The sequence below is a fragment of the Periplaneta americana genome, chromosome 6, assembly GCF_040183065.1.
Source record: "Periplaneta americana isolate PAMFEO1 chromosome 6, P.americana_PAMFEO1_priV1, whole genome shotgun sequence".
Taxonomy (NCBI): domain Eukaryota; kingdom Metazoa; phylum Arthropoda; class Insecta; order Blattodea; family Blattidae; genus Periplaneta; species Periplaneta americana.
The window spans coordinates 58605783-58666730 of NC_091122.1; the positions used below are offsets into that span (position 1 = coordinate 58605783).

General features: G+C 34.9%; 2 protein-coding genes across 3 annotated transcripts; one reads left to right on the forward strand and one right to left on the reverse strand.

The window, feature by feature from the left end:
* Positions 1-19928: 19928 nt before the first annotated feature.
* On the reverse strand, positions 19929-42280 carry Baldspot (elongation of very long chain fatty acids protein baldspot). The gene is made up of 2 exons (XM_069828135.1): positions 41640-42280; positions 19929-27786 (listed from the first exon to the last, which is right to left on the reverse strand). The coding sequence occupies exons 1-2, from the start codon at positions 41954-41956 to the stop codon at positions 27237-27239; spliced, it is 867 nt and encodes a 288-aa protein (XP_069684236.1). The 5' UTR covers positions 41957-42280; the 3' UTR covers positions 19929-27236.
* An 85-nt stretch (positions 42281-42365) lies between these two features.
* On the forward strand, positions 42366-54724 carry Fadd (fas-associated death domain protein). Of its 2 annotated transcripts, XM_069828138.1 has the most exons (5): positions 42366-43370; positions 44291-44392; positions 50438-50568; positions 52485-52617; positions 52743-54724. In XM_069828138.1, the coding sequence occupies exons 1-4, from the start codon at positions 43049-43051 to the stop codon at positions 52614-52616; spliced, it is 687 nt and encodes a 228-aa protein (XP_069684239.1). In that variant the 5' UTR covers positions 42366-43048; the 3' UTR covers position 52617; positions 52743-54724. The 2 variants fall into 2 exon arrangements, with proteins under 2 accessions (XP_069684239.1, XP_069684238.1); XM_069828137.1 differs by having other exon boundaries at positions 52485-54724.
* The last annotated feature ends 6224 nt before the right edge of the window (positions 54725-60948 follow it).

Consider the following 60948-nt stretch of genomic DNA (forward strand, 5'->3'; position numbering starts at 1 on the left):
GTACTCATACATATTGTACAGTTACAAAAAATTGGATATCTACTAAAATAACGATTTGCTCATTGGATAAGAACTATAAATTAGTTTGAGCTGTTAACATAATAACTCTTTCAATATCAATATACAGACATTGTTAGCGTTTATTAATCAGAACTACTTTGTTTTCAGTTCTATAATAGAGCTTCCTCCAAATTTCTGGGAACAACAGGAAGTGATGTCCTTTTCCTGTAGCTACATATCCATTCGAACATGCAAAATGGCTGTCGAATTCAAAAAATTATTTTCTATCACACTTAGAAGAGAACGTTCAACACTGGAAGACTGCGTAGGACCTTCAGATTTTGCACATTGATACGTCTTATTAGTGTAAGATGTTGTACCAAATAAAAGTTGCGAAAATTATATACAAGGTATTAAAACTATGTTCGGAATATCGCTGTGAATCTAGTAGTTGCGGAGCCTTTTGAGTGTAGCGTGTGGCAGAGACGAGGGAGAAACAAGGCTGCAACTCAACGTCTGTAAACGCAGAGTTAAATAAGGTCCATCATTACGAACAAAATATGAACTGATTTCGTGGAATTAAACAAACTCATATTACATTAAATTGGTAAGGTAGGTTTAATGGTCCCACAAATTTAACCTATAACAGGATATTTTAAAATAAATACACAAATACGATATAAAGCCGACCGACATAGGTTCGTGTTTCTTAGAACCTGTCACTATCCCTTCTTTATTTCTCTTATTCTGTTCTTCCACCCCTTCTCGCTGTCTGTACACACTACAGTCTCACTGAACATAGACTAAACAGAAGAAAGCTGTGAATTGTTCACGCAGTGATGACAGCACAAATTCTTATTGCACCACGCACATCGAATAAAACTGTTGTTGCTGCATCCTACATACTGTAGTATATTTTTAATCCGTAATATGTTTAATGGACTCACTTTTTATGTTCAGAACCAGTGATTTAAACTATTGTCCAGAACAACATACGCTAGTATAATACGAAGTTCAAGAGAATTATGTTAGATGATAAATTTGTAGTAATCAATTATGCTATGATTCAACAATTACTATGTGTTATAATTTTCATATTGTCTCTTGTAATTTGATAATTATATAAATATAATAAACACTTTCCTTAAAGCAGCGGTGACCAAAACTCGAACGGCAGTGATTATACGCGAGAGACAGTCTAAGAAGTAAAGAGACGAGGGAGAGGTACACGACATGAAACCTACAAGCAGTGGTGGTTCGTGCACTAACATTGAGTTCTTCATCAACCCGCTAATAAAAATCGCAAGCTTTGCTGTATCAGTAATGTCACTACTGTCATCAAAACCAATTAAAAATATATACGAATTTTCTTGCTTTTTAAAAAATATTCCTCATGAACACAATGAGAAATTTCCTGAATTCTCTTCTGGACATTTAGTCGAGAAATGCGCAGTTTTTCAAAATTTATTAACAACTTTCATTGGACAAATTATTTCAGCCACCTTGATCATTACACTTTTATAAAACTCTCCTTCCTTGGAAGGCTTAATAGAACGAGCTATTTCGTTCGCCACTAGATAGCTGGCTTCCTTACATTTATTTATGTCAGCTTTCTCTTCATAACGATGATTTAAGGCCGATTTCTGTTCTTGGAGTTTAATAGCTCACTTCATTACTACACTAGCACGTAATATTCAATCAGTTTCTCTATATTACTATTATTATTATTATTATTATTATTACTGCTACTAATGATAAAGCTATCAGTATTGTTATTAGTATTACTATTATTATTATTATTATTATTATTATTATTATTATTATTAAATCAATAACCAGTAAATAACTGATATAATAGTCATCAAAAGATTAAAAAATAAATTAAAATGGAGATATGGCGTAGTAATTATTTTATCATTCAAGGGAAGATGGAGACATGAGGCATGTATATAAGAATTGTGGTAACACTTGCTGATAAATAATAATAATAATAAAAAATAACAACAACAATAATAATAATAATAATAATAATAATAATAATAATAATAATAATAATAATAATAATACCTGTTATGCCGGTGTATTCAGCGTAATGCTCTGTAATGTCGCTTCTATATACTACTACTAATTGAACCGTTGAGCAAAGCAACATATTACATTTTCTCCGACAGAACAGCGAATAAATTCTTCTTCCCATTCTGTACGAAACTTTCTGTTCCTGCTCGTATAAACAGAGGGTTTGTAGAGCGACATGGTACCGATACTGCTTACCCTCAGTACGTGAGCGAAACAGAGAGCAATGTACAGGAAACTCCCCTTACCAGTATGACTGTCTGATTACAAGATGTAATCACGATACCCAGTTTGGTCACCGCTGCTTTAAAGAATCTAATGTAATTTTCAATACATTTAGCTATGTGAAGATACTTTCATACCTCAAAATTATTTTAAGTAAGCCTACTGTACAACGTGAATTTTCTATTAATTTACTAACTAGTCAAACTGGTAACTTGCCTTTATTTTAGGAATTATGCATCGATGTAACCCTCTTTATTTGAAACACAAAAAGAAATAGCTAATATAAGTGAGCAGTATTTTCAATAGTAACTTCAGATTTTCTTTAATTTATTAACATAATTTAAATGAAGTTAGTAATTGCTCGTGTATATGGTGAAAGATTCCATCACGCGAACAATTAAATTAGTATGGTATTCAATTTTTCCTTTACTCTATAGCTACAGTACACTGTTATGTTCGATATCAGACTCCGTACTTACCCGCCATTGCCTCGCGACACATGTATTACTCGACCAAGGCCAGTGGAGTCCTGGAGTCCTGCAGCCCGGAGCCGTGGCGCTACTGCTCCTGCGTTCGTAATACCGCATCGCGATAGTTCACATTACGCCCGCGGCTCTACTCGTCTCGGTCGAGTAATACAACGGTCTAGTACAGGCCTGCACAAGGTTTGCGCTCTCCGAGCCGGCTCACAGCTCATGAGCGGAATGCAGCTATTAACTGCGCTCTGTATAAGGGTGGACTGGAAGAAGGGGTGATCTACAAAATATACACAAATGGAAGTACTATTACGAGTGTTTATGAAATGAATTCCCGTTCAGTCTTTGCGAAACTATCTTGGACTATTATTAATTAATAAAGAAACATTTATTTTACAGAAATTATAGAAATTCTATAGCTACTTACGAGTATATGTACAATATCATTTTGTTATATTTTCATTTACTCTATCAGTACATCAAAACGAGGTTTTATGCCGTTGGCAGCTGAAAGGAACAGTAGCCTACTGATCGTAATAAAACATCAGTTACAGATGTTCGATGTCTGCCTTTATTAAAGTTTATTATAGAAAACGGTTGCTCACAAATATAAATGTTGAGCCAAACATAGCAGTCATTTTCACAGGCAGCCTGTGTAGTCGTGGATATTATTGCTAATGTTTACTTAAAAAATATTGTTGTTGTTTAGTCAACTGTCCGAAGACAGGAATGAACCTCACAAGTGATACCAAGAAGGCACTACTGATGAGATATCTTATCTTATCTTACCCTTCTTCTTCCAGGAAAAAAACTATCAATGGTTTTGTCTACCTGGATATGCTACAAAATTTTCTCATCCAGCAGACAGACGAAGATGATCAAGAAGGGCAAATCCAATTTCAGCAGGATGGTGCACCTCCACACTACCTCCAAAAGTCCGTGATTTTCTCGACTTGAGGTTTCCTGGTCGGTGGATTGGTCGTGGAGGACCGACATCATGGTCACCTCGGTCCCCCGACTTGACACTGCTTGATTTCGTCTTATGGGGGTTCCTTAAAAATCAAGTATACGTTCCATCCTTACCTGCCAATCTCACTGAGCTCAGAAATCAAATCACTGCCGCAGTTGAGTTAGTGACGCCGGATATGCTGCAGTGAGTTTGGCAAGAAATTGAGTTCAGGTAAGATGTCTGGCGCATGACTAACGGAAGTCACATTGTACCACATTGAGTGAAAACTTGGTGAGTTCTGCTATTACATGGCATTAAAACCAATTCTGTTTGTTTTCTAAATAAATTACAAAGTTGTAGTCCACACCTGTAGAGTAACGGTTGGCGCGTCTGGCCGCGAAACCAGGTGGCCCGGGTTCGAATCCCGGTCGGGGCAAGTTACCTGGTTGAGGTTTTTCCGGGGGTTTCCCTCAACTCAATACCAGCAAATGTTGGGTAACTTTTGGTGCTGGATCCCGGATTCATTTCACCGGCATGATCACCTTCATTTCATTCAGACGCTAAATAACCTATGATATTGATACAGCATCGCAAAATAACCCAATTAAAAAAAAACAAAGTTGTATAGTCCTTTTGGAATCACCGTGTATAATCGTAGTGTAATTATAGGCTATGAATATGTAGTAAATACAGCAACTTTGAATTTGAATTTTTCGCACATTGTTATATATCGGTTAATGTTATCAGATTATCTGGATTACAGAGTTATAGTAATAAGCGTGTTCACTGTAATACTATACAACATTAGCATTATGCCAGCTTGCTTTTCGAGGTCATCGAGAGAATGCAATACAAAGAGAGGAACATTGTGGCAATATTTTGTATATATCTCGGTATGACCCTGTTGTTGAAACACATTTATCCAACAAGATTCAAAACCAAATTATATCACTACTGTATGACAGTGTGCTTCAGAAAATTATTTCTTTCTTTAGATACTACTCCTGACGTCTCGGAAAAAATATCAATTAGCATAGTGATAACTTAAGGGAAAGAGATGAAGAGAACTTTGAAACAATGCAGGGTGTCTTAGAATTCTTTGATGTGACTGAACACAGCACAGAAAATTTTGAGAAAGGGGTAATCTGGATTTTAGATTTATTTATTTTTATTTTATTGGGTTATTTTACGACGCTGTATCAACATCTAGGTTATTTAGCGTCTGAATGAAATGAAGGTGATAATGCGAGTGAAATGAGTCCTGGGTCCACCACCGAAAGTTACCCAGCATTTGCTCGTATTGGGTTGAGGGAAAATCCCGGAAAAACCCTCAACCAGATAACTTGCCCCGACCGGGATTCGAACCCGGGCCACCTGGTTTCGCGGCCAGACGCGCTGACCGTTACTCCACAGGTGTGGACCAGATTTTATAAAATAAGAACCTCAAGATAGAGAAGAGTATAGATCTGGGCTATGACGGAAAAGGAAATACTCAGGTTTACCCTGTTCCAGATGTTGATTATATCCACTGTGTAGCTCATAATTTAAATTTGGTACTCAGTGAGTCTGTAAATGATAAAGTGAAGCTCCATAACTTGTATGAAAAGTTAGACGAAGTGTATGTATATTTCAGCTCTAGTACATCTCGATGACAAGAAAACTATAATTGTTTAGCAACTTACAAATCCGTCACAAAGACATTGAAAAAATATGCCCAACTAACAAGGAGAGGACACGCTCTGTATATCACCGAATTAAATCAGATTTTGTGACATGAAAGTACAAGACACACTGCTTAAAGTCATACCTGGTATGGGTGGCCAATGACTCCTCGTTTTGGAAATATTAGCTATTGTTTATGACATACTTCCGTTAGGTGCCTAATAGCGAAGCATTAGACTGTGTAACAGCGTAGCTCATGTGGTTGGATGCTGAGTTGTCATCCGGGCAACCCGAGTTCAAATCCTAATGCCTTCTCATTTTTTTAAAGCTTGATATTATTATTATTATTATTATTATTATTATTATTATTATTATTATTATTTTAATTCACTTTCAGTTGTCAGTTCCTATATTCAAAGCCATGTTGAAATATGCGTGGTATGCATCAAAATTGATAAACGAGCGAGAAGTGTTTGTGAATGTGAAGGATATCTGTTTCGCAGCAGAAGTGCGGAAAAATGTGTGTGACTGTGGACAACCTTCCTTCCTTTGCTGTGCATGGTGCAGGAAATATGTCTTGTGTGTTTTATGACATCATAATGAATCGGGTACAAAATGAAATGGAATAGCTGCTACAGAAATAGAACAGACACCAGTGACACATCTTACCTTCCTACGTGAGCAGTATTTCATTGTTTATCCTTTACAATACAATGTTAGTTAATTAGTAATTTGTTTAAAACATGATGCAGCATTCAATACATTGAGAAATATGATATAAGTATGTAAATAGATAACTGTGATCACAATATTAATCATTATTAAAAGAAAAAAAAATATAGGACCAGTTAAGATTCGAACTCAGGTTGCATGGATAACAACCCAGCATCCAACCATATGGGCTACACTGTTACACAGTCTAACGCTTCCCTATTGAGCACATAACGGAAGTATGTCACAAACAATAGCCAATATTTTCAAAACAAGGGGTCATTGGCCACCCATACCAGGTATGACTTTAAACAGTACGTCTTGTACAGGGACATCATTTTATTTTTACTAACATTTTTAATATTAACCTGGCTATACCTTTAGAGAAACGGAAACACAGATTTCTACCCCCTTCCACGACTGTAGTTCGATGATACTGGCGTAAAACACAACCAAATCACTCTACTAGATATAGGAGGGAAGAAAAGTACTTCATCCATTTACGTAAACTAGGAAATATCGCGATTTTGAGTTCGATAATTTTCATTAGGTTTTTGTTTAATCTTAATACAGTAATGTATTAAGAATAAGTGTTTTTACTCACGAACTGAGTTAGCCATGCGAAGTATTCATTATGCAGTGTATATTATACTGTCTACAGCACAGTAGCGTACAATATAGAGAATGAAGTTAAATTGAAAAATAACCATAATATAGATATTTAAACACATTTTTGAAAATGGTGGCCGCTCATTTCGATACAGGCTTCAGTTCTTTTGTGCATATTATCGCACTATAGACTATTGCATCTAATTCCAATTGCCAGTTTCGTCCTTCGTACTAGTAACTCATGTTGAAATAATTTTGTACCTAGTCTATAAAAGAGTGCCTTACATACTGTAAATTCAATCTTCACTTCTGCCCAACCCGCACAGATAAAATTACTCAGACATGCTATCTACTGTCCATCCAAGTGGTTATGCCGCAGGATCGTAGAAAGAAGGGAAATCACGTGACAGTTAATTACTTAACGAGGCCCTTTTATTTAAGTTATTTTAAACAGTTGTATAATATTACGTAAACGTCCAATTCCTAACAGAAATTAATGTTTTCAGAAAAGAGCTAAGACAGCCCTGCTTTTACAGAGGGGCAAACAGAAGCAGGTGGAGGAAATAGGGATGCGACGTAGGCAAATGGACAGTACCTGTGCGAAAATATGGTTCAATATTGAAAACTCTTTCGTCACTGGAAAACGCGAACATATTTCTGGAATGTACTATACTCATTAACTCAGTGCTGTTTACTATATGCGGCCTTGGTTCTGTGTAGAGGTCAGTCGGAACTTCATTAGTAGAAGGGATGGGAGTGAAGTACATTCAAAAACTCAGGTATAATAAAAATTGAAGTAAAAATAAAATGATGTCCATGTACTTTCATGTTACACAATCTTATGCCATTCGGTGATATATAGAGCGTGTCCTCTCCTTGTAAGTGGCCCTTTAGGTTTGATTCTGTGCTAGAAAATAAAGTACAATTTCAAGTAGGCATTGTTATACTATGTTTGTCCTATGTGATGCTTGAAAGTAAATAGCTTAGCAGAAAATATCTATAAAAATTTTAAGTTTGTTATCTGTGTTGTGTTTCAAAGTAACGTACTGGAAAATCTAAATATTGTGTGAACATTTTTACAAAATCTAAAAAGTTCAGGATGCTACTCGCTTGTTGAGAAATGCAAAAATAAATTAGTCTGGGCTGAGAAACAAATTCGAAGATGTAAATGAGGAACTTACTGAACTAGCTAAGAGTTGAAATAATGATGTAAAATTATTTCCAAATGCCAAACACAGGTACTGTGTAGGGCATAAATTCCACTTCTCTACTCCTGTATCAATAAAGAAATTTTCTTTATTCTGGAGCATAAGAGCTCAGCTTTTTCCTTGGGTAATCCTAAATCTCTTATTAAATCACTGAGTTCAAACTAGTAAACTCTCCAGAACTTCACCCTCTATATCACACAGCCTTCTATATCAGTGATGTCAAAGCAAGGGCATTTTTCTGACCTTGACGTCATGCGCGGGCATCAAGCGCTAGGTATGGAAGGAGAAATAAGCAGCCTTTTGCATTAAGAAAACAGTGGTGCACAAACTTCAAACGGAACGTGAAATTTTATGTCTTTATTTTTATATGGCTTCTTTATATTTGATATTATCTATATTGTCTGTTAAACCAAAGTAGGTTACCAACACCAATTTCTTAATATTGCAGTTGTGTTTTAAACGTTAATAAAATAATAAAGAGTTAAGAAGGAATATTCACATAAATTCCTTAGCAGTACAACTATACTGTTGAAACATATTATTCATAAAGAAAGTGATATCCATTGAGTATGACATGATAAGTTTGAATTGATACTGATGGTATCTTTAGCCTTATAAAAGTAATCAATGAACTAATCAAAACAATATTATAGTACAGATCAAAGTTACCTATGAATATGTGTTATGTGTAACTAATATTGCATAACAAAACTCTTGTCGCATTCTGCTTTTAAGGTGATATTGGTGAGCAACTTCCTATCATCAGAATATTAAATTATTTTCTCGAAACCTGCTGAAGCTATAGAGCTGACATTTTTACAACACATGGGCACATATCTTTTGCTTATGATGTAACAGTAGTTGCTTTGTTAATTCATTTCCTTACAAACATTTTCCATACGAATATTTTCAAAATTTGTAATACACTATCTTCAGTAATACATATTTACACTATATTACATTTACGAAAACATTGTTTCAGAACCTGTAAGGCTACTAAATAAATAGATCTATATCTGAAAATTTCACTTTTCTATAAAAAAAGTTGAAAAAATATTTCCTTCGAATAAAAAGAAAACAAACTTGTGAAAAATGAGCATTAAAATTAAAGCATACGTTCTTATAATGCACTTATACTTCTCAAACAAATCTAAAAATTAACACGGATACAGTTGTAATAAGTTTTCTTCCCTTTATCTATTGAATCAGTGCTGGCCATCCCTGTATATAACTCGACCCAGCTGCATATACTGCCTCTTTCGTCTGTCTCTTTCCTTTCCACTGTAAAGCGCTCAGGCTCTCCTGAGCTCTAAAGCACGCGCTTGCGCCTATGGGCATCAATTGACATGATTGTTCTATATTATGTTTCTGATCCTCATCAACTGGTTAGTTCAAAATTTTACTTTAGAGCACTGGGTTATGGATGCAGCAAAATCACTAGTATCTATATTAATAATATAAAACATAAAATACAGTTTTGTGTAAAAATGGTGCAAGATATGCCATTTTTGATGTCATTTCTAGCTTCAGCACACAAAAATACATAAAGAGCTAAAAATATTTTAAAACATAAGTGTGAAAAATTACAAATGAATGCTTAGAGAATAGGAAAAGGGTTGAAATGGTTGATTGTGAGGTGTAAATAACAAGACATCTAATGTTTCCATTACAAATTTAGTAATAGCTTTGGCCATATTTATTCTTCGTAACAAAGAAAAAACAATATATACAACAAAGAGTGTCATGTATATAAGATGCAAACAGCTGATTCACAACCAGAATTTGAGAAAACTTTCAACAAATTCTTTAAAAAATGCATTAAAAAAATCTGCATAGCATGAGAAATGAACCGAACTGCTACCAGTTGTGCGAAATTATTCTAGAGCCATAAATAAGAACACTGTACTCCCAACTACATCGTCAATGAGCAGTGATGCAGCATTACATTTATGCTATATCGATGGCATGAAATTGTATTCCCTGAATCTGCTATGAAACTATATCTAGAGAGGAAAATAAAAATGTTGCCAACTATACACATTATTATCACAGTTTCCATACCGTAATATTAATGCTGAACTTGTCTCTCATTTTAAGGGGAGGCAGAGGTGAAATATTCGAACAAAACTGAAGAAAAAATGAAAATTTAATTTTTTTCCATTTTATTATCTTTATTTTCATATTCCGATGTTAGTTTTTGATTTTGTGCCTTTAAAAGTATGAAATTAAAACTAAGATAACTGTATTACTATATTATTCCTATAATAAACTAATACTTATCATTATTTATATACCTTCTCTGAACATATAAATAAAAAGAAATATTGAAAATTTCTTACAATATGGTGCATGGAGCATTTTATATCAAACGATATAAAGTTTTATAAAATTATTAACATTTACAGAACTATTGTACTTAGAAAGTTGAAACTTGGTATGTCCATTACCGGTACTAATAACATACTTAGTATCCATGATCAATTTCAAACAAATCAGATAAATTTTGTGGATTTTGAAATATTCACCTCTGTCTCCCCTTAAGTGTCAATATTAATTTTGCCCATTTTCATTTTCGCCTGGAAATTGTCTCAATAAAGACTACAGACCACCACAGTAGCACATCAATCTAACCTCCACAGAATGCATAAAAAGTATACCATTATAGAAATTGTGGAAAATATGTAATTAGAAGGGTTCCAAAGAAATATGGAAAGCTCTTAATTACGTAGTACACATTTTTTATACTTGAAATTGGAATGACAATATGTGTATGTGGCAACACCTTTTATGGGATTAATACTTTGAAAGGAATGGAAGGAAAGTAACAATGAAATAAAGAATTTAAAAGTTGTTTAAAACGAGGTTTGCTATATAAAAATATTATATTCTGCTACATCACTTGAGCTTTACTATAAGTGATGGCAGCACAAATCGAAGACGAACACAATATTGTCTATACAAAATCGATTTCTATGTTTTCTCAATATATATAGCAAAGCAATATCAAACACAGGCCTAATCACAAAAATGTTTTAAGCCAGGATAATTTGCCTTCAATCTGTACTGTATAATTTGTGCTATTACAACGAAGTGCTTTACCGCTGTTTGCATGTACATAATGATTCTATTATCAATGTATACTCATAGTATGCCATAGTAAATTAGATAATTTTATTTCATGGGTAAAAAGACTTGAATGATACGTACGTGATTATACCCAGGCCGTTGTAACCTTACACCTGACAGCTTTGGATAATATTGATAGCAAGAGATGCAGCGTTGCCACACTGACTACTCACTACACAACAGTTGATGTAACTTACGCATAGTTTACTATTTTTTTCGTTAATTCAAATGGTAATTATTATGTAACTCTGTTCTTTATTATTGTCCTCTTAGGGAGGTTTAATTTTTTTTTATGTTCGCTGTATTACATCATCTGCAAGAACGACAAATTCCTTCTCCTGTTAGAAAAATTGATGAGTCAATCACATCAAATGCCTGACTATTTACGCAAAGAATTCTAACTAGGTACGCTTGAGTTACAGTTTTCGGAACGACGTCTCTTTTGCGACATTTCACAGCAGTTGTAGTAACACACAGTCTAGTATATACAGTCGCGAAGCTCAATACGTAGTAAATATGCAAACATTAGATAGTTGCTCACCACTAGGATCGCTAATATCGCCTTATTACAGGCAATGCAAAATAGAACCGTCACAGTCTATTGTTTCTAGCACCCTCAAAACTCAAGCTTCGTGACTGTATATACTAGACTGTGGTAACACTGTATGACAGCATGAGTAGCAAATCGACAACACAGCATAGCAGCAGTTAACAGCTGATAGAAAATGCTATGTTCTGGTTGATTCAGAAGACTAATGCACAGCGTTCCTCAACTTTTTCATAGGAAGGGTTACCAACACAAACAACAACTGTCAAGTGCAAGGTTACAGCGGTCTGTGTATAAGTTGTGACAAATAAAAATATAGCTGTAACAAAGCACTCTTCAAAATAAAATCTTAGGACATGTTTTGAACCTTGACAAGGTACATTTTCATATTTTACAATATTCTCAGGTATCCCACAAACACAATTTTTGTGACAGAAGTATTACTGTATTGTAGAACATTACAATTCATCAAATACACTGGCTAATAGCTAAAATGTTACAGAAACGAAATAAATTAATCCTGATTAATTTGGTGCTGCAAACTACGAATATAACAACAAAATGGTTTCTATGTTCTGGTTATCAAGTACAACGTATGACTGGTTGGGGAAGGAAGTTTATGGAACTTGTAGAATTAAAACCATTTCTAATGAATGTGTCTTTCCAGTAGTTCAATTGAATATGAAAAGTGCCCAGGTGAAGAATATTTTTAGTCTGTTTTGTGTCACATTCATATAATTTTCGTGGTGTTTTATATACCATTCTCTATTGTATTTCTTGCTGGCACAAATACTTAGAGACAGTATATACTATAAAAGAAATTAATATTAATATTTGAGGAGAAAAATTCGCTCCGGCACCGGGGATCGAACCTGGGTCCTTGGTTCTACGTACCAAGCGCTCTGACCACTGAGCTACGCCGAATTCAATCCACAGTACCGGACCGAACCCTCCTCCTTCAATATTTCCCTTTGTGGCCTGACTCCAAGTTAGGCATATATGTTGACGTATATGTCCAATGTCAACTGCCATTGAAGGAGGAGGGTTCGGTCCGGTACTGTGGATTGAATTAGGCATAGCTCAGTGGTCAGAGCGCTTGGTACGTAGAACTAAAGACCCGGGTTCGATCCCCGGCGCCGGAGCGAATTTTTCTCCTCAAATATTAATTGTCAATATTACAGATATTATTCTGTAGGACAAATTAATAAATCTATAAGAAATTAATATGTCACGCAACTTCGCAAATGGTGCTAATAATTTTTGTTACATTTATGGGAAAGCTACTTCTGTTTTCCAAAAGCGAAATATAACTCATTTAATATAGAAAGTGTATCATATTTATAAAAAGCTGGGTTTCACAGGTTTGCTGCAATGGCTCTTGTACAAATGACTGAAGGAAAAACGATGATGTGTAAGAAAGAAACCAAGCAACCACGTAAATGACTTTTTACTTCCCCAATACATTTTATTTCGAAGAAAAAAAAAGGTAGATTGCAACTATTCTGGCCTACCTTCAGCTAGTACCGGTACTCCATTCTAATGAACTTCCTCTTCCACTATCGCCTGATCATACAGTACTGATTCTGACAACTAAAATTCAGCACTTCAGAAGAAATTACCGGACCATCCACATCCCAGAACTCTGATTTCATGCCTATAACTTCTCTCAGTAACACAAAATAAGTCAGAATGAATTAAATATAAATAATCTTGACAGAAATGTATGTATCTAATGCCTACCCACTTCAATTTACATGATTCGAATTCTGCATACTGTGGATATATGGCAGGACTGTGAGCCATTTTTCTAGTTGCACACCACTTTGGCGGACTATGCTGTACATGATGTGTATCTGTGGAGAGTTATATCGTGTGCTTGGGTGAGTGTATGTTTAAGTGTTCGTGTAAGTGATGATAAAATGTATAACTTTAAGGTTAAAGCAGAATTTCTAGCATCCTAACTTCAACAGCGGAACTTGTTTGCAGAAAAAGTGTAGGAATCTACCTTTATAGAGTGCAATGAAACCTTTTGGGATTATTTTTCGAAGTCTAGATTGACACTGTGTTCTGTAGTGATATACAAGGACTTACAGAAGCTATACTGTTAAATATAAAACACACATATCAATGGAGGCTGTTTTTATATGTCTCAAAGTTAAGTCTTGGGGCTGTATTACTGCATGGGGATTGCCAATTGTTTTTTAAGAAAATGTGGAAGACTAACGATCTACATTATTTCACATAGAAAATTGAGAAATCATTCATTTCAGTAAAATACAGCTATTCTACACTTAGGCAGTTAGACTTAAATTAAGAATATTTTGAGACATTTTGCTTCGCTTAATAGTTTCAAACAAATTGTAAAAATTTCCGACATGAATAGTTAAAGTTAACTGTGATTTGCAGTTCTGATTTGACTAACTGTTTGATTTTAAACTACTGAGCCCTGAAACTACGTATTTCTACGTAAAGATTAATTTTTGGTCCTACAGAATATATCTATTACGGTAACAATAATTATAATTATTGTATAATGGCAGTTGACTTAATATATGTCAACATATTACATGTCGAACTTGGAGTCAGGCCACAAAGGGAAAAGCACTAGGGAAGGGGGATTCAATCCAGTGCTGTGGATTGAGCTTTGGCATAGCTCAGTGGTTAGAGCACTTGGTACGTAGAACAAGGACCCGGGTTCGATCCTCGGCACCAGAGCAAGTTTTTCTCCTCTTAATCATCATTGTTACATATTTCTGGTATGTATTACCTTGTACGGAGAGTGCACATTTCAATGCATCTCTGAAACAACAGAATCCACAATATAAGTGACCTTCAATCACGGAAAAATTAAATATTTCAAATAGATTTTTACATTACCTATGTAAAAATAAGGGAGAAAAATGCTCGAGGAGAAGAAAAATACGTGAGATGGGAGACTATTAAAAATTAGGACAAAATATGGGAGATCCCAAGAAATATGGGAGGAATGGCAAACCTATTACTGCAAAACGCCAGTATCATTTATCAAGTACTGGGTCACTGATCTGTCCCAGCTCCACTCTCAAAGCTGCTGACTCCATCTCTTCCAAAGCTGTCTCCAACTTTATCTAGGAATATAATAATAATAATAAATAACAATCTGTGGCACTACAGCCCGTGAAGGGCATAGACTGACCAACCGGCTGCTGGCCTCACGCCCACATGCCGAAGCAGAGGTGGATGATCATCCAACCAGAATGGAGGTATCGTGTGGTTAGCACGACGATCCCCCCAGCTGTTATAGCTGACATTCGCAATTGGATTTCGCTACCTATCATAGCTCCCCAAGTGCATCACGATGCTGGGTGGGCACCAGTCCCATACACTGGCCGAAATTTCATGAGAAAATTTTTTCCCCCATGAGGACTCGAACCAGCGCGCATTCTGTAACGCGAGTCCTAGGCAGAATGTCTTAGACCATGATGCCACAGCCCGGGACCATCTAGAAATATACCTATAGTTTAAATTTTTCAAATCTTTTGAAGTGCATCAATTACAATAAGAGTAAGTTGAAATATTTGGTGATTTGAAGTAGGCTGCAACTTTTTTTTGATTTGTAGCAAAGGTACACCTAAGTGAATAAGACAGCCAACCTAGAAACCTGCACTTCACAAGAAAGATTCACTGATTCGACAAATTTCGAAGCCAGGAACTAAGAATGTTGACTGAATCTAATTCGATTTTGCTTCCTCCTCTACACATCAAATTAGGGCTGATTAAAATCTTTGTCAAGGCTGTGGATTGCAATGGACAATCATTTATATATGCAAATCTGGCTTTCAGGTAGTAGCTCCCTGTAAAGCAGGTTTGAATAATTTCAAGGAAGAATTGTTCCGGGGCCGGGTATCGATCCCAGGACCCTTTGCTTAGCGCACAAATGCTCTACCGACTGTGTTACCCAGGAACTATACAGACACAGTCACAATGGAAGCCACAATTTAACTCACACAGAATTTATGTGCACTCAAAGTTGGGTTCCGGTGTCTTGTGAGCCCATTTGAATTGCGTGGATATAAAGGAAAAATTGTGACGGTGTCGTGTATAGTTCCTGAGGTAGCTCAGTCGGTAGAGCATTCGTGCACTAAGCAAAGGGTCCCAGGATCGATACCCGGCTCTGGAACAATTTTTTCTTGAAATTATTCAAGCATTTATATACTCTCATTACTTACAAGTACAGATCAGAGAATCTTTTCCCAATGAACGATTTGGTGAAATTTTGAAGAGTAAAGGAAAAAAATTCCTTAGGAATATTTCCGAGTAGTTACCTACATTATAGGGCAATATATTAATGGCTTATCATGAAATGGTATAAAACATGTCGTTAAAAATTCACTTCCTTCGCTATCATATGGACTTTTTTTCCCGAAAAAAATGTGGTGTGATTAGTGATGAACATGGCAAATGTCTTCACCAAGCAATTTCAATGTTTAAAAGGCGATATCAAGTCACGTGAAATACGTCCATGTTAGCTGGCTACTGCTAGCCAGTGGTGAATGATGACCTGAGGTCGACTACAAATGATAATCTATGAAACTACGTATTCAATACAGGGAAGTCCAGAAAAATAAAATTAAGTTTAAGAAAAAATATAATTATCATCATGATTTATTATATAAAATTACGAGAAAATAATACATCTAACAATTTTGCGGCCATTTACGTGTTCAGCATTAAAAAATACACAGAATATGACAATATGAGAAATTTCATTTCTGTAACATACAAAAGTTGACCAGTGTTATAAATCTTCTGTTTCCATCTCCAAGAACAGAGTCTTAAAATATAATACACAAGTATATGGGATAAATATAAAATATCTTAAGAAAATATCAAATCTACAAATAAATTATTACTGGCCTGAGTATCTGTAATTCGGCAAGGTCCTCTTAAAAAAGAAAACTAAATTCTAGACCAATGAAAATGATCGTATATGGATCAAATAAATTCTACTTCAGATTTGCTCCATTACTGAAGTTTATTATGTAACTAAACTTTGGTTGAACACTTCATACAAATCTGCCCAAATGAACTTTAGGAACAATAATAGTGCATTATTATGTCACGTATACATAAATACAGTACACCTGAAGATGTCGAATTTAAGTAATGTACTGGATTGAAATAATAAAGATGAAATTGATTGCAGGTACAAACAAAACCAGAAATAAACAGCTTTCGTTAAATTGCACTGATCAGCAATAACAATAGTTATCAGAAATAGGAATGTTGCACATTACACATACAATGTGCCTTCAGAAACGTACAAAGTCAGAACACACGTAATAGCTGTTAGTCATCAATCTTAAGTAGAAACTGAATAAATGAATTAATAAATAATGCATGTCAAATGCGAAATTCTTAGGCATTAAGTCATAGTATACACAATATTTTCGTACATAATCCAAAACGAATAACCTTATAGTTGGTAAAATATACAGTAGAACCTCGTTTATCCGAAATTCGGTCAACTGAAACCCGGCTTAACCAAATTATTTTTTCTTTGTCACACACAAGATACATGCTTTACTCATTCTTTAATTTTGGCAGGTTTGAGGAAACTACAGTATTAATTGTACTTTATCAAAGATTGTTGATTCCTTTACTTGTTCTGTCAAGTAGTGGAAGGTTTGGGAATAACCCAGTAACCACAGGGTTGCCAGCTTTTTTTGGAGGAAATACGAGATACTAAGGAATCGACAAAATTTCACATAGAAAAAATTCCGTTCAGTTACTAAAAAACGACTTTATTCTACACTTCGGCAACTAGGATCAAATTTAGTGTAATTCGACAGAAATTTTGTTTCACGTAACAGTTGCGGTCAACTTCAATTTGCAGCTCAGATTTCAATAGATGTGTTGTGCTCCTGTTTCAAACATGTCTAATTATTGTTTTTTTTAAGTAGGTTATTTTACGATGCTGTATCAACATCTTAGGTTATTTAGCGTATGAATGAGCTGAAGATGATAATGCCGGTGAAATGAGTCTGGAGTCCAGCACCCAAAGTTACCCAGCATTTGCTCAAATTGGGTTGAGGGAAAACCCCGGAAAAAACCTCAACCAGGTAACTTGCCCTGACCGGGATTCAAAGCCGGGCCACCTGGTTTCGTGGCCAGATGCGCTAACCTAATTACTGTTCGTGAGATAAAACATCCTCTATGTATGAGCAGTATTACTTGGTATGCTTAAAACAACCTAGCCATTTTTTCCAAATTTATAATATTGACATTATTTGATTTTAAACAGATGGGCATTGAAAGCCACATCTGGCAAGCATTATCTTCTACAAAGACTGCACATTTAAAAAGCATCTTTTGAAGAACAAAATTTATCACATAAACAATCATCATTGACGGCAAAAATCAAATGTTTAGAATAATGATTTTTACTTTATGCAAAAATAAGAGAAAAATACTCGAAAAGAATAAAAATGCGGAAGCTGGGAGAATGTTAAAAATTAGGGGAAAATATGGGCGATCCTGGAAAATACGGGAAGGTTGACAACTCTAGTTGCCGGTTACTAAAGGGACTCTAATCACTTTTCCTCCTCTGCCATCATTAAAGAGGGTTGCTCATTAGGTGACATATCTGACAATGTCTTAGGGCACTATTTTCAACCCGGGAAATGCCTGCACTTGCTTCAATTGTGTAAGATTAATAGTATCAAAGCAAACAAAAATTAGTAAAATAACAGTATGGATTCTTCACATGCTGTTCGAAGCATTAAATACAGAATATTTCAATAGTGTTCAAGTGTATTTTACATGAACACTACAGTGCACTGTACATTTTGTACTGAAATATCAAGTTAATTTAACGTGTACCGATTACAGCTGAAGAAAAATTTGTGGCTGTAAGGAGAATAAAAAATTATGAAATCCTCCAATACTTCACGTTTGTGGAGGAAAGTAGGGAGGCATCATCAGCAGATGTTTTACTTATACAGCAAAGAAACATTGTGAAAATAAAATGCAGACCAAAATATCTGATTACTTTAAGTAGATCTTGTTGCTGTAAGGTGTCCTTAATACATTTTTAGAGTGCCTGGAAACAATAGAGCCCACCCTGTGGAGTAACGGTTAGCATGTCTGATCACGAAATGAGCGGGCACACATTCAAATTCTGGTTAGGACAAGTTACCTGGTTGAGTTTTTTCCGAAGTTCTTCCTCAATCTATTAAGAGAATGCTAGGTAACTTTCGGCACCGCTTACTGGACTCATTTCGCTGACATTATCACCTTCATTTCACTCAGATGCTAAATAACCATAACAGTTGATGAAGCATCGCAAAAACTACTAAAGAAAATAAAAATATTTTTAACATAATCTTTTTCCCTTCAAAGATAAGTACGATTTCTGAAATGTACGGTTTATCTGAAAAAACTGATTATCCAAAATCACCTCTGCCCCCATTGTTCTGCATAAACGGGGTTCTACTGTAGTTTCAAATTCAAAATACAAAACTTTAAATAAATAAAAAAGCGGGAAAATGTTGAAAAACAACATGTAAGTATAAATAAAGGCAAGATCATAGTAAATGCCTTCAATAAGAAGACTTTTTCTCGTAAAATCAAAATGTACAAGAATGCTTATTTTCTACTTTGATATTTGCTCATAGCAAATTTTAGGTTAATCAATAAGTAATGTCACATACCAAATAATCACAAGTACATCAGTTGCTATAAATGGCTAATTTTAATTTCATTATAAGATAGAGGCAAATTTTATACATACTGTATTTTTAAACAAGTTATAAAAAGGTCAATATCAGGCAAATTATATCCATTTTGAGCTAAGACCATTACTATTTACAGAATGTGTATGTCACTGAAGCATACGAACTTTTAAATGTCATTTCATAGTTACTTCGATTTAACTCATATTAAATGGAAATGCAGCTTAGATTTGTATTGGCTTTGTAAATGCATCAAGTGGCAGGATGGCTTAGAATATGACAATTCATTCTTATTTTTACAGTAAATTACAATTGAAGGATTAATGAAATAAAGCTATTGATTGCAACTTCTATGTCTAATTAACAATACAAATTAAGATTAAAGTTGGCTTTTTATTAGTGAGAGGGAGGGATGGAGTCAGAAGGAAAAGACAAAAATTGGAAAAATAAATTAATAATGCACATGAAGTAATCCTGTGGCATGTTCATGACGGTGAACTATGTTAAGCAAATCTCGAACACTTCGAGGTTAACATCTTGCTCATCTCTTTAAGGATAGTAGGAAAAGTGTTACAGTATGGGTATTACCAGAATTAAAATGTTTACAATCAGTCTGAAAGAAATAATAGCTTTCAATTCAAAAAGGGCTCTTTATTCGCCTATAAAAAAAAATCAGTAGCAACAGATTCATCACAAACAGATACAGTACACCTTGGAATGTTGGAATACAGTACAGATTACTTACATAAGTAAAATAAAAATAATTGAAATTTCAAAACTGCCTCACCTGAATTAAATACAGTACATTACCTTCAATATTAAGTAAATTCCATGTAAAACATTTTCAAAATTAACATTAACTTGCTATCATGCGTATCTTTTTTATCCCAAGGTGATCTGCAAACTTCCCACATGTGTATCAATTAGGCTACATGACATCTCCGACACAAACTTTCTTAAGCTGTTCAATATCACACTTTCAAGACAGCATTCACACAAAATTCAATTTAAATACATACAACGAAGTTACCTAATGTATATGTCAGCGTTTCAAAACCTTTCAATATTTTCATTTTCATCATGCTGCAATGTGCATAAAATATTGTTCAAATAAATTCTTTATGTAATATTGTTACTCTAAGAAGGTCATTGTGCTTATCCATAAATGCTTTGTTCACAGAACAAAAAAATGCATTTTGGAATGTGAAAATTACTTTAAATGCATACACAGCGTTTAAAAAAATACTTTGCTTTCCAACTATAAGACACTATACATTTAATTCCTTTATAGATATAAAAGAGGTTTCCAATGTGTAGTGTAGTCAATCCTTTATACATAGAGTAATGACTAAGTATATAGGAAGGTCGGGGAGAAGGGGGTATCGATTCATTATGACTCGGTAGAAGGAAACAGGGCTAGTCTTAACATCGCAATATAATATGTCTCTTTGTATTCGTGTTCTGTGAATGCACTGCATTGTTGAGTGTTAGTTTAATGAAAAGTGCATGTACACATATGTTACATGTTGAAAACTCTAAAAGGATTTTCAGTGAAATAAGCATAAGTGAACAAGACTCCATGTTTCTCAAACTTTTAACCTACAAAATCTTGGACACACTGACTGTACAAATGAAAATGCGTTTTGGAGAAGTTGAAAAGATAAAATTTGTTGGATTGCTAGATATTCCTGTGATGAAATTAAATAACCTTCTGTCTATATATCCATTTTTCAACAAAGAACGATTAGAAAATGAATTGGCTTTTCTACAGCACACTGAAACTTCCAACTTGCATTTTTCTAAGTTCTACAGAGAGGGAATCTGTGACAGGTTAGGTTATTTTAGACTTTCCATATGCCTTGCATACACGAATCTGTCACAGGCTGCATTTAGTTTAGGCTTTTAGTATGCCTTGCATATACGAATCTGTTACAGGTTAGTTAGTTTAGACTTTTGCTATGCCTTGCATATACTAAGCGAAGTGAAATATGCATTTTGCGTTCATTTTTAAGTGTTCTATCTCTCTATTTCACGTGCTAAATAATCACTTTTAGGTTACCTACACTGATCAATTCTTTCCAATCCTTACCCATTTTTTAATATGTCTTCAAGTCAACTCACGTCCTATATGAATTCTTCATATTCCAAATTATCTTCTCTCTGAAAACTACACCATTCTTCCACCTTTTTCACAAAAAAAAATTTTCGGTGTCACATGCTATTCAAACCAACTATAAAGAGGTAACACAACTTTTGAAGTTGGTCTTGACATTTCCTGGTATTAAAGCTTCCCCCGAAAAGAGTAGGAGCACACTCAAAAGGGTAAAAAGTAATCTTCATAATTCCATGAAGAATGAGAGATCAAGTACAATCGCCATTGAAAAGAAACTGGATAAACAGCTTGCTGTTGATCAGAGTTTCAAGAAAAGAGTAATCGACACTTTTGCAACCAAGAAGAATCGACTCCTGGACCTACTGTATAAAAAAATATATAGCAAGCAATTTTCTTTAGCCTATCCAGTATTTACACCTTAGCTTTATCACTGATAAACACGAATATTTCTGTAAATATAAGTAGCTAAATGCAACATACAAGTTCATGTTAATTTTATAAACAGTAAAAACCCTATTATAAGTATACCACGGAATCTGATATACCACAGGTTCAACTGAGGAGCATTTTTGCTGAACTCGATAAGTGCACAAAACTACTTTTATCAGAAAACGAGTTTTATTGTATACATAGTTTATGTTGTGGGATGGAGATATAATATTAGGATGTTTTTTTTATTCCATGATATCTTTGAAATAACTTGTAAGCCACTGAATAATTGTAGTCCCATAACCAAATTTATTATCTCAAAAAAATCGAAGTTTTTGCACAACTGGATAGACGCAAATCAAAAGTTACATAATGAACACAAATTACATGTCTTTTATAATTAATTTTATTCGATAATATACAAAACCTTCCCTACGTTACTTGAACATCTTCAAACTCTTTGTAGAACAGTTTTGCCTCATCGGGTACTTGGAAAAAATTATTAAGTTTCGAAACATCCTTACTTTTTTCTGTGGTGACCATGTTAATTTTAGGTAATACAAGCGCCTGGAATATTTCTTTGTTGTATATTTTGAAACCATCTTTGAGGACTGAAACTTCTACAGGTAGAGCTGTGAAAGTTTGTTGAACAGACACAGTTACATCGTTCTTTGTTGTAGGAAATAACACACCCTATCATTTGGAATGGGAATTAGTTTTAAGCACTTTCTTTGCACTTTTTTTCAAATCAAGTGCTTCCCAAACAGTTGTTAGGATTTTAACTTTGTCATGATTCTCCAGTATTCGATAGTATTCATGAAGTGAGGGAATGTTCTCTCATTTTCTGAGATCTTTCTCTATTCTTCCAAAGACTCTATCTGGAGCCATATAACTATGACTACGGACTGGAAAGAAGTGGCGGATCGAAGAGAAAACTCTGTTCTTTTCAAAAAACCATAACAGCATTGCCATTACGATGCTATTCTTGTTTTGGCCTGAACACGAATCAGAATAAATGGATAGTGGAGGGACCAACATTTGACACTTATTTTCTAGCTCATTAAGGTGCAATAAAGCAGAAGTCATTTGATTGCTTCCCCAGTTTGACTTCAGTTTTTAGCCAAGTTTAGAATGAAATATCTTCCTTCTCCTGCATATTCTTGTGGATCATTATACATAAGTTGTAATACCAGACCTGCCTGCAATAAAATACTTCACTAACTAAGTTTTGATAAGGGTTGATTTTGTTCCATGTCGAAACAAATTTTGATGATGTTTGGATTTTCCTCTTAAGTCAACACATTCAACTATCTTGGCTGCAATCTTTCTTATATAAACTCCAGGGACGTAGATATTAAACTTGCCAAATTTCAGCAACTGTTAAGGACAATCAAATCAACTCTATTAAAGAAAGTTCGACCAGAAACAATTTTGAAATTCTATGAAGTTATGGCAGTCCCGGCATTATTATATGGATCAGACATGGTCATTAACGAAAGGACAACTTCGAAGAATAGAAGCTGCCGAAATGCGATTGCTAAGACCTCTTGCAGGATATACTCTTTATGACCATAAAAGGAACTCTGACATCCGAACAGAATTGAATATCACTGCCATTACGGATACTATAGAATCTTACCGCAACAACTGGTATGAACATGTATTAAGAATGCCCAACAATAGCTTACCCAAGAGACTATTGCACTATATACCTCATGGAAAACGAGATATCGGAAGACCAAGGAAGAGATGGAAAGATCAACTTTCTTCTGGAAGCGGAACAGGCCAGGAGGCCTAATCCAAGACTGTTATTGATGATGATTATTGAATAAAATTTCTTAGCCTTATCTGGTTGCTATGTTATTTTCTTTCATACAGTCTGTCATCTACCGGGTTTTGCTATGAATATGTGCTTTGCATCTATCGAGTTTTGCTCTACGATTTCTCCATCCTCTACACACAGCATGAATCGAGTTATGCAAAATATGATTGCATAGGGTGATCCAGAAGCTAAACATCATGTAATTGCAATACACAGTATATTCGTAGCTCGGCCGGACCATTCTGCACAATACACTGCTTGACATGTAGCCTATTACATGTCATTCTAATATAAAACTAATAACCAGATATTTTTAGAAGTGGGTACAATACAAAGCACTCATAAGACTTTCTATGGGCTGTGGACTGGTGACCTGATCTAAGGTTCTAGTCTTATTCCAGTCTGGCCGATCTAAGAATGCACTGTATAACTCATTTTCGCAAAATTTTGCATCTATCGAGTTTAGCAAAAATGCTCTTCAATTATGTTCCCCAGTATTTGAGGAGTTTATGTATAGACCAAGAAACAAAATTTGGGCCACCTGAATTTTCCAAGTTCCAGTTATAACATACTGCGCATGCTCAGTATATTACAACTTGAACTTGGTAAATTCAGATGGCCCAAATTTTGTTTCTGGTCTGTACATTGTGATATAGGTCTATAGTATCTATATTTTCCCGAGTTCACGAGCCTAGTTTTGATTTCCAACCTCTATTATTCTCTGTATTTTATGTGTGGTAACTAGAATGTGAAACCTATTACTTTTTACCCAAGAACACCAGCAATTGAATCTACTGTACTGTGTATAGCATAAAACTTGATATCTGTGTGGTCTTAACCGCTTCACTGAGTCTGACACAATTTGCTTGCTGATAATGGGTCTGCAGCATAGGTTCATCAGTGAAATAAACATTGTGGTGTTACAGACTGAGAGACTAGGTAAGGGTAGCAAGTGTAGCCTTACTCACTTAAGAGGTTTTAATTTACTGCAGAGTACCAGTTAACTATAGCTGCAAGCACTAAAAGCTGGTTCACAATAAATCGGGAACGGAAACGGCAACGAGAACGAGAACAGAAATAATGTTAAAATAAATGTATTTAAATGTGAGCGTTCACAATAATTAATTGTGAATCCTCGCATTTAAATACATTTATTTTAACAATATTTCCGTTCTCGTTGCCGTTTCCGTTCTCGGTTTATTGTGAATCAGCCTGAAGAGAAAGGCTTATTACCTTAGAAGTAAAGTTAAAAATCTAGAAATTTAAAAATGATGCATTTAAAGTGAATTATATTTTGTAAATACAGTACCAGTAATAAACAAAGTTGTAAGTGCATTATGTTCACGAGGATATTAATTTTTTAACACTCTGTAAAGGATTCACTGTGCAACTTTTATCTTGTAACTCGGGTGTCCCCCAATACCCACATTGTAACAAGATCGTACTGCATTTCAATCACAACAAAGGTACGTTCATTCTTATGTATGAATTTAAGCTACATGGCTATTTATTTTAAAATAACTATAAGTCTCACCATATTTCAGAAACTAAATCTTAAATTTCCTCCTCTAATGGTTGTAGGATTGGCTGGTATTCTAAAGATTACCATTTTAAATTGAAGTCCATGTAATCCAAGTATCATCAAGAGTGATGGATTGGTCCTATGTCAGGTAGATTTGTCTCGAAATTAAGTCTTTGCCTCTAGAAAACCTATTTCATTATACGTGCCCAATTGGATGGATATAAGAAATATCTTCTACTCTTAGAATGCAGCCACATTCATTTCATTAATTATTGAGATATCACTCATATTTTATTTCAGTCATTAAAACTGTATTGTATATAAGGTAAACATCAAACTCACTGCTTAGTTTTATGTCTTTTAAGTTTATTTGAATTGTTCTTCTTGGAAAAGACGGAAGTTAATCTTTGGAAACCTCTTAGTCGTATAATTTAAATAACCAAAAATAAATATCTGAAAGAATAACTGCGTACCAAATATATAGCCTATATGAGTTTTGATATGTAGGCTAATAATTACTCGAAACTTTTGAAAACGAGTCAATTTTTAAGTATTTGAACTGATGCCATTCTGAGGCGAAGTAAAAACTGCAGCTTTTTTATTGCATAAAATATAGCGAACAGCACAATGAGCTTCTTTTAAAAAAGTGGGGTAAGGTTTTGCAAAATACCGTATGCAATTGAAAACATGTGAACATTAAACAATATTTTAAATTATTGTTGAATATAACACATAACTTGTGTTCACGTTGCAGTTCATTTCCATAGCTTTATGGAGTTAACAATTCTTGAAAATAATGAAGCTATTTTCACCACAGCTGAAATACTCTCTGAATTCATGTCAATTTTAACCATTATCTGAAGATAAAAAATTATAAACAAAATGTCCTTTTGAAGGTTATAATTCACTAAAACAATTTGTACATAAATTAAAATTCAATTTGATGAAATTGTTACAAATTGTTTTATACAATTACACCCACACTATTAGATTTCCTTTCATAGGAAATTTTCGTTAACATTATGATGGTTTATAGATATTGGGTTGAATAATCTCACGTACTTTTACACCTCAAAAACCAATGAACACTAATTCTACTAATCATCTCCTGCTTCAGATACCAAGCAGCTTTTATTACAAGGTGTATCAAACTTTAACGTTTGTTACAGAAACTTGAACACTGACTGACTTCCATCAAAAAAACTTCAGTCCACGCACTCTAAGGCTTACTTCTGGTTTACAGCAAGACAATGGGTGTAATTCATCTCAAAAATATAACATGCATTATTTTATGCACTGATCTTGATCAAACTTTATTAATCACAGGACAAGAAACATGAAATATGCAGCACTATTGTGCCTAGCACATACCTTATTTCAGGATTGTGAATTCAACAATAAAATTGTCACTACTATGACCAACAAGCAATGGCATAAAAATCAAATTCTGCAAGTCCTTTCCCTTTAAATGCGTTGTGAATAAACTCAGCTGTGTAAGGTAATAAATTTAAGTTGTATCAGTTGAGAGAAATATACCACATACAAAGCATTTCTTTTTACACCAAAACATATTTAGTTCTGGTATACATTTAAATGCATGGAATTGGCCATAATTTTTTTTTCAGCAACTGAATTCCGTAATAGTAACATATGGAATGTAAATGGTTCCTAATACAGTAACCACCACTTCCAGTGTTTCAACTACCAACATTTGAGCCACGGTAAATATTCAGCAATACTACAGCATGGAACTGTTGAACAACAAACAGGAATGCGTATCTAACTGGAAGATGCAACTGCACCATTCTCTTGCTAATACAATGTATTAATCACAAGACACGCACAAAATGGTTATTCTTTATTGAAAAACTTATGATTTTTAAGTAAATATATCACTCTGTTCTTCGTTAAAGAATGTGCGGTGTTTACCTCTAATGCATACAGTATGCACTCCAGATGTTCCAGAGTCTGATCACTTATATACATATCTGATAACCGACAAAGAGCCTAAGTCAATTTTCTGCACAATTGTAGGCCTAATTCCATCCACATTCAGTGGGCCTTGACCTTACTGTTACTGTCATGTACTGACGATATTCCGCCTGATGTACCTTTTGCCTTTCTTCCATTCCCGAAGTATACTTTGTGGAAGAACCTGGCAAACAGCACAAAGTAACTGAAGTACATGGTGAGTGACAACTTGATGTTTGTGGGAGAGATGTGGCACTCCTGCTGTCCTTGCTGGAGCACCTGTCGTGCCCAGATATTGATCCCACATCCGATTATCATCTGTGTCAACTGACACATGGTGATCACCATAGCGAACGATCTTGGAGGCGAGTACCCCATTGACCTCAGTGCATAGTATGAGTACATCAAGGAATGCACACAATAATTCATTACTATAAACCATCTCGCTGACGATGTGTATTCTGAGTACGAATACCAAGTGTAAATGAGAACAGTCACATGGTGATACCAGTGGAGAAAAATCAGAGGCTGCTTTCGTAGTACAATGAACACTGTGTCTCCTAGCTCTGGGAGTTTCGATAACGCAAACATCCAAGTCCAGAACCCTGACACACGGTCTTGTTCAATGAAGCTGGATAGGGAAAGAAAAAAAAACTATTAAGTGATATGCCTTCACGCCATATATGTGCACAGTCCGCGTCACTGTTTTTGGCGTGTGAAATAAGTGTGTATTTTACATTTGCCGCAGTCAGTCTGACAACTGTGTTTGGCAAATGGCTGATGTGACATGTATAGGAAGTGGTACCATTCTCAGCTGCACTAGCAACATGCTCACAAACTGGACTATATCTAGAACACACGCCAAAAACGCTGGCGCCAGCTGTAAAATATGGGGAGGTCTCAACCTGGAAACACAATATTTCAATTAAATTCAATTAAAATATGTATTTTTACAAGTAGATTCGAACACATCATGTTTGTAGGTGTAGATATCACATTTTATAAAGCTGTCAGTATACATACCTTTGACTAAACTGTGTGGAAGGGGACTAAATAGGGTCCTTTCGAGAGATGGATCAGGGCAGTAAGTTACACAGAAATATTGTGGTCTTTTGTGAATAGATTTTGAGAAAAGTGATGCCGGCCTCGGAACAATTTTTCCCTCGAAATTATTCAAATCAGCTTTACAGTTTACCTGAAAGCTAGATTTGCACAATACACGTCACTGTTCGTTAACAGAAAACCACAATTTGACCCACACAGAGTTAGGGTGCACTTAATGTTGGTTGCTTGACAGTTGTCAATCCACTTTGAGGTCTGTGGATACAGAGGGAAAAATTGGATCGGTGTCTAGTACAGTTCCTGGGTAGCTCAGTTGGTAGAGCGTTGGTACGTTTAACCAAAGGTCCCAGGTTCGATGCCTGGCCCCGGAACAATTTTTCCCTCGAAATTATTCAAATCAACTTTACAGGGAATTATACCTGAAAGCTCGATTTGCATAATACACGTCACTGTTCGTTAACAGAAAACCACAATTTAAGTCACACAGAGTTAGTTTGCACTCAATGTTGGTTGCTTGGCAGTTGTCAGCCCACTTTGAGGTCTGTGGATGTAGCGGGAGAAATTGGATCCGTGTCTGGTATAGTTCCCAGGTAGCTCAGTTGGTACGTTTAACCAAAGGTCCCAGGTTCGATGCCTGGCCCCGGAACAATTTTTCCCCCTCCAAATTATTTAAGTAACTTTTAGTCAAATTTTTAAACGTATATTCCAGGAAAATAGATGTTTGTGCATTTTGTACAGCAAATACCAACAAATGTTTTCTTTATAGGATTGTTACATAACATTGACAGTTTGGCAGTAATTTCATTGAAGATCTGTAACAAAGTGTGCCACAGGAAGACGTGCTGGAAGAAGAATGTCGAAAGCAAGACTAGAGTGCAAAGGAGGAAATTCACAGCCACCAATGTCCCTCTGTGACGCATTAGGTTACTGAAGATACAGTTATGTACATAATTTTGTGATTCAACCACTACTGTTATGTGAACATATGTTGCAATGTCGCAAACTGTTCGATTTTATTTTTATTAATAGGCTATCTCAAAACCGTTCACAAATGACCACAATGATAGCAGACTTATGTTTAACTCTCCTACCTGATTCATCTCTCAAAAGGAACTAATAATTAGTATGTCTTCCACTAGGCACATTACTTGCAACTTCTAGATGGTTAAGCAAAGTGGGTAACATCACAGATTATTATGAATTAGGTTATACATTTATAATTAGAAGTATTATATAAAAACTACTCAACATATAAAAATTAATTCAGAAACAAAATAAACTGCGAAAATAGGGTAATTGATATGTAAGACCTCATGCATATTAGTCTATGATCACAGTCTAGTATATACAGTCATGAAGCTTGAGTTGTGAGGGTACTAGGAACAACAGACTGTGCCAGTACTATTTCGCATTGTCTGTGATGAGGCGATGGTAGCGATCCTAGTGTTTAGCAACTATCTATGGATGCATATTCCCTACATATTGAGTTTCCCGACTGTATATACTAGACTGTGCTATGATGTTAACCACTCGACTATACCCACTGTCAACACAAACTGTCAACTGTTGCACATCAAAAGATAAAATATTTTATAGCAGTTGACAGCCTATAACCAACCAGCATAGCTGAGGCAGCAGGTGTGTTACACAGCTAATCCAGAATTGCACTCGGGTGTGGGGGTCTATTCCCACTTGCACTTATTACCTGGTTGGAATTTTTCCGAGGTTTTCCCCAACCATAAGAAGAATGTCAGGTAACCTATGGCAAATTCTCGGTCTCATCTCGCCAAATATCATCTCGCTATCACCAATTCAATCAATGCTAAATAGCATAGTAGTTTACACAGTTAAATAAACAAACAAAACTAAAAAAAAGTAGATGTATCTACTGTATTGGTACCTACTTCTTAAACCTTATAACATGAGCAGGCTTCATTGAAACATTGTTTTCAGACAGCAATATGCGCTTGTGAATCATGAATGTGTACAACACTGGTTCATTTTATATGAAGTGAGATTTAGGGATCAAATTACAGTCCTACAATGCTGTATTTACAAATAAAAATAACTTGTCAAAAAAATTTAAATATTCATTGTGAAAAATAATGATCAAGAATTACTAAAATATGAGAAACCATTAAGAGACGTGTATCTGGGCAAACACAGATCTTTCATATCAAAATGTCACCGTGCAAGGAAGAGTGCTTACTAAAATTACTGAACATTGTCAGTTTATTCATAAAGAATTCTGCTTAATGTAAGCAAAACTAAGTTTATACTATTTAATAAGAAACAGGATATAGAGAGGATTAAATAATATTGTTAGACTGCATGAATGTGTAGATAAGTTTAAATATGTAGGGTTCTTATAGATAAATCATTGTCATGGCAAGATCACTATATACTAGACTGTGATATTACGTACTGTACTAATAAAGTCACAATTCACATATGGATTGCATACAGGGAACATGTAACAAAGAATAAAAAAAAAATTTAAAGTAATTCGAAGAAGAGCAATCAAATAGTTGTTAGACTACATGAGCTGCCATATTTAACATCATCAACTAAAGTGCATAATATTACAAAAATTCTGCCATTGAAATATACGTAATACTAGAAAAACCCAGGTGTCCTTTTATGTTTAAAGTACTAAAGATAAAAAATACCGTACACTATAATTATAAATTCAAAATCAATGCAGAAATTCATGGATATGAAACAAGATCAAAATAATAGACAACTGAGGTTGAAAACACCAAATACAACACACTCTGGACGTTTTTATGATCATAAATTTGAACTAGGTACTGAAAATTAACACCTTCGGACCTCTTCTACAGTCTATTCTAGAAACTTCTGCATACAAAATCAATTATTAGGTCTCTTTTTAATACATTGAGAAAGGAAATCTAACTTTCCTTCACTTAACATGTAAAACTGCATCACAATCTGGCCAACTTATAAGAATAAACTTGTTATTCCCCTTCAGAAAAACAAATATTTGAATTTTGTGATCAACTTATACAGGGATATCATTTTATTTTTACTTCAATTTTTATTGTACCTAAGTTTTTGAATGTACTTCACTCCCACCCCTTCTACTAATGAAGTTCAACCGTCCTCTACACAGAACCAAGATCGCATATACAGTCATAGTAGCCTTACGGTCATAGTAAACAGCACGTTCCAAAAATATGTTCGCATTTTCCAGTGACGAAAGAGCTTTCAATATTGAATCATTTTCGCACAGGTACTGTCGTCCATTTGCCTACGTCGTATCCCGGTTTCCCCCACCTGCTTTTATTCGCCAGCTAGTGGCTGGGCTGTCTTAGCTCTTTTCTGAGAACATTAATTTCTGTTAGGAATTGGACGTCTACGTAATATTATACAACTGTTTAAAATAACTTAAATAAAAGGGCCTCGTTAAGTAATTAATTGTCACGTGATTTCCTCCCTTTCTACGACCCTAAGACATAACCACTTGGACGGACTGTAGATAGTATGCCTGAGTAATTTTATCTTTTCGGATCGGGAAGAAGTGAAGATTGAATTTACAGTACGTAAGGTACTCTTTTATAGAGTAGGTACAGAACTATTTCAACATGATTTACTAGTACGAAGTACAAAACTGGTAATTGGGATTAGGTACAATAGTCTATAGTGCGATAATATGCACATTAGAACTGAAGCCTGTATCGAAATGAACGGCCACCATTTAAAAAAAATGTGTTTAAATATCCATAATTATTATGATTATTTTTTCAACTTAACTTCATTCTCTATAGTGTACGCTAATGTACTGTAGACAGTGTAATATACACTGCATAATGAATACGTCTACATGGACAGCTCAGTTCGTGAGTAAACATACTCATTGTTAATACTGTACTGTATTTTGATTAAACAAAAACCTAATGAAAATTATCAAACTCAAAAGCGCAATATTTTCTAGTTTACGTAAATGGATGAACTACTTTTCTTCCCTCCTATACCTAGTAAAGTGATTTGTTTGTATTTTACGCCAGTATCATCGAACTCCAGTCGTGGAAGGGGGTAGCAAACGGCGTTGATCCAGAGGTATAGGCAAGTTAATATTAAAAAGGTTTGTAAAAATAAAATGATGTCCCTGTGTAATTACTAGCATCTGAAATAAGGTCAAGTATAGGCTTACATCTGGAACTACAGAATGATTCCTTTCTCTTCTAAATTCTTTATTTACCCCACTACTAAGATTTTAAAAAATCGAGTATCGGTACCTACAACACCTCATATCCCAATATGAATCTTAGTAAGATGAAGTGTAATATAATTTAATAATTTACATTTGTCTATGATAATGGCTGTAATGAGAATCGTTTATTTGGACGTTACTACGATCGTAACGGGTAGCCTAATGTTCGCCAAATTGTTCGAGTTTATCCTTCTGTTGGTTTTTCCTGCGAGGTCGACGATGATTCAACTAGAATGGAGATATCGTGTTGTTAGCACGATGATCTTCCCAGTCATTACGTTTGCTTTCGTAACCGGATTTCGCTACCTAAAGGGCCCAATGCAGGGGGGATAAGCTCAGGGGGCCTAGAAAAACCGTTCTACATTATAGGCCTACCTGAAGACATTATTTCGATTGTGAATGACAATCATTTTTCATTCATGCATTACATTTCAAAGGTATACTATTTATATACCACCAGAATAAATAAATGTACGCCTATTATTATTATTATTATTATTATTATTATTATTATCATTATCATTATTATTATTATTATTATTATTACAAAAGTTATGTTTCTTTCAACAATCACTTCTCAAGTTGCAATAATTTTTCTTTCCGATAACGTAGCGTTAATCCCGCTTCTTCAACACGTGTTCAACTCTTTCTGACCTCGTCTCGCACGAACACTGCGCGGGTCATGATTTAAATTTAGTTCTGAATGATTCCGTTCGTGACATTTCAGAAATAAGATACTTTTACACAGCTCAAGAGCAAGTTAATGTGTTTTAGTGAAAGTTTATCGCGATGGCAGAAATTAAATACTGCCTTGGATAATGAGACAACAAAAGGCACACTAAAACTCTGTCTAACGAGATGATCTTCGCGATTTGATAGCTTATTCGCGTTGAAAAGTGGATTTTTGCAGTTTGTAATATGCCTTGAGAATATAATAAAATTGTGTTCTCTAACAAGTCTTTCGGAAAAAGTACAGGTCTTGCATTGGAAAAGGAACTCATTTCCTTTGACTTTATAGTTATGCTTATGTTCAAATGTAAAATATTACAGTGCAGTAGTATCGTTTCGAAATATTTACTAGAAAAGGCCGTTGATTTATTGACGGTCACATCACTGCTAAAGCAAGCTCGAAATAATATGATGAGGCAGCAATTTTCGAGTAACTTACCATACCATACTGTTTTAAAGGAAGCAAAGGAAATCTGAAATTCCTGGAAAATATACTCTGTTTTCAAAGCAACACGGCAACGCCATGTTAAGAAGTTTGTTGAACTGGCAGTTCACGAACGATTACAGAAAGCAGAAGAAAGATTCAGACTATTTGTTTTTAATAGTTGCCTGTACATTATACATCAGCAGCTTAAAGTAAGCTTTGAAAGCATGAACAGTTAAATTCTCGCTGCTCCTGCCATCAAAACTCAGCATCTTGAGCGAAAGTGAAACGATCGAAGAGCTGACATACTTTGGAAATATTATGCTACATATTTATCTCCTACTTTTCCTCAACAACTGATTAGTTTTCTATTCATAATGACTGAAGAAATTCGTAAACTTTCAACAATAAAGGAACTGATCGAATTATTAATTTAGAAAATCCTGCTATTGCCAGCAGTGTTCCTGATCTATGTAGAGTTCTACCTTTTCCTCACTTCACCAGCCACAACAGCAACGGTCGAACGCTCATTCAGTAAAGGCTGGTTCACAATAAACTGGGAACTGAAACAACGAGAACGGAAATGTCAAAATAAATGCATTTAAATGTGAGCATTCACAACTGACTATTGTGAATGCACACATTTAAATGCGTTTATTTTGACATTATTTCCGTTCTCGTTGTTTCCGTTCCCGGTTTATTGTGAACCAGCCTTAAGCTAAAACTAATAAAGACATAAATTGCGTAGTGTCGCTGATTAGACTCAGCAGGTACTCGCCACTGAAAGTGAAGAAAGCAGGAATACTGACGTCAAGAAAGTCGCCAGAGTTTTCATTATTGACGGAGCAACTAAGCTTTGAGTGAGACAAGTCTGTTATTATTATTTGGTAAGTTCAAATTCACCACTCAAATAATATGGCATGTGTAGTTGCTAAAGATACATTGTCAAGACAACAATACACCAGTTTTGGCCGTGGGCCATATTGCAATGAGAAGAGGAGGCCCAATGGAAATTTTTTGTTGGGGGGGGGGGGGAGCATGCTTTCTTAGTTACGCTACTCTCTAAGAGTGCATCACGGTGCTAGGTGGGAACCAGTCCCATACACTGCCCGAAATTTCATGAAAAATATATTCCCCATGAGGACCCCAACTAGCGCGCATTCCGTGTAGTCGGCGCGTTGCTTTAATAACCAGTCGGAAGCCTTTGTGTTGTGATATATATTTCGCACGCATCAATACTTGCAATGTCAAGCGTTGTTGTCACTTTCCGCTGTAAAGATCATGTAGTTAAATTACCATTAGCGATATATTTATTTCAACTCGTGTCAAACTCGAGATAGGCAACGATGTTTCGTACTCCACGTGGAGTTATCGGCATATCAATTAAAAATGCTAACGGATTATTAGTAGTCACATGTTACCTCCTCTTGTGACAGGACCGGCGTCTGAGAAGGACTAATCAATAAATAAACTCTTTTCTTATCTCTTCAAAGTAAAGCATAGTCTTTGATATCGGCTGGGTATTTAATAAAACGCGGGCACTATAACACGAGTCCTAGGCAGGATGTCTTAGATCACGATGCCACGGCGCGGGATAGAGCCACTCTATATTGAACTGACATTCCTGGTTTAATTTGGCATAATCACTAATTTTGGTCCAATAATAGTAATTGGTACTATGAGAGTAAAATTAAATTTCCATGAGCGTATAAAATCTGTTTACGCTCATGTTCTATACAATATTTTATCCATTACTGGTATCTAAACGTTATTAAACAAAAATTTGTATTAGACAGGGTAAAGGTTTTATATCCCGCGCTTATTTGAGCACTGATACTTCAAAACTCACATCATACATCAATAAAGGTATGAACTCATCCTACTGCAGCCTACATACTACATGGATGTAAATACTACATCAACACAAAAGTGAAAGCAGCAATCGTACAATACACCCGATCGGCATATTCACCCATACTGAGCGGATTCATCGCGCTGGCATTCGTGCGCTCGTGCGACGCGATGTCTGTACAAATTCCTGGTACATTATCACGTTACGTTATACATTTCCTTACTCGTGTCTGTACACGGCCTAAGCGTAGCATTGCTCCATTTGTTTCAATAATTTTATTGCTAGAAAATGAGTTGAGGGTGACCAATACAAACTCCGTAATGTAACAGTAAGTAATAATAACTTTTCAAAGAAAAAAGTATATAAACGCACATTAACGCGATCGATCACTTCTCAATAAATTCATTACACAACAGATTAAACTGTGTTTTCACAACCTGTCATAATTTTTTATTACTGGGTGATGAACGGAAAGGTACAACCATAATGTTATTTCTTTGTTGATTGTTACCTCTTTTATACAACATTGCGCTCTGATTATGTAGTGAAGGAATGAGGTTAACGGCTTAACGCCCTAGATGTGTCCTTGAAATACGTATTCAAATTGTCAAAACTATAGAGACGGGTAAAGATAGCTCTTTCCGCAAAACATCAACGAACTTACGTATCCAGAACGCTGGCAACGATGCTATGAATCAAGTACTATTTTTTTTAAGACCATGGACTAATACTGGAGAATCACCTGTAAGCGAACAAGGAAACTCTGCCGAGTAGATTGCCGGTAATTTTGACTACAGACTAGTATGGGCAGGTTTTTTGTTACGTACAACAAATCTACGATATGGGACTCCAACCTTTACTTCGAAAGCAAGACGTGCTAAAGATCACAGTTCTTAAACGTACATCGTTCTTGGCCGCAAGTACTGTATTATATTTGTGAACCTATGATGCAATGATAGTCTAAACGTATTATTATGGACAAAAGACTTCACACCCACGAAGATACATATCTGGCCATCTCTTTATTTACTAATATTATAAACCATGTATGAACCTTGAGACAGAGATCTTATCTACATTAACGCCCTAGATGTGTCCTTGAAATACGTATTCAAATTGTCAAAACTATAGAGAGGGTAAAGATAGCTCTTTCCGCAAAACATCAACGAACTTACGTATCCAGAACGCTGGCAACGATGCTATGAATCAAGTACTATTTTTTTTAAGACCATGGACTAATACTGGAGAATCACCTGTAAGCGAACAAGGAAACTCTGCCGAGTAGAGTAAAGAGTATCAGTAGACATTGTAAAGGATAAATTCTGACAAAATTTACAACTTGAGTTATTATACATGTGTAACTGTTATTTACTTGACAATTCCTGCTCTCCAAAAAAAAAAAAAAAAAATGGAAGCACTTCGCTATAAATTAGTGCAAATTAAGTTAAACATTGACCTTTATACCAAGCCTTTCACATTTTTTGTACAGCACTATAAACAATTAAACTGTCAGGAACAAATTATCCTTAATCAAAAATATAGGCCTATGTAGGCTAAGTTTAAATATTTTAAAAAATTTGATGACCCTACGATGGTAACCAACAGCATTAGTCATAAATTAAATAAAATAAAAACACCAAAAGACAATTAATTTAGACCTCCAAGTAACGGACAAGGACTTCTTTGGTCCTAGCCACCGATTAGGTGTTTTTAGATAGTCTATTAAATTGTCACATTTTGTTCACCGAGACATGAAACGTAATTAGGCCTATTTATAAAAAGTTAAAATTTCGAGGTTAAAAACACATACATCTGATTCGAACCTAAAAATTCCAGACTCGGTAATAGTCACATTTAAAGTTTTCCCATAATTCAGTACGTATTTTCTAAAATATTGGAATCTTTCTTGGTCAAGGTCTTCAAGCAAAGATACGGTAATCAACATCCGCATTCGAAGCAAAACAGTGAACGACCTTTCTCAACTGTGTGCTGTTGAGCACACAAGAACAACTTTAACACTGTCTTTCTTCTACATCAGGCCTTTCCATCCTTAGCCACAAGCGACATGAGGGCTGAGGGTCTTGGCAATTCTGACAAATGGATATTAGGCTTGAAACCTCTCCGTATTTCTTTTTAATTTATTTATTTTATGTCACTTTAATTAAATGAGTTATATTGCGACAATAGGTTACATAATATATTACAGTTTACACAGCGTGATATGTTGATAAATGTAATCAAGTTCGAGTTCAATGATGGATTACTGTACCTATTTAGAACTTGGTAAGTCTGTTGATATGTGGAATTGATCTCACTGGAGGCGATATAATAGACATTCAGAAATTATGTGACGTATAGAGTTCCTAGTTTTGCAGTTGGTACCTACAACTCGTAATCTGGTGATTATAGCTTACAAGCATAAAAAAGTAAACATATTGCAATTTTTGGTATGTAGGACCTAGGTACAATAAGGGGCCTTAACAATATGGCAATTCAATCTAATTACAGTATTATAGCTATACTAATGAAATAAACAGGTTAGAATACTGTACCTACAGAAAAATGCTACTTTCTATTTAATGACTAGTTGAGATTAGTTTAGAGCCTGGTACGATGTTTTCGAATAATACTCTTTGCAAAGCCCTAGCCTATAACATAGTCTCCCCTCCCCCCCATTTCATTTATTGTAGGTATTTCACAGATCTTACATCAGCATTGAAGCTTTAAGATGTGGAACAAGTCAAGAGTTACAATTTCTTGGCGCAATGAAGTGACAGAGGATTCGCCAATAGATTACTTGACATATGTCTTATGGTTGGAGAAAATCTCGGTGAAAGCCCATCCAGACAATCAACCAATTATTATTGGTAATCATTTACTTTGACGATATCATATTTGTCTCTTGTTTATGGAAGTAATTGAACAAGTGGTGAAGATATAATAAATGATGAGATAGGCTATGTGGACGTTGTGAATAGGGTTGCCAGCTCTGGTAAATAAAATTACCAGCCATTTTACACATGCAAGTTTTGATGAATATATATATATACTAAATACAGAATCTGCTATATGATATGGAGAAAAATATATAATACTAAACTGAGAAAAAATCTTGCTTCAGTGATCTAAAATGCACTTCCTATTTTTTGTATTTGGAGCTTGATACCACTGCCTTGAGAACTTTTTCTTCTGCTATAAAGTAATAAAATTAACCACACCTAATTTTAATATTTTCCCCAGTAAACAGTTCAGTTTTTACTATTTCCACACTTAAATGATTCCTCACAAAATATTCATGATACTGAATGCACGCTTCACAAAAGAATTGCTTGAAGGAATAGCAAACACGTGTTGAAACTATTCTTATTTGTGAAGATTTCTCTGAGGCACCCTATCCTGAAAATATTTACACTATTTTATAAAACTTGTCAAATGTCCATCTTTCACAAAGGAAGAATCCAAGTTATAACAGAGTACTTATAGCCTATCTTCATCTACGCAAATCAAGCTTTCAGGTATAACTCCATGTAAAGTTGATTTGAATAATTTCGAGGGAAAAATTGTTCCAGGGCCGGGTATCGATCCCGGGACCTTTGGTTAAACGTACCAACGTTCTCCCAACTGAGCTACCTGGGAACTCTACCAGACACCGATCCAATTTTTCCCTCTATATCCACAGACCTCAAAGTGGGCTGACAACAGTCAAGCAACCAACATTGAGTGCACACTAACTCTGTGTGACTTAAATTGTGGTTTTCTGTTAACGAACAGTGACATATTATGCAAATCAAGCTTTCAGGTATAACTCCCTGTAAAGTTGATTTGAATAATTTCGAGGGAAAAATTGGATCGGTGTCTGGTAGAGTTCCCGGGTAGCTCAGTTGGAGAGCGTTGGTACGTTTAACCAAAGGTCCTGGGTTCGATACCCGGCCCCGGAACAATTTTTCCCTCGAAATTATCTTCATCTAGTTGCAGCCTTAGTTTTTGTCTAATACTTCTTCTTCCACTTTTGGTGTACAACCATCAAGTATTTAGGCTGAAGAATACTTGAAAATTCCCATATTATCTTTAGCTGCTCTGAATTAAAGGTTAAAATGTCCCACGAAATAGAAAAAAATCCCTTTTAGCATAGGCTATAAGATGAAAACTGTTATTACAAGTTCTCAAATTCATTTAATAAAATTACCGGCACAAGTAGGGCCAGTAAGGGATTGATACCGGTCTTACATTGAGATCCTCCAAAATTTCCGGCCGTGTCAGTGAAATACCGGTTAGCTGACAACCCTCATTGTGAATGGTCAGTGAAAGTAAATGGAAACAGTTTTGCTTTTAATTGCGTCAAATATTAGGCTATACAATGCCGAAAAGCAAGTCGAGAAAGTGTGGTTGGAAGGTTTCACAAAACCTACACTAAACTAACCTAACCTACATTCCGGAGAGTGAGGGGTACCTAGTCTAAAGCATAGCCAGATGGAAATCACACAGGAAGAAATAGAGAGATAGTGGATGCGAATGACATCGCTAAAGTAAATAATTACGTTGTTATTCATCATCATCATCATCCAAACAAGTACCTAGCATTATCAGTCCACTTTTTTTTTTTTTTGGACGACCACTATTATTATTATTATTATGAAATGTGAAATCCGCAGAGACAACCAACGTTTCAGAGCTACATGCCGGCTCCATCATCAGAGAATGTAAGGATTCAAACAAATTATGAAAAAAATACTCTAGTGTGTCACAAGAAGCAATGGTAAGTTACAAGTTCGAAGAAAAGTCTATATAGACGAGTCTCGGGTCAAATGCGTTTTTAATCATGACGTTAGTTCCGAAAGGTCTTCCAACTGAGTAACACATGAAACATGATCAATATCTGTTTTTCTCTTAACGTGACACATGGAGATACGGCGTTGTCTATACACCACGGGAGTATTCAAGAGTTCGTCTATTGTTAGATCGCAAATAACAACACGAGCTTACGATTTACCCAACATATGTGCGAAAACCACTATCAGTTAACACGTCAATAGTGCATTCCAAAACAGAGACTTATCACAATTTAAGGAAAAGCGCTACGAATTCAAAAATTTATTTTGCCAGTAGAATCTTTATGTAGCATATTACACGTTACACAAGAGTTTCTTACAAAATTAAATGTTCCACTTAATTATTTTTTTACTAAGCTGTTAGGCCTAAATTAATTTCTTTGTTGGAACGTAAATTGCTATAGATTTTCCAGATTTCTTGTATCAAATGAGAATCAAATTCTTGTTACGACTGACCTTTAGCAATAGTAAGTTTCAATTAAAAGTACCGTACATCTAAGCTTATTACAAAATCGGTGAGAAAAAAGTATGCCTGGAAGATATGTGAAAATGGACAGATGGCAAATAAAAATAAACAGGTAATAAAAATATAAACGTTGAAAAAATGAGCTTATCATAAAAGTTATTTTATATTAGTATAGGCCTAGTTTTAAGACATTTTAACATAGCCTACTTTATTATGTTAAAATATTATAATACGAGGGAAAATATTGGTATTAATGGCCTCTCAAGAAGAAAAAAAAAAAAAAAGAGGAAGATAGAGAAAGTGGGACTCGAACGTCGCTTACACTAGTGGTTTACTGGATGAATTTCAGTGCTTATAACCAAGCCTTGGAGAGAAAAAAAAAAGCACCCGTTTGCTCGTCTGTGACGAGTGAGAATTTTAATTTTTTGGATAAATTTCAGAACACGAATTAGTACCTTCCTTTCCTCTTACTCCAAAATTACAACATTGTACACACAAAATAAATTATTACCACTGAAGAGTGCCTTTTCATAAGCATGATGATTCGCATTCGACAAACACAAACCAATCTGCTCGCGCTTTAAAAATTTCAGGGTGATTCACCTGTCACAAAAATTTCGGAAATTTTTGTCAGACAGGTAAATCACCATAAAATTTTTAAAGCCCTGGCTACAACTATATGTTTTAAATGAAGTGTGTGCCTCACTATAATTAAGTTTACTACATTATACATCCGGGTTCCTTAAAATCCAGTAAGTAAATTATACCATACAATATAGGCTACAAATCAGACCAGATTTTCACTTAGGTTCTATCTGTTGCACCACTGACAGACATGTAACTTACACGTAGGCTTAAATGAATAAATAACAAAAATGAAACAATTACCTTGGAATGCAGATAGAATGATATAAACCATAATTCTGGAGAACATGAAATAACTCCGGTGCAGTTCTACAAGCTCCAATAATACTAAAAGCCGCCAATGCTGTATTCCAAATTGACAGGACTCCACGAAGTTCAAACTTTGGTCTATTTTGCATATAATGTTGTCCACCGAATATCAGAATCATGTATATTCCACAAAAGTAAAAACTATTTGTCCAATTCTTTACCATCCATACTCTAGTGTCCTGATGTTTGAATTCCTCTTCAAAGTTGAACACATATGAATAATTAGGTAAGGTAATTTCCATGTAATCCATTTTGGTAAATTGTAAAAAATTAAATATCAAGGAAATTACCACTTCACAATGTATAAGTTACTAAAGTAAAAGCTTATCACAAAATGCACGTCAATTCGATTTAAATAGGCCTGTTGTCTCAAAGCATGTAGGCCACAACCGGTAAGTGTCCCAAATGCTGTCAAATACTGTATGGTTCGCCGAGTGAGACAGTACTTAAATACTCTCCACTCTGCTGTTGTTTCTCACTAAATGCACAACCTCTGACCCCTGACTAGTACTACAAAACCACCTTTTAATACTAAAAGGCCACAGCTATGACTAACTACATCAACAGTAACCCATCCCACTCAATCCCACTCTGAACTCGCACACGCATACTTCAACTCTCCTGAGCGCTTGCAGCGCCAAAGTTCAGGTTCAAGTTTCAATAGTTTCTAGAAGTTACACGAGAGGGCAGCAGTGTGCAAGTGCTGTCATTTCGTGATAGAGGTTTCGAAGAAACTCATTATTTCAAATCATTATTACAACAGTATTCGCCACTCATTTAGCGTTTGAAGTTCAAGATTACCTACATTCGTAATATTCAAAGATCACATGTTGTGAAATTCACACGATAATAATCTGTTGGATGAGGCACTACCTGTAATTCGAACATGTAACTTTATAGAAGTCTAGAAATAGTTCAAGTATTTTCCACTTCAAGTCGCTACCTAGCTGCTCATAGATCACGTGATTGTGGTGTTTGTGTATGTGTACCAACCAGCATCCTGTGCCTGCCCAAACACTTGCGATTTGCGATAGTATTGTAGTGTTTTGTGTTCATTAGTCAGACTTATTGTGTTGCCTGAAAACATTATTTTTAGAGTAGTATCTGTTATAAATTGAAATGAAGTTATACTATTGCTATAACCCATGTACATAAATGAATTTGAACCACAAGCTTTTTACAAGTTATTGAAGAAAATTGGCTTTCTGTTGAACAAATGCAAGTTGTGTAGGGGAAATTCCCTATATTTATTCTATCAGCATTTATCGCCTATAGTACTTAGTTTTGAATTTCCTCCTTTTCAATATCCGCAGTCGTTTACTTAGGAGTCTGGAGTGAACGCTATGACTCGTTCAGAAGAATACAACTCGCTAAGAAGTCTTGTTTTGAAAAGTTCTGAAGACTATTTACAAGAAGACCATTTGAAAATTTTGCTTGTTACATTTCAGCAAGTTATAAAATCAAAAAGACGTTCTAGTTATATAAATAATTTCAACGATTTAATAGCTATATTAGAAAAGAGAGGTCATATTGGAGATCATAGTGTAGAACCATTGAAACAGATTGTTGATCTGATACCCAATCAGAACGTTTCAAATAGGATTATGAATAATTTCCAGGCTTTTAGACATAGGAGCAGGAATGAAGGTGCATACACGAGTTCTGGTAAGTGCGAAGTGGTGTAGGGATACCTGTATTCAACTTTGTACCATTCTCTCTACTGTTCGGAATTATGCATGCATGATATTAAATTGCCATATTATACGTTTTAATAAAAAAAAAACAACGGTACATGGTGGCATAACCGAGCCATTTAATTTCATAAAAGCGACAGACCAACACATTTCACTTCTGAATCAAACTGCGTTTTGGATTAAGTGCAGAATCCGAGGCATTACATGTAAGCCTATGCCATTTTTGCTATAAAGTACTATCAATGAAAACAAGACATGAAAAAAAAATATCAGCGAATAAAGCGTATTTTACCTGGATTAAAATATTGTACTTCCCCTTCCATAAAAATCAGCGGGACAGCGAATGAAAGAAAATTTTCCTTGCGTACCCATTGAATTCTGCACTTTTACCTGCATTTTGTCAAGAAATATTTACCACTCATTATTCTTCAGGAATTAATATTGTTACGTGTATATACAGTATGATATCCCTAAAATAAGAGAGAAGAACTTAATGTTATTCTTCTTTTAAGGATTCAGTACTTCAACACTAACGTATGTTATACATTATACACTTACCGCTAATGCTTTCTTAAGAATGTAAAGGTCTGTTTTGTTTTATTCTATCATTCTATGAACTTAATGTATTTTTAAATAATGTTAGTTCTATATTTGTTTTATTTCTGTATGTAATTTTTTTTTAAACTGTTCCAAACGCTGACAATTCGCTATATTTGAAAATGATATTTGGTATGTCCAGTATTTTATATTTTAACAGCCTTTGTTTTTTTTTATTTTATCTTGAATAGTTGTTTCAGTATTTTCAGGCTAAAATTACGTTTGATCAGAACCTTGCTTCAGAAATTACGGTTTTATTCCTAACCAGTAATATATACATACCTTGTATTACAGGAAACACTTCACTTCCCTTCTATTCTCCCGATAACTCCATTGGTTCAGCAGGATCCAGACGCTCAAATACTATCAACAATAACAATGCACTGCCTGAAGCAGGTAGATATATTTTAATAAACGTAATTTTTTTAATTCTTATTTATATTCAATTTGGTGAAGAAGAAGAATAATTCTATTGAGAAAAATTTAAGGTGTGTGTAGTTGATTTGAATCTTGAGAATTAATTTAAATTCAATACCTGTAACACGTGTAAACACTATTATATCTGTGCGTGCAATGAAGCAGTTCGGTCATTTATAGAGTATAAAAAGATACAAAATTGTTGTGGATTATGAAAAAGCTTTTGATTGTGTGAAAAAGAACTTTTGTTTAATATAATGTAAATTTAAAGGTATACCACCTTCTTCTTTAAATGCAGTTATAGATATATACAATAACAATCAAATACAAATAAAATACAGTTCTAAATTATTTCTCAAAATCGGTGTAAACTGAGGAGTGTGTCAAGGATGTTCGTTGCCACCGACATTATTATTCAATATATATATATATATATATATGTATATATATATATATATATATATATATATATATATATATATATATATATTTACATGATACTAGTGGCTTGTGCAGCAAATACTGCAAACTAAATTCATTACACTTTCAAATAAATGTTTTTTCAAATTTATTTTCAATGAAGAATACCAGATATTTTGAAAGTTATTTGCTTCCGTAATAATGAAACATACTCCCTCTGAATGTTTTTTTATGCCAAATACTTTTTCTTGCATCTATTCACCTTCAGTTTTTTAGTTTCAAGTAACAATGTCAGGATGATCAGTGGATTTTGCATGTGGGAGTAAAGCAATAGCTATGTCAGGTCATTGTGGATTGTAGGTGAAAGTGAAAAAAAAGTCAGGTTTGCTAAGCTTTCGAACAATAGACATAGCATCTTGGTATAGCTGCTGCGTGTAGAGCTTAAAATGTAGAGGGTAAAATCATTTTATCCTGCTAAGAGATCTTGCTGAAATGATCAGGAGACTACATAATTTTGTAGGCTTCTTATTTTATCAGTAAGTAATACATTTTGGTCTTTCCTTAGGAACTGTAATTTTCGCGCTCTCTCGAGCCAATACTGAAGAGAATGACACATATAAATATCTACACCACACCGACATTAAGTATATGAAAAATACCCAACCCCACTTGATTTATTACTATAAAAATATTTGATTTTTAATAACAATATTATCTTACGTAAGTTTTGTATATATATAATATACACTATCTACCAAAAAGTAATTGGGCACTGATTTTTGCCCCTTTAGAACCTCGTGGTATCACCTCTTGTTGCTGTAACAGCAGCCACCCCGTCAGGCATGTTCTCTACTAGTTTTTGTAGGATATCCACTGGAATGCGTTGCCATTCCTCTTGCAATATGGCACTCAGTTGGACAATGGAAGTTGGCTGAATTTCCCGAAACTTCAATCGCCCGTCCAGTTCGTCTCAGAGGTGCTCAATGGGATTGAGATCAGGACTCTGTGCAGGCCAGTCCAACCGGTGAACATTATTGTCTGCATACCATTGCATAGTAGCCACCGAAACATGGCATCTAACACGTAAAGTCCTGGGTGCCCAATTACTTTTTGATAGATAGTGTATATAGCCGCCACTCAGTAAATTATAGAAATGAAGATCTAATTTAAGATATTCTCTACATCTACTTACATAACCCCAAAAGTTTAAGTTTCATACTATCAATATAGCATTAATATGTATAATTAATTAAAAATAGTAATATTTTATTTCTAATGGTAATAATGTCATCAAACCACTCAAGTTTTATAGATTTTAATATCCAATACACAACTGTACTCAGAAAATTACACACCATAGAATCAGACCTGTAAGTTATTTCTAGCAAGTCTTGAAGTTTTTAATAACCAATTGAATTTGAGCTCTAAATATGTTAGCAATCCTGCAGGTCATGGCCTTCGTGTAATAGCCTATTATTTATTGTAGTGTGTGTTTTAACTGAAATGCAATTAGTTCTCAAAACTGACGAAAGATGGATTTTAGAAAATAGGAAAATTATGTAGGAAAACTAACACTTCACTGAAAGTTACTATTTTTCTGAAAATCCTTGGATGCCAAGCTTCAAAATGAAGGGTCATTCATTAAAATCCGTTCAGCCGTTTTCCCGCAATTTCCATTACCATTTCAAATTATATATATATATTTCAAAATGGCAAAAAAGAAAATCTAATCGGAATTCCAATTTCTTAACTGTGGGCCTTTGTTTCTCTGAAATATAAAACAAAATTGATGTACAGTTCGTCTGATAATAACTTATGTATTTTCTTAACTTCGCAATAGCACTAAATTATACACAATAATGAACACTAAATTAAACTAATACAATGACCAGAGGTGAAGTTCTCCCATAATGCAACTGTAGGCCTACTCTAAAACTTTGCTCCCAAGACATGTGGTTACAATCACTGCACAAACTAACCCAACACTCCTCCAAACAAATGATAGGCCTACTTCCAATTACACACTTGTCCAAAACAGTAGGCCTACATTCCTAAGAAGCTGTTGTCATCAGGAATGAACTGGTCTGTATGACTGTATGCAATCATATCTCATTATTTTTCAGGACTGAAACATTTGACGTTTTATGGTCACAAGACGTACATATAGTACGGGTGATCCAATTGCAACAAAACTTTTTTTCACCTATTTCAATTATTTCCATACACTACAGACACACATATTCATTATCGGTATCTGGTAAAAATGGAATTGGTCCATTAAAAATTTTTGTACCAGACCTTCTCATAGGTAGATAGACTTTATTAAAACAATAACACTAGTCTGCGATGAAATTCCTGCCTCCAAAGTTTTAATGGTTTTAGGGTATCTTTAGCATGCTGAAATCAAATTCAAGGCCAAAAAGTTCCTATCACGTACCATTTTTTTGTTATTGTAATTTTCTTATAATATATTACGACAATTTATAGCGTACTTATTTAAACTGTAATACTTTAACATATATAGGTTTAGTATGTTAGGATATGAAAACCAAATGTATTCAACATATTTTTAAGGTGTTTATATTGAAAACCAAGGACACTGGATGTTTCTTAGCACATAAGGAAGTTAGGGCGAATTAACGTGCAGCCTTGTCATTATTTTTATTTGTGAAAGACAGAAATGTTAGCCACTCCTTGGTGAGAGACTGAACTTAACTCGTCCAGTTTCTCTCACATTGCATTAGTCTGCGTTTCATCTGGAAACGAAGCGAAATCAGTTTGAAGCTTTATTGTGGAGTAGAATGTTAGTCCAGTAAGAAAGTATTTACCATGTTGCATCGAGGATGTCTAAATAATCCAGACCACTTTTGTTATATAACTTATGTAGGATATACATATTGCCTAAGCAGAGGTGTAATATTACAGATTTTGTGAAAAAGTCATACCATGCCTATTTTGGAATCAAACTTGGAGACGAAAGTAAAGCTTGGGCACCACACAAAGTATGTAGAGTATGCACTGAAGAATTTCGTCATTTGATCAATTAGAGAAGACCGTTGCTATCTTTTGGAGTACCTATGGTTTGGAGAGAGCAGTCGAACCATAGTAATGACTGCTACTTCTGTTCGTGTGATGTGAAGGGGTACGATTCTAAATATAAAAATCAAATCGTGTATTCAGTTGTTCGGTCAGACATTTTACTTATGCCTAATGTACCAATCCCTGTGCGACCAGAAAATCTTAAACAAACATCATTCTATTGGTACTGACAACGTGAAATAGGCTTTAAATACTTTTTCTCCGAAGATGATAATCTTGTATATTGCAGTAATGTGAAAGAATGTATGTTAAAACTTTGACTTCCAAACTATGAGCTAAGTGAATGCTTCCAAGCGAAGTTTAACGGATTTCCTCCTTCATAACGGAAACATTTTTGGTTCAATGCCCGTTGCCTATTCAGTGATCCTAAAAAAATCATACACAAATTTGCAACTGCTGTTGTTGCGACTAGACTATAAGAACACTAGTGGCAAGTTTGTGATGATTACAAAGTTCTTAGTATGTTCCTGGGTCAACAATCTAGTTTTACCAAATTTCCATGCATTCTTTGCCTGTGGGATAGTAGGGCACGAGTTGATCACTGGACTATGAAAGACTGGCCACCTCGACAAAATTTGGAAGTTGGTTGTAAGAATGTTGTGCGCCAAAGCCTTGTGAGTTCTTCTAAAGTTGTGCTGCCATCTCGCCACATCAAGCGTGGCTTAATGAAACAGCTTGTAAAAGCTTTAAATAAGGAAGGAGGCTGTTTTAAGTACATGTCTGGTGCAGCATTTAAAAACAGTATGGACGAAAAGGAGAAATCAGCATGGATTTTTTTTTCTTTGTGAAGTTGTTTTAAAATTTCTTGGCAACAAGGATCCTAATTACCGAAACATTGTGGCTAACATGCTTGAAGCATACAAGGAATTTGGTTGTAACATGAGTATCAAAATTTTCTGTTTTCTCAGCTAGATTATTTCGCCGAAAATCTAGGATTCTTCAGCTAAGAGTAAGATGAAGGATTTCACAAGGATCTGCAGGAGTTCGAAAGAAGGTACCAGGGACGCGGGAGCATCAGTATGCTTGGTGATTATTGTTGGATGTTAAAGCGTGAAATACCTGAAGAGAAACATAAAAGAAAGAGGAGCAGGAGGACTTTCTCAACTAAGAAGCAAGTGGTGTAATTTTTTGTGTGATACATTGTGCTAATTTATACATCCAATAGTGAAGTAAACAAGACAAAACAAAGCAAAAACACTCTAGTGACATGTATGAACAACCCTACACATAAGTTCAGCAAGTTGTATCTTTTAAATACTGTTTTTGAATTTGAAATAAAAAAATGAAATGAAAAAGTTGGTGATGAAATTCACGTAATTATAAAATATATTTAAAGTGATTTTGCAAACAAACCTGACGTGATAGAAGCAAACGGATTGAAAATTCGGATTCAGCACATCGACATTATATAAAATCACATTACTTAGTGTAGGCAACAAACACAAAGTTGAAATTCGCAGGCTAGTGTAATTGTTTATTTTAGATTTCACACAACTACTCCGACATGTATAAAAATCACGACATAAATTTTTTCCATTGCCATTTAATACATTTTCTTTTAATTTGGCTATTTAATGACGCTGTATCAACTACTGGGTTGACAGACAAATGCACTACCATCTGAGTTACCTGATGGCTAATGCTTTCTTCTTATAACATCGTATAAATAATAAAATTGATAAAAACATTGCATTCTTATGTACGTACACTGAAAGGAAATTGATGTTTAGGAAGAGTGCCGGAAGTTGTGTTGTGTTTTCTGGATTCATTATTAATCTATCTATCTTCGTAGTGTAGCCAGCTATTTGCTGACAACACGTGTTCCACTATGTTTCACTATGAATTTCCTCCTCTTACAAATGATGGGTAAAAAGCACGATGCTTGTTGTATATATCAGCAGCCACATTCCAAGATGAGGTGTATTCAATATGTTTGGAGAGAATTGTCCAAGGTTACAGGGATTGCAGATTTTAGATTAGTTCTATGGATGTTTGTGACAGGGCAGTTTAAGAGGATATGTTCCAAATCATCTTCGTTATAGTTGCACCAGCATCAACTACTGGAGTCAACAAGATTAAAGTGGTGAAGATACTTCTGAGTGATAATATGGCCTGTCCTGGCTCTTGCTAAGAAAGTTTGTATGTGTCTGGGAATGTTGCAGAACATTTGTAAATCATTAGGTTTCTTTTGAATGTTTTGAAGTACTTGGCCTTTATCAGAAGAAAGCCATAATTCGACCCATAAATTTGTTAAATGAGAATTAACTGCAAAATATGCGCTGGTTAAAGAAGTTATTTGCATAGGTTTGGGCCCCAAAGATGTTGCCTGTTTAGCAGTATTATCTACAATCTCATTATTAATATTTATAAGCATTTTTAAGATTCCAAAAGAATTTCAAATGATCTTTATTTTGAAATACAACAAATGTGTCAAAATAATTTTCTCCTTCCCGTCATATACACTCTTTTTGAACTCTTTATTACATATCTCAATTCCTCTTACAGTTGTGAATCTCGTCTGTGGAGACATAGGAACTCATTGGAGAGATCTTGCAAGAAATTTATCAATTCGTGAAGGAGATATCGACGAGATTGAAGTTCTACATCCTAGACAGTTGAAGGAAAGAGCTTACGAGGTATTGTCAGATATTGGATTTGTTAATGTATTATGATACTGATTCTATAAAACATATGTAGGTCTGTTCCTTATTGGTCTAGAACTTTCAGTAAAGTTTCAGATTTTATATTTTTCACAATATTGACATTCAAAGTAAATAAACACTTTGATGAATTTAAATTATTTTGTAAAATAAAAAAAATTCTGATTAACATATGTTGGCATAAGTACATACTATTCAATTTTGTTAATATTTGTTGTGATATCAATTATACTTTAGAAACTTTAGGTTTAATTTTTTATGAGGACAATATTTATAGCATTTCAATATATATTACCTTACCCTTTTCTTTTCTTTTGTGTGACACTTTTATGCAATGTATAAGCATTGCTTTAGTTCTAGTATAATATCATTCCTTTACTACTAAATTAGAGGGCGGATGTTGATGACATAAAATTAAAAGAAAATGACATTTAAATATTATTCACTGTACTCCCACCACACCTTCTTAAAAATTGGTCACCTTGTTTCAATGACTGCCCTGCAAATATCGGAGAGAGGAGGCAACTTCCTGGAATTTAGCTAAGATAAAGGAAAAGAGAATGCAACAAAATGAAGTTTTAAGGGAAAACTATAGATTTTAATGAGAGTTTACAACGTGTTTCAATTAGGGGTGGTCCATGTCAGTGCCTTCATTCTCTGTCTCCTCCTCCTTCCACACTTCACTTTTGTTGCCAGATCTTCCAGATGAGGGAGTGTGAATGACAAAACAAATTGTGGGCGTAGTGTGCTTTCTTGCAATCTTTGTGTTAAAAATACTGTCTACTACAGTAGACATCCCTTCTGAACCACGTCCTGTCCAGGACACGGTAAAAGTGTTCCCCCTTCCAAACATAAATTCTAAAGACACCCTCGTACTGACAAAAGAACAGGAGTGGTCAAGTCCTCACTTTAACTAAGCTGCTGTCAAGCATTTTATATTACTTCTGTTGTGTGAAGTGAAGCCTTCAGTTGAATGAGAGATGGACTTTAGAGTTTGTTCCAAACTATAAAACTCAAACTTCACTGTTATCCACTTATTCAGTAGGTAATTACTACTGAACTATTTGCTTAGAAAATGATTTAACAGATCTATTGGTAAAGAAGAAAGTGAAATGCAGTCCAAATGATCTAAAAGTTCTTCAAAGTATTAAAAATGACCAAAAAATGACGAAAAAAAAAAATAAAAAATAAAAATGGCCTATTAGTTCAAAAACGTCAAAAAATGCAATATAAGAAATTATTTTTTTACGTTGATATTAACATAGAAAGGATTTCTATATTAATAGACATCGTTCTAATGTGAAAAATAAGCAGATGACTTTTCATCAACATCCGCCCCCTACTAATAATATATAATATTAACAGCAAAAAAAGAAAAAAAGTTCATGGTATAAGGATTACGTATGAAAGGAATACTTACACAAACCAAGGAAAGAAGCAATAGAAACAAACCACAACTGTCTTGTCAAACATTACTACAAAATAATTTTAAATTCATCTACATGCATCGTCTGTAAGAAGCCCAGCTCAATATTAAACAAGCCCTACCTGTCAAGCTATGAAAGTTAACCAGAGAACATGAACGATTTCAAAACTCTTGTTAAAATATCAGAAAGTAAATGCTTTAAAACCAAACTGTAATGCTATTGGAAAACAAGCAATATTATTACTGTTTGTAGGAGTAACAGCATTAATGAGTTCTTGCACCTTTTTACTTCATTTTTAAAAATAATTGCTAATCTGGAACATAAAATTACACCTAGTGTTTTGATATTTTCATTTTATTTTTCTTTTACTTCCCTGTAAATTAGCTGTACTGTAGTCTTTTGATATTTCAGGGAATGCAAAAATATTTTGGGAGATTCATTTGATACTTAATATTTCTTTTACAGTGTATGAAAAGATTCCAAAAGGAAACTGATCCTGACAAAGCACAGTTGAAATTGTTGCATGCTCTTGAGAAATGCGGAAGAAAAGATATTAAAGAAGGTGTGGAAGAACTACTGAGCAGAAGATCATACTGAAGTAAGCTATGCCGAAAGCTCGAATATGGTCAACAAGTTATACATATGCCGGTGTCTGTAAATTATGTAATTATGGTGTAATATAATTATTTAACAGTATATCTTGTATTCATTTTCTCTTTGCAGATATGCACATGAAGTCTAAACTGTTGCTTGTAGAAAAGATTTGTTTTCTATTTTTCTCTCTAAGTGCATCAAATCTTGGTGCTGTTTTCATCTCTCTCCAATGTACAGAATGATTCTTGATATCAGACCGCACTAAATGGAAGTGTTCCAGAAGTCGGTCTAATTTTAAATAATGTAAACAATATATTGATATGGATCCAAATGGAATAGTTTTGCAATTTCGAGAAATATATTATATTGCTGAGAAGTAGATTGTATACACTTCTATAAAATTTAGTGAGATTAAACATGAGCTACATGACAAGCTGATAATGCCTAGGGTGACCAAACGTCCTCTTTTGTCCCTGACATGTCCTCCTTTTTTAGGCCTTTGTCCAGGGTCTGTGCAGATTTTTAAAAAAGTCCTCCTTTTCGTAACTTTTATGCCCGATACTTCAAATTACCTGGTTTGACGTCTTTCTCAAGTAATTTGCCTGTAGGTGGCAGCAGCAATGACGGAATATACTCTTTGCCAACGATCATAACTCTCTTTGCTCCTATTTGTTACTGTCGTTGCTTTCATACATGTAGCTAACTGTAAAATCGTTTTATATTATGAAATTTTGTCATAAATAGGCCTATGCTGTAATAAAATATATATTGACATAATTTTAAGTACAGTGAAACCTCTCCTTACGGACACCCCCCAAGATAGGACACTTCTCATATACGGACAGATTTTTATGTCCCAACTGAAATAATATAGAAATAATGATAAATTTAACTCTCATTTAAGGACACTCTCAGACATGGACACGGACAGCTGTTTCACAGTCCTAAAGCTTGCTTTACCTCCTGACTGCAGGCAGAACTTGGATTTCAAGACCTAATGTGTTACAAAAATGGAAAATTTAGTTTTGAGAACTGTACAGAAATTCTTTAACATGAAAGAAGACAATAAGAGTCTCGTAGGCTCCACTAGCCAGCCGGTTACCCCTTGTTAGCTGGAAGTGAGTGGATAAACAAAGTCATAAAATTTAGCCTGTCTGATGTGTCCAAGGTTTCCACGATCGTGAAATTGTATTCAACACATGATAGGGTTAGTAGGATTATTCTCTTCACTGCAATAAGTTGTTCTGTTTCGAGAGACATGGCACCTGAACGTAAAGGTTAAGTTGAAAACTGTAAATTACAGTATTGCATAACTGTAGACTTATAATAAAATTGTATGGCACAGTGCTGTATGTTCCTTTTCCGGTCTTATCTACTGTAGTTCAAAGTTGCGAAGAATTTACTGTAGTATACTGTGTTTAGAATTAAACTACAGTAATACATTTCATTTAAAGCGTGATAGGATACAATAATGCATATTATAAATTTACTGTCAGATTGGGGAGTCTCCCTCCCAAAAAAGGACACCTCCCAGATGATGACAGATTCTTACGTCCCTTTGATGTCTGTAAATGAGAGGTTTCACTGTATAGGTCTAAGCCTAAATCGAAATAGATATTATCCATCTTCTTTAATAATTGAATCGGTTATTTCGAAAACGTAACATGTATTATTCTGCGCAAACTACTTCAGTAGCATTTAGGCCTATTACATTAACCAAACTAAAAGTCCATTTCTTATCCATTTTTATAGATGAAAAATATGTGACTTATTTTATGATTTTTAACAACAATATGTTACAGGAAAGAGCAAAGAGCACTCTGGTTAAAAAAGTAACATGCGCGAAAATGTCACATGTTACATTTTCGAAATAATCGATTCAATTATAATTCCCTTGACTTTGATGTACGTAACTGTATAATCATTATTATTAAGTTTGTTCATAATTATTGTGTAATAAAATAGATATTAATGTGTTTTTAAGAAGTATGATATAAGCCTAAATCTATACCATAAATATTTTGTAATAAAATAGATATTGATGGAATGTAAACTATATGTATATAAGCCTAAATCTAAATACATATTTTCTGTCCTCTTTTTTCGAACAATGTCTTCCTTTTTGAAGCTTTATGTCCTCTTTATCAATGTGAATCTGGTCACCTTAATGATGCCTTATTCACACACTTTCGTCTGGGAGAATGAACCCTGCCAGATACAAATGCATCATTAATGAAGTACTAATTGTGTAGTAATAGTACATTATGCAACGAGCCTATAATGGTAGTAATTAAGACGCGAGTATGTTTATGAAATGAGCGCAAGCGAGTTTCATAATTTTCATACGAGTGTCTTAATTACCATTATAGTCAAGTTTCGTACGACTTTTTATGCTCGACCATATTTCTAACTTGAAATTATTCATAAGTATTCATGTTATTCTTATCTGACTGAGGAGCGGAACTGACCTTGTGCAATACCTCGTAAATTGTGAGATGTGCGCAGACGCGAAAGTATTGATGAAACAGATGTCGACATTGACCTTGACACTGAAAAACGAGATGACAAATTGAATTTATTTGAATATTATTTACAATTAACGCTAATTATTATAGTAACAGAACTGACTTTATTTCAAATATAAGTGATTTATTGATTTATTGTTGTCTTTCAATTGCATATCCGAGAATAATCAATACTTGCGCTTTCATATTGCTACAATGGTATTTTCTGATTGGTGGAACACCTGAACTTTAATGAATAGGTGTACTTTAATGAGGTCCATTAAAGGGCTGCTACCAGGTGTATAATTACTACATTTCGGCATGGTCGAGCATAAAATAAAATAATGACTGAGTTAAAATTCTTTCTTTTAAACTTAAAATCCACAGAAATACTGATATGCAAAATCGTACAATTTTTTGTGTGTTGTAAGCATGGACTTGTGGTTTAATCAAACAGTACTTTTGTAAGCACTTTTTTATATTTAATTTTATGTTTTTTTTTTTTTTTTTTTTTTTTTTTTTTTTGAGTTGGTAGGTTTTCAAACTGAAAACAAGGTAGGTTTGGAAATTACTGGCTAAATATCCCCAATACAACATTGCCAAATATAGGAGGATAATAGAATCAAATACCTTACTATAATAATACCAAACAGTTGAATACTAGCAGCATTGACGTGAGTGCGAAATTTTGCGGACCTGACATGTAGTGAAGCGGCGTGGAATTACGTCCACAAATACAAATATTAACATAGCGGAAATCGGACTATTGTTTAAAACGTAAGGTACTAATGTGGAATAATATACGAGACACTTAAGAAATGGTATAGTATTTAATGTAACATTAGTTTATATCAAAACTGCATATTATGAGAAATATTGCTTTATACACCGTGTTCCGCTTATAAGTATAATAAAAGAAATAGTTATAATTTCATAACAATGCATGCAAATGGGTTAAGATTGGTACCATTGTAAAGAGGAAATTGGGAAGTTTTAATCCATTGTTGTTACTTATTTTTAGAAGACTCACGCATGCGCAGATCATTAAATAAGAGAATTCGTATTGTATCTTTAGTCAGTCAGCATGTGGACGCCACAGCAGAAAGCCTTTTGTGTGCTGTCATTAGCAGAACATAGATCCATAAGTCGTGTACAGCGCTTGTTTCGCCGTCAGTACAATCTTAGACCGAGGGAAGCTGTACCGACGTACGTCTCAATAATGAAATGGGATAGGCAGCTCAGAGAAACAGGAAGTTTGTTGTCTAATGCAGGTAAACATTCCAAGCGTAAAGTGTCTGACGAAAATGTCGAACGCATTCGCGAGGCATTTCAGAGAAGCCCGCGGAAATCCATTCGACAGGCTAGTGTGCAGTTGAACATCCCACCAACAACAGTGCATACAGTGCTCCATAAAAGATTGCGTTTGCGAGCGTACAAGCTGCAACTTCATCAGATGATTACGCCGAATGATAAACTGGAACGAAAACGCTTTGCAGAAACAATGTTGGATAAAGTGGACGATGACGACACATTTCTAACTCGAGTCTGTTTCTCAGATGAGGCAACCTTCCACGTCAGTGGAAAAGTAAACCGACACAATTGTCGCATCTGGGGGTCGGAAAATCCAAGTGTCGTAATTGAACACCAACGGGATTCCCCTAAATGGAATGTTTGGTGTGGGATCATGCGTGACAGAATCATTGGTCCCTATTTCTTTGCTGAAAAGACAGTCACTGCAAACACGTACCTGGATATGTTGCAACTGTATGCTGTGCCACAACTCCCAGATGGAGCAATTTTCCAGCAAGATGGGGCTCCACCACACTTTGCCAACATGGTTCGCACATTCTTAGACGAACAATTCCCTGCAAGATGGATCGGAAGAGGATCACCGTACATCACATGGCCTGCCAGATCACCAGATCTAACACCACCTGATTTTTTCCTGTGGGGGTTTGTTAAGGACCAGGTCTACAGGACGCCAGTACGTGATTTGGCAGACTTACAAGAAAGAATTTATGCTGCTGTCAACAATGTTACACCACAGATGCTTCATAACACTTGGGTCGAGGTTGAATACCGGTTGGATATTTCCCGTGCCACCAATGGAAGCCATGTTGAGGTTTATGGAACATAAGGTAACAAAAATTCCCAGTTTTCATTCTTTGTAGCAGTTGGTTTCAACTATATACTTGTATTAATTCAGAAGTTATAGCTATTTCTTTTGTTATACTTATAAGCGGAACACTCTGTATATGCATTGCTGACAACTGCAAAGATAAAATTTGTAGTAATCTGATGCTTGTAATAATTAGTAGACTTCAGATTTTAGGTAAAAACCTATTTTAATCCTTAAAAGATAAGTTCATAAAAAACTTGCAAGTACACGTTTCATATAAAACTGTGTGTAAAATTTGTATTTTAACAGCACCTAAAACTGCCTATTTTGACCTATTAAATATGTTTTATCTTTAATAGGTCAAAACATCCATTTTTATTTTGAAAATTTGTATTTTAAATTCCAAATGTGTTCCTGGTTCTGTTGGAAATGAAGAACAGGATAAACTGGAGCAAGTTCTGCAGAGAAATTTAATGTAGGGCTGAAGGACCTGCGTACTGCTTCAGATATCCTAGCAGGGAAGAACACGGATTTACAATGTAACATTCCTGTCCAACAGTGTCAAAACTGAAATACACTCCTGTTACTTCAGTGGATGTGGAGCTTTCATTTTCAGCATACAAATTTGTGTTCAGTAACACACAGCATTGCTTTTTATTTTAAAATCTGGAAAAAGTATCGGTAATTTATTGTGAAGCTAATTATGGACATTAACGGACAAGGCCTGGTAAAAATTGATTATATTTGACTTATTTGAGTACTAAATGTATGTCTAAAACTTATTTTTCACATTTGATTGTTCAGTTTATGTATAACTCGGGTTCCTTAAAAGCCATTTGTAAGTAAGTATAACTGGTTAGATATTTGTTGTTCTTGTACTTTTAGTAGTAGTGGTTGTAACGGTGCATAAGCATTTACAATTATTAAATTCTAGAAGTGAATTCCTGATGATGTGGAACATGTTTTTAAAGAAAACATTATTTTTTGTTAGAGCCTATTTTCAATTCTGTAGAGACTATTTCCTACACTTTTAAGCCTATTTTTGGCACTTAAAATTACATTTTAACGACCTAAAAATCCGTACCCTAATAATTAGTAAAGGCATGTGGACAACAATAAAACTTAATTTGATAAAACCTTAAAATTTCCAATACATTTTAACTTCTATTCATTTATTAGGCCTAAATAAAACAGCTCCATGTATTGTGGATCCCTATCACCATGGCATGGTGGATCCTCAGGTTGCGGATAGAGAAGATGGATTCCAGATATGGAGGGTAGCTGCGAATATATTGAATAAGCAGTCGTGGACAGCCGATTTATAAAACAGTTATATTACCGGTTGTTCTGTATGGCTGTGAAACTTTGACTCTCACTTTGAGAGAGGAACAGAGATTAAGGGTGTTTGAGAATAAGGTTCTTAGGAAAATATTTGGGGTTAAGAGGGATGAAGTTACAGGAGAATAGAGAAAGTTACACAATGCAGAGCTGCATGCATTGTATTCTTCGCCTGACATAATTAGGAACATTAAATCCAGACGTTTGAGGTGGGCAGGACATGTAGCACATATGGGCGAATCCAGAAATGCATATAGAGTGTTAGTTGGGAGGCCAGAGGGGAAAAGACCTTTGGGGAGGCCGAGACGTAGATGGGAAGATAATATTAAAATGGATTTGAAGGAGGTGGGGTATGATGGTAGAGACTGGATTAATCTTGCTCAGGATAGGGACGAATGGCGGGCTTATGTGAGGGTGGCAATGAACCTCCAAGTTCCTTAAAAGCCAGTAAGTAAGTAAATAAAACACCTAATTTTTATTGTTCTATCAACACAGAGACAAAAGCATTAGGCAATGGGAGCTGGGAGACTGTTAAAAATTAGGAGCAAATGCTGGAGATCCCGGGAAATACAGAAGGATTTTGACTATCCAGAAAGGCCTGCTTGAAAGCATAACTGAGACCACTGAAATTATAAACAAAAATTTTCGAAAACTGATGACAGCTATAGTGATTTAGATATATGTATTATTATTATTATTATTATTATTATTATTATTATTATTATTATTATTATTATTATTACTATTTTTTTTTTAATTTCTCTCATTTCATTTTATTGTATAATGTGCATAAGATTCTTAGAGAAAATTTTGCGGCAAAATCGCAGACCCTCTCGCCAAGATTTTGTAGGTTGGTTAAGATATTATTTAAGAAGGAAACTGATAAACTATCTCAAAAGGAAATAAATGCAATTGAGAGACATACTGAAAGTTTAGTATAGTAGAGCATTGATTATCCGAAGCAATAGGGGACGGAGGATTTTCGGATAACTGATCATTTACGAAAACAATTTGTACCAGTCATAAGAGCAGTATGAAACAAAGAAACATTGGTATTAAACTTTACATACAGTATACATGGTTGATCCCGTCGCAGTGACAGTGGCAGGACCGAGTAATATTATAAAACATTCTAAAGGTAAACTGTTAAGAAGTGGGGAAAAGAGAGTAGTTGGATGTTCAAATTACGCGAGGTGCGGTTGCTTGTCCACGCTGCCTTACAAGAGGTCACAGCCGAGGTATGGCAACATATTAGACTTGTGATTTCTGAAGAGAAGTGGATGTGGGAACTCAAACATTTAAGTACATGTGGTGGACAATTTAATTATCAGAAACGACTCTTCTGCCAGTGATTCTGATTTGGGAGTAAGCCTTCTTTGTGAAAGTAGCAATGACTAGAACATCGGTAAGTTTTACATTTTGTGACAAGCTTTCATTATATATTGATATTAGTAGAAGAATTAAACAACAGGCAATGACGTGTGGTTGCCTGAGTGCGTGAGGCGAGGATATTGTTATGGGAATCTTGTTACGGTATTAAATATCAAATTGAATTTCCTATAATTTAATGTACTGTAATATTTTTCAAACGGAAGAGGAATGCATAACATCCGATACAAAGTAATAATTAGATTGGCGTTGTAACCGACTGCCACTGCAGCAATCTACCATTCAGAACAGACTCGCGGAACGATACTTACTAGCTTTGTTTACATTGCTTTTTTCTTATGATGGATGGAGATTTGTGTATATCTGTTATGAGTCATCGAACTTAACTGACTATATCATATCTTTCCAAGAGGTAGGTCAATAACAAGCGTACAATATATGAATAACACATGCAGAACAGTTCTTTGCCCACCAAACTGCCTCATATTGCTTTCATGTGGTGAGAATTAGTCTATGAATAACACGTGCTGGTCTCCTGGCCACTTATTATTTTTTCATATGGTAGGAAATCACAGCAGTTAGATGAGAGAGTGAATTCCCCGTGGGTAAGGAAAAGATCTCTCTGTAGCAGTCAATAATTTCGTGAAACAATGGACTTGTGATGTTGATGTGCATGTGCAAGAAAATGAACGCCGGGAGGGGGGAAAGGAGGGAAGGATCAAATGTTCTTGACAATTCAACAATGTGAGGTGTGTTGCACTATAGTCCTGTCACTCCAATTTCCGGCAGCCAATCGCTTTGCAGGTCGGCTACATTTAAATGTGTGCGTCTTATGATTCGCTAATGAAGACATTATTCATTTCTTAAGGCTCGATAAATACTTAATATAATCGCCCGCCATTTTGGCTCTTTCGTTGGCGTTCGCAGAAAGCACACGAAGACGTTATTTGCTTAATTACAGTGCGTTTGATTTATTATCATAAGA

Excerpts from the sequence above, each read along its gene's own strand:
- Fadd (XM_069828137.1), top strand. The coding sequence starts at position 43,049 with ATGACTCGTTCAGAAGAATACAACTCGCTAAGAAGTCTTGTTTTGAAA. Across the intron at positions 44,393-50,437 it reads CAATGCACTGCCTGAAGCAG|TTGTGAATCTCGTCTGTGGA; the intron begins GTAGATATATTT and ends TTCCTCTTACAG. Across the intron at positions 50,569-52,484 it reads TGAAGGAAAGAGCTTACGAG|TGTATGAAAAGATTCCAAAA; the intron begins GTATTGTCAGAT and ends TTTCTTTTACAG.
- Baldspot (XM_069828135.1), bottom strand. The coding sequence starts at position 41,956 with ATGGATTACATGGAAATTACCTTACCTAATTATTCATATGTGTTCAAC. Across the intron at positions 27,787-41,639 it reads CATTCTATCTGCATTCCAAG|CTTCATTGAACAAGACCGTG; the intron begins GTAATTGTTTCA and ends TTCCCTATCCAG.